General features: G+C 40.3%; 2 protein-coding genes and 1 long non-coding RNA gene across 4 annotated transcripts; 1 reads left to right on the forward strand and 2 right to left on the reverse strand.

Moving 5' to 3' along the window:
- Positions 1–4935: 4935 nt before the first annotated feature.
- LOC145549460 (uncharacterized) lies at positions 4936–6490 on the reverse strand. Its single transcript, XM_081601980.1, has one exon. It carries the CDS (start codon positions 6246–6248, stop codon positions 4947–4949), a length of 1302 nt encoding a protein of 433 aa, XP_081458106.1. The 5' UTR covers positions 6249–6490; the 3' UTR covers positions 4936–4946.
- Positions 6491–34389: 27899 nt separating this feature from the next.
- slc35b3 (solute carrier family 35 member B3) lies at positions 34390–43841 on the reverse strand. 2 transcript variants are annotated; one of them, XM_008438693.3, is made up of 10 exons: positions 43698–43841; positions 41906–42142; positions 41634–41755; positions 40688–40842; positions 39491–39598; positions 38980–39077; positions 37680–37772; positions 37329–37440; positions 36487–36556; positions 34390–35467 (listed from the first exon to the last, which is right to left on the reverse strand). In XM_008438693.3, the coding sequence occupies exons 1-10, from the start codon at positions 43836–43838 to the stop codon at positions 35317–35319; spliced, it is 1287 nt and encodes a 428-aa protein (XP_008436915.2). In that variant the 5' UTR covers positions 43839–43841; the 3' UTR covers positions 34390–35316. The 2 variants fall into 2 exon arrangements, with proteins under 2 accessions (XP_008436915.2, XP_008436916.1); XM_008438694.2 differs by lacking the exon at positions 43698–43841 and adding an exon at positions 43265–43475.
- On the forward strand, positions 43594–60466 carry LOC103482505 (uncharacterized). The gene is made up of 4 exons (XR_536484.2): positions 43594–43724; positions 50492–50654; positions 56902–57005; positions 58822–60466. It is a non-coding gene; the product is annotated as an uncharacterized LOC103482505 (long non-coding RNA).
- The last annotated feature ends 7364 nt before the right edge of the window (positions 60467–67830 follow it).

The raw sequence follows: 67830 nt of genomic DNA on the forward strand, positions 1-67830 counted from the left end.
TGACTCTCACACCGAACCTCTTTTTAAAGCTGCAGCATCCAACTTAAAACATAAATTTTACATTCGTATTAAAACTTTCGCTGTCCTAACATGAGACAGATAATCTCTGAAAAAAAGAATCGATCTCCTTTCCCTCCTCCCTTTTCTGCATAATTACTCCACTCAGACAGAAAGAGCCAATCAGAACTAGCAGTAATCAGCTAGCCGCCATGCTATCAGGAAGTTTTCATTCAGTAACTCATGATTGTTTATTGTAATGGATCCTGTATTTCCCTTTGAATGTTAAGTTTTATGCTAGCATTTGGCAATGTTGAGAGGTTTTATTTTGACTTTTTGCATCTTTTGGACTCTTTCATATGTTTTCAGTTTGTTAAAGATAGTATTACCGATAGCAGTGCAATTTGCACAATGCCCGTTTTGTTTTTTTCTTGGGAAAAGTTATTAAAAACAGGTTTTTGTCTAAATTAAGGTGAATTTATGGTTCCTTTTTTCACATGTTACCGGTTGTGCTTATGATTTTAAAAATAATAATTATGTGATTGGTGATTAGCCGTGATTGGCCCTCATGGGTGATCGGAATCGGCAGGAAAAAACCTGATCGGCACATCCTACCAGACTTCTGGGAGCTTGAGGGTTCTGCACACTATCTTGGCTGTGCCTAGAACTGCACATTTTTGGACTGAGATGTCTGATGTTGTTCCTGAGATCTGTTTTAGCCACTGCTCCAGTTTGGGGGTGACTGCCCCGAGAGCCCCGATGACCACAGGCACCACTGTGGTCTTCACCTTCCAGGCCTATTCCAGTTCCTCTCTGAGGCCCTGGTATTTCTCCAGTTTCTCGTGCTCCTTTTTCCTGATGTTGTAATCACTTGGTATTGCTACATCCACCACAACGGCTTTCCTCTGTTGTTTATCCACCACCACAATGTCCGGTTGGTTCGCCATTACCGTTTTGTCTGTCTGGATCTGGAAGTCCCACATGATCTTAGCTCGGTCATTCTCCACCACCTTTGGGGGTGTTCCCCACTTTGACCTCGGGGTTTCCAGTCCATATTCTGCACAGATGTTCCTGTACACTATGCCCGCCACTTGGTTATGTCGTTCCATGTATGCTTTCCCTGCCAGCATCTTGCACCCTGCTGTTATGTGCTGACTGTCTTGCACAACCTACACCTTGGGTCTTGTCTGGTGTGGTAGATCTGAGCCTCTATTGCTCTGGTGTTTAGGGCCTGTTCCTGTGCAGCCAAGATGAGTGCCTCTGTGCTGTCCTTGAGTCCAGTTTTCTCCAGCCATTGGTAGGATTTCCTGATATCAGCCACTTCAGTTATTTGTCGGTGGTACATCCCATGTAGGGGCTTGTCCTCCCATGATGATACTTCCAGCAACTCATCCTCTGTTCCCCATTGTCTGAGACATTTGCTGAGCACATCGTCTGTTGAGGCTTTGTCCTTGATGTATTTATGGATCTTGGATGTTTCATCCTGGACAGTGGTTCTCACACTCATTAGTCCTCTGCCTCCTTCCTTACGGCTCGTGTACAGTCTCAGGGTGCTGGATTTGGGGTGGAACCCTCCATGCATGGTTAATAGCTTCCGAGTCTTAACGTCCGTGGTCTTTATCTCCTCCATTGGCCAGCTAATTATTCCTGCAGGGTATCTGATTCCTGTAAGGCATAGCTGTTTATTGCACGGATCTTGTTCTTGCCATTGAGCTGGCTTCTCAGGACTTGCCTTATTCATTGGAGGTATTTGGCTGTGGCTCCTTTCCTTGTAACCTCATCGAGGTATTCCCAGGTACTTGTAACAGCTCTATGTCTGCTATTGTTCCTTCTGGGAGTGAGACCCCTTCTGTGTGGATGACCTTCCCTCTCTTTGTAACCATCCGACTACACTTCTCTAGTCCGAATAACATCCCAATGTCAGTGCTGTAGATCCTGGTGGTGTGGATCAGTGAGTCTATGTCTCGCTCGCTCTTGGCGTACAGCTTGATGGCATCCAGGTAGAGGAGGTGACTGATTGTGGCCCCATTCTTGAGTCGGTATCCGTAGCAAGTCTTGTTGATGATTTGGCTGAGGGGGTTCAGGCCTATGCAGAACAACAGTGGGGACAGAGCATCTCCTTGGTATATGCCACATTTGATGGACACTTGTGCAAGTGGTTTGCAGTTGGCTTCAAGGGTGGTTTTCCACAGCCCCATCGAGTTTGCAATGAAGGCTCTTAGAGTCCTATTGTATATCTCATTCAATGATCCAAGTATGTGGCATTGAGTCATAGGCTTTCTTGTAATCAATCCAAGCCGTGCACAGGTTGGTGTGTTGGGTTTTGCAATCTCGGGTGACTGTGTGGTCTACAAGGAGTTGGTGTTTGGCTCCTCTGTTATTTATGCCTATGCCCTTCTGTGCGGTGCTCATGTATTTATCCATGTGCCCACTTATCGTAGCCGCTATAATGCCTGACATGAGTAAACTTTAGCTGGTTGGGTGGAGAAGAGCCAGTTAATCCTCCTGACTTCATTCTCTCTTGTGTATCTCTTTAGGCGGCTGGCCAAGGCTTGGAGCCTTTGTTTGGCAGTTTCGAGTGCTTCAGGTATGGGTATGTCAGAGCTCCCCTTTGGAGCTCTGACACTGACCTGGTGGCGAGTTGGCTCCGGTGGTGGGGGAGGAAGCCGGTCAGACCTGGCAGGCCCAAACGTGTAGTGAGGGTCTGCTGGGAACGTCTGGCTGACTCCCCTGTGAGATGGAGCTTCAACTCTCATCTCCGGCAGAACTTCGAACACGTTCCGGGGGAACACGTTCGAACACGTTCCGGGGGACATTGAGTCTGAGTGGACCATGTTCCGTACCACAATTGCCGAGGCGGCCTATCGGAGCTGCGGCCGCAAGGTTGTTGGTGCCTGTCGCGGCGGCAACCCTCGAACCCGTTGGTGGACACTTTCGGTGAGGGATGCTGTCAAGCTGAAGAAGGAGTCCTATCGGGCCTTTTTGGCCTGTGGGACTCCAGAAGCGGCATGCGGCTCGGGTTGTCGCTGAGGCAAAAACTCAGGCGAGGGAGGAGTTTGGAGAGGCCATGGAGACAGACTTCCGTACGGCTTCGAGGCGATTCTGGTCCACCATCCGGCGTCTCAGGAGGGGGAAGCAGTGCAGCACCAACACTGTTTATAGTGTGGATGGTGTGCTGCTGACCTCAACTCGGGACGTTGTGGGCCGGTGGGCAGAATACTTCGAAGACCTCCTCAATCCTACCAACATGCCTTCTGTTGAGGAAGCTGAGCCTGGGGACTCTGGGTTGGGCTTCCCAATCTCTGGGGACGAGGTCGCCAAGGTGGTCAAAAAGCTCCTCGGTGGCAGGGCCCCAGGGGTAGATGAGATCCGCCCGGAGTTCCTTAAGCCTCTGGATGTTGCAGGGTTGTGTTGGCTCACACGACTCTGCAGTATCGCATGGACATCGGGGCCAGTTCCCCTGGATTGGCAGACTGGGGTGGTGATGCCCCTGTTTAAAAAGGGGGACCGGAGGGTGTGCTCCAATTACAGAGGGGTCACACTCTTAAGCCTCCCTGGTAAGGTCTAATCAGGGGTCCTGGAGAGGAGGGTCCGTCGGATAGTCGAACCTCGGATTCAGGAAGAGCAGTATGGTTTTCGTCCTGGTCGTGGAACACTGGACCAGCTCTACACCCCCAGCAGGGTCCTGGAGGGTGCATGGGAGTTCGCCCAACCAGTCTACATGTGTTTTGTGGACTTGGAGAAGGCGTTCGACCGTGTCCCTCGGGAGGCCCTGTGGGGGGTACTCCGGGAGTATGGGGTACAGGGCCCTTTGATACGGGCTGTCAGGTCCCTTTATGACCGGTGTCAGAGTCTGGTCCGCATTGCCGGCAGTAAGTCAGGCTCGTTTCCGGTGAGAGTTGGACTACGCCAAGGCTGCCCTTTGTCACCGATTCTGTTCATTACTTTTATGGACAGAATTTCTAGGCACAGCCGAGGTGTTGAGGGGATCCGTTTTGGTGGCCTTAGGATCGCATCTCTGCTTTTTGCGGATGATGTGTTTCTGTTGGCTTCATCGGAACGTGATCTGCAGCTCTCACTGGAGCTGTTCGCAGCCAAGTGTGAAGCGGCCGGGATGAGGCTCAGTGCCTCCAAATCCGAGGCCATGGTCTTGAGCCGGAAAAGGGTAGAGTGCCTTCTCCGGGTCAGGGGGGTCATCCTGCCTCAAGTGGAGGAGTTTAAGTATCTGGGGATCTTGTTCATGAATGAGGGAAGAAGGGAACGGGAGATTGACAGGCGGATTGGGGCAGCGTCTGCCGTGAAGCGGGCGCTGTACTGGTCCGTCGTGTTGAAGAGAGAGCTGAGCCAAAAAGCGAAGCTCTCGATTTACCGGTCGATCTACGTTCCCACCCTCATCTATGGTCATGAGCTTTGGGTCATGACCAAAAGAATGAGATCACGGATACAAGCGGCCGAAATGGGTTTCCTCCGCAGGGTGGCTGGGCTCTCCCTTAGAGATAGGGTGAGGAGCTCGGTCATCCGGGAGGGACTCAAGATAGAGCCGCTGTTCCTCCACGTCGAAAGGAGCCAGTTGAGGTGGCTCGGGCATCTGGTAAGGATGCCTCCTGGACGCCTCCCTGGTGAGGTGTTCCGGGCATGTCCCACCAGGAGGAGACCTCGGGGAAGACCCAGGACACGCTGGAGGGATTATGTCTCTCGGCTGGCCTGGGAACGCCTTGGGATTCCCCCGGAGGAGCTGGAAGAGGTGGCTGGGGAAAGGGAAGTCTGGGCCTCCCTTCTGAATCTGCTGCCCCCGCGACCCGACCCCGGATAAGCGGAAAAAAATGGATGGATGGATGGTCCATAATCCATCCACCCTTGTCCCTTAGTGGGGTCATGAGGTGCTGGTGCCTATCTCCAGCTAATGTTCCAGGCGAGAGGCGGGTCACCCTGGACAGGTTACCAGTCTGTCACAGGGAAACACAGAGACACATAGGACAAACAACCATGCACACACACACAGACAGACACCCACACCTATTGAGAATTTGGAGAAGCCAATTAACCTGACAGTCATGTTTTTGGACTGTGGGAGGAAGCCGGAGTACCCAAAGAGAACTCACGCATGCACAGGGAGAACATCCGGGCTCTTCTCTGTCTTGTAGCTCCGCTTTTATATTTTCCAGCTCGGCTCCAAGTTCGTTGATCATATTAAGGTTGCTCTTCATGTTCTGCGAGTGAGCTTCCTTCTCTTTATCTAGCGCCTGCTCAAATAGTTCTGCTTTCTGTCTCACAGCAGAAACGTCCCTCTCATATGTAGTCCTAAGTTCCTGGTACGAAACTCTAGCCTGCTCCAGTTCACTCTGTAGATGTTGTATCGCCTCAGCGGATTGCTGCTTCAGGAAAGTGAACTCTTGTGATGCTCTCTGATTCAGACTGTTCTTTACGGATCTGAGTGTGTTGATGAGATGGTGATCATGCTTTGCTCTCTCCAAATTAAGTTCTTTTGCACAATTCACCTCATACTCACAATATTCTGCTTTCTGTCTCAACGCAGAAACTTCTGCTTCATATCTCCTGTTTAGTTCCTTATATGAAATCTCAGATAGCTCCAGCTGACTCTGCAGACATCTCTCCGTTTCCTGCAGGCAGGCGATCTCTTTGGACAGTTTTCCATGGACCTCGTCCTTCTCGGCTCTCAGGTTTTCAGAGATATGTTGCTCGTGCCTGATTCTCTCTTCATAAAAGAGCTGCATGTCAACCTGCAGGTTCCCCTCAAATGCGGCTTCACATTTTGATTGAAGGTCCTCGTACCGACTCTTCATTTGGTCCAGCTGTTGTTGAAGGGCGTCATTCTTTTCTTTTTCTGCCCGGATTGCTTCCATGCTGGCGATATGAGCGGCCTTCAGTTGCTCAAAGTCCTGCTGCAGCGGCATTTTCTGCTTGTGCTTTATGCCATTCTGCACCTGGGAAGTGATAGCAGCATGGCTGAGAGACTCAGAGTTGGAAACCTCTTCTGCTGTCGGTTGTTGTCTCGTCATCTCCTTCAGTCTTTCCTGCCTTTTTAACTCTGCTCTGGTATTGTCCAGTTCTCTCTGGACATAGGCAACCTTTTGGTTCTCTTCAAACCACCTGGCTCTCTCCATTTCTAGAAGAGAGCCAAGTCTCTGGAGCTCTCTCTGGTAGTCAATGGGAAGTTGATGTCCAGCTCTCCCATCCCACGGCTGGGGTCTCATCCCACCGTTGTAGTATTGCGGCCTTTGATAGGACATGCTTGGGCAAAACAATATTTGTCAATCGTGGAAAAACAAACTCACTGTTCGACTCTCAAAGGGCTTTGCGTACGTCAGTAATGTAGCAAGCAATGACAAGAATGTAGAAGTTTGCTGCATACATACAGTGCTGATGACATCACAAGCATGACTCTAGTTGTGACATCACAGAGCTTTCCTTCATCTTTGGAATGATGATGCGAGTGTTTGAGATCTCTACCACCCTCACCAACCAGCCTCCTCCCCTCCCCCCATATTGAAATTGGGCAGAGTGGGGTCTTGGTGGTGGGGGGGGGAGGGTTATACAGTGTTAGGGTGGCTCTGATTTATTCTTTTGTTCATGGTTGTTTTTTGTTGAGGCATTTGCGTCTTAGGACAGTTGTCCCGTCTTTTTTTGCTCTTACATCTTTAGTTTTAGGTAGTAGGTATCCATGGCAAAGAGGTATTGTTTTTACTGCTGGGAGAAGCTAATAATCATCTCAAAAGCTCAAATAGTGAACTAACTACTGCCACCTGTTCTACAACCGCAAATCTCATTAGATTTAAAAGAAAGCTCTGTAACTATGGAGAAGATTTCTTCCATAATTTGTAATGGAGTCTGAAAAGGAGCATGATTATATAATCCTGAAAAGGAGCGTGATTATATAAGTTAAAGGAGCATTTAACTTATATAATCACACACCATTTCCATTTAGTAATTCATAACATAAATAGTCTTCCTATTTCCCATATCCCTTCTAAATAAAGATGAAAATAATACATACCCACAAACATACATATACGCACATACAAATCTACATGTATATATATACATGCTGCTGAATTCTACTGTCTTGAACATCAGAGATTGGATCTGGGAATGAAGGTAAACTAAAGTGTAGCAGAAGTCTCGAAAACTGTTTAATTTGATTGTTCATTCTGTAGCTTCATACAGGTCAATAATTTAGTTTTTATTTGCTCAAAAATTAAAGAAATGTGTTTAAAAAATATACTGGTTTTACAGCACTGTGTGTCACTAATTTAAGTTAGATGCAAATTATGAAGCGTGCTAATGAATGGTCTACATCTGCCAGTTTCACGGTCTTGGCAGCCATGTTGAATTTTGAACTCAGTTCTGCTCTGCAACCACCAACTTTCCTAGTCAAAATTCTAACTTCATAAAGTGTTCTTGTTGTACTTCTAGCTGAGAACTCTGCACAAGTGTTTTTTAAAAGTGCAAACAAAAACCTTTTCCATGGAGGCATTGGTTTTGTTTTTGAAGAATCAGATTAAGAGATTAAACACAAATTAACTTAATGGTTAAAACACCTTGAAGTCGTAACATGACACAATTTTAAAAGCTGTACGAATAACAACATACCGTGTCTACTTCTTTATTGTATAACACACAAATATGTGTCAAAGTGTCCGCTATGTTCTGGCATATTAAAGGAAGGCATATTACCGATATTGCAGAGAACACTGTAATATTATTATGTTTGGATAATCTGTATATTTGGGTGTTTTATTGTGATTATTGAGGTTTGAAAGCTACACACAAAGCAAACTCGTGAGTCTAACACCGCCCTCGAGCAAACAACTCAAAAAAGGCGCTTTTCGCTGTTTTCTTTCTTTCACAGAGTCAGGCTGGAATTTTTCTCTCGCTGTGGATAATGGAGAGACTTATTTGACATGGCACTCCATGTTCAATAAGATTTTTTTCCGCTCTGCACACCACTCTTACACCATTTGAATGGTTAATTGAATTAGACATTTAATACTATTATGATTTTGCAATTAGGGATTATTTAATCCCTTTTATCACAGGGCTCTTTAATTTAAGCAGCCTGCTGTCATTGTGATCCACAAACATAAAGAATGCCATTAATCCAACTGGCAACTCTTTAATCCTTAATGTTTTTGGTAACCAGTAATTGGACCAAAACATCGTATTTTGTTATTATTCTCTTTGCTTTTCCCCTTGAAAAAAGTAGACACCAACACTAGAGGCATAAAAGAAGATAAGGCATTTAAAAGATACAAGAAAAAACATCTTTATTTTTGATTCTAAGTAGCAAGAATTCAGTGAACAAAATGACATTATTTAAAACTGTTTCACGGTGTTGTGAGCATTGTTGAGCATTTAGCCATTCTATATATACAAAATGGTTAAAAGATGGTGCATCCTCTGTTGACTTTAGATTTTAATGTGCACCATATCACTCATCCCCATCATTCCAATCACTTTCATGCCCACAAGTTATAATGACAGCAACCTGGCAATGAAGAAGTAGACCACGTAAAAACTGAGTGAGGTCAGTGAATGTTCAACTGTTTGGAGAGATGTCCAACTTTCTTAAGTCAATACAGACTTTTAAGCTTCAAGTGCCAATCAGATTAGTTTAAGAACACAGCATAGAGAGTTTCACAGACTAAGTTTCTGCAACTTAACCTGACGATCCTTAAAGGCAATGCAAAGGCTGTAGTGGTGTAAACCAAGCCTGTAGTGCAACATATACGTCTTGTCTGGAGTGAAAAAATTGTCCTTTTTTTCTCTGGCAATTTAATGGACAAAACAGGGTGACTAGCTTGATTGCTTGTATTGAGTGTAAAATTTGGTTTAGAGAGATGAACATAACTAAGGGATTCTAAGTTAACAAAGGGTAAGAAAGACAATCTTGTCAGATCAAAATTAAAGACATGTTTACTTTTAATTTTAAAACGGTATCCCATCTTCTTTTGTCCTAAGAAGTGATCATAAAAATCACCAATCAAGACCTCACATGAAGGTAATTTCAAAATGACGAGAAATAAGCTTTGTTCTATTCATGCAACTGTTCTCTCCATCTCTCCTGTTTCTAACTCCTGGTCCTCTACCATTGTGGATAATGTGAATGGACTGAGTCTCCCGGGTGTCGCGGCCCTCTCTTTTGCCTTACAGGCAAATCTTTAGCAGCCACTCAGACGGGAGCTACTACCAAAGTCTACAGCAGTCTGTGGGGGCAAAAAACCGGACGATGTAAAATGATGATGATGGGTTTCATCTTGGACTTAGAAGATTGCATCGCCGAGCGCATGTGGAGCACGGCAGAGAAGGAAGAGCGCTACCCGGCCAAGACAGAGCATTCTTGACAGTCCCTTTATTTTGAATTCACCAGGACTTGACATATGCCTCAAATTGTTTGGTCTCAACACGCAGCAGATCCACGCTCCGCTGTGATCGGAGACAGGGGTCCGCTGTCTGCCGCTGAGGCTGTGCGTCTGTGTCATGAATGCATGCCAAAGACTCAATTTTGTGTGTGTTGGCGTTTTCAGTGCATATGTTGCTGTTTTGCATGCATGATGGCAAAGCATAAATGGCAACATATGACATTTGCCATTTCCTGCCCATGCAACTTGATCATGTGTCGTTCAGTTGCCCTTGATGGACAGTCTCTGTTTTGTAAAGTAAAACAGTGTACAGGTGCTTACTAGAAAAGAAATGCAAAATTTTATCTTTACAGTTAATTTACAGTCAAAACATGTGGCTGGATCTCGGCGAGAAAGACCTTACAGTGTCCCGCATTCGCAGTAGAGGGCGCAATAGCGTCAGCGTTCTCGGTGTTTTGCCAACCGCCATAGAAAGAAGAAGGGCTCAGTGTTTGCGGAAGTAAACATGGATGCTAACGGTGGAGCATAGCTTACACATTTGAAGTTGTTGTTCGACAGGAGCCAGCATATTACCAACTTAATTCTCATTATAGTCCGTCATGGTTGTTGTTTTTTTATTCCCGCTTGCACGTATTAGGACGCAGAATAGGGACATTTGTCGAGTATCAGTGACGTTCAGGTTGGATGAATGCGACCTGGACTTTAGGTCAGAAAGTATTTAGCATAGCAACAGAACACTGAGGAGGGCAGAGACATAGAGAACTGCAGAGATGGCGGAACAGTCAGTTCCAAAAGAGGAGGACAGAGCTTCCAGTTAGAACTACTGAGACAAAGATAAGTAGTATTTCAAAAGATCAGAAGAAATCTTATATTTTTTTAACATAATATGTATTGTTAATCTGTTGCTAGGAGATGAGCACGTGTTCTGGCAACTGAGTGCCACATAGTAAACGTGATTTTTTACTTTTGCTAAATTAAAAATCGGAAGGCAGTGCGTTAACATTAGCACAAATATTAGCTTATGTGGGCAGTTTATAACAAACTGCCCACATAAGCAGTAGCCTATTCCCTAAAATATGCTTTTTAGCTATTTTGTTTATTAGCCTTGTTCAGCACACTGAATGGAGGAAGTCAATGTACCCCACATGCCACTGACAGCTTTTAAGTTAACATTAGCATTTTGGTTAATTTTAGCTTATACCCTAATTTTAACATACTGAATAGAGTAAGTCCATGTTACTCAACGTGCTTGGGAGCTCCATATGCTATTGTGCACATTGTAGCTTACTTTAGCATTGATGCTAATTTTTAGCATCAGAACGCTGGGGTCCAACCGATAGGCACACTTTGGCAGGCCCGTTTAAACCTCTAAAGAAATGTTCTTTTATTTTCTTAAATGCTTTGCTGGTACTGTTAGCTTTTATTGACTAAGATATTTAGTGCAACAACACTAAATTTGAATTTCAAAGTAAAAACTGCCAGATGATCTTGAATAGAGAAAAATGTTTTATGGTACAGTTTGTAGTATTTTGAAGATGTAATGGGAGGTGTAGCTCAGTGTCAACAGTAGATGGGTGAATGCAAAAAGGAGTCGATAAGGTATTTAAATGTGCAAAGTTAAGACTGGCTTGCAGAGGACATGAGATTGTGGTTGGGTTTTAAAGCACTCAGAGGCCTACAACAAAAATTTTCAGAAGCTGCAATCCAGCAAAAACAGAGGCAGAAAAGAGAAAAGAAATACGTCAGAGAAAGCTAAAGTCGGATTACCGTCACCTAGATTATGGTTAAATTATCTGCTACATCACTCCTTTAATTTAGCAATTGTAATAACAATATTCATAGATCATGGATAAGGCTAAATGCTATAGAGTGAAGCTCTTGTCGTCGTGTAAAAAGGTGGCATGCCACATAGACAAATAAAGAATGACTTGTATTACCCTGGAGCAAAGTGCTAATCAAGACTGTCCCCCAACTCCAATCTAATTGTCCACGTCCAGCTGATCAGCCAACGGAGCCCCTTTTTCTCGGCACTTACTGAGATCATTGGTTTGAGAAATGATCCAGTGAACTGTACTAACTCGGATATGATTGGGTGGCCATTTAATAGCATTTGGGGGATGGTCTCGCTGATGTCTGTCGCAGCACTAATTGCAGCTAATTTACTGTGAAGCCTTTTCCCGAGCGGCAGTTGTTTTGGGGGTGGCACCCAGAACAGCGCTAAAGCTCACATTTTATCCACGCAAGTAGGAGAAAGGAATTCACTGAGAGAGGCTTCAAGATTTGCAGAGGTTGTTTATTTCCGGGAAATTGAAAATGCTGATGGTTTCTAGGCACATTCAACGATAAGTAAAAAAATCTCAGGTCAAGCATTACATTCAGAGACATGGTCAAAATGCTCCCCGGATTAGGAGTTTTGTCAAATTAAATGAGGTTCTTCTGGTTTATTTTGCCCCTGCTTACATAAAACAAGACGCCTTCTGTGGAACCACAAGCAGTGCTGTCACAGGTGACATTAACTTGCAGGTTTACTCAAGCATACAACATAACGCCTGCAAACATTACACAATCATCCTATGAATGGCCTTCTTGTTGGATACTTATTAATCTTCTCTGCACCCGTGCCATCAGCTTTAAGGGTGTGTAATGACTCGTAACGAAGGCAGCGCTCTGTTCTTAATGTGGGCCTACTGGGATCACCCCCATCCGCGAACACCAGGCTGTCCACTCATCAGTTCCAAAGGACAAACCTCTCCTTTCCCTTTGAAAATCCAGCAGTTACTGTACGCCACAATTACACTCTTCTGTTCCTATTTGACACATCTGGCTGTGGATGTGACAGAAATTGAAACCCCGCCTCGTTGCTTCTCGCACATTTGACTCTTTAACTAAAAATATTCGTCAGCCAGGACTTTGTCTCGAGCAGGACTATTTTCTTACTTCCATCAATCCAAAAGAAGTCCTATTATTGCCTCAGACGCTCTCCAGGCGAACTTGTCACCTCTGCGTTACCTCTGGGTTTGCCCCCCTCTCCGAGCCCCGGTTCTTCCGAGCCCCACATTATTCCATTTAAACTTCAATCCTATTTACGGCCTATCCTTTCCCTCGCCTGCCCGAGGCAATCAAACTATTCATCCAGCGGACTTCATGTCATCCGACCCCGTCATAAAAGCCTCTGTTGGGATATGTGTCCAGGAAAAGTGTATGTTTGCCAGTGTTGTGCATTTGGGTGACTTGTGTGGGTCTGCTTGGTAAAAAAAACAGGTTTGTATAAGTGTGACTTTATGACGGTTTAGGGCAACTGCAATATAGTAGTACCTTGTAAGAAATATTCACACCCATTGAACCGTTTCACATCTTGTCGAATGCAAACACAAATTTATTTCCTAGGGTTTTACGTGATAGATCAACTAATAGAGTTATTATAAAAATCTGGCATGCATTTCAATCCGTCGCACCGGAGCCAACAATTTGCAAAACTACAATTTTTTGCCACTGCAGATCAAAGTATTTTTAGGTACGTCTTCACCAGCCATTAGCTTAAACTCAGTCAGATTGGATGGGTAGCATCTGTGAACACCATTGTTCAAATCTTTCAGGAAATGATCAGTTGTTTGAGTTTTAATTGGGTCATTCTGCTGGCATGTAATCCATAAAAAAATAAATAAATTGGCTTATTCTGTCAATTTTTTGTTTTGATTTGTGGTATAAATAAATTAATGGTCCCATCTGTGCTCCGGATTCATCCTTTCCTTGCATGTCAGTGTATTTTTTTTTTATCAGAAATTGGAGACTTTTTGAAAGGAACAGAGAGGCTTAGTTTGAACATGAGCTGTCAGCTTGTGGCTTAACATTTTTTTTTCTTTTCCCTGTTGTCTTCTCCTCTCATCCCAATTTGTGCCCTGGTGGAACTTCCTGCATCAGCAGAAACAAGGTGCTGGGGAAGAGGTAGGATAAAAGGTCTGCCCATCACCGTCCTCCTCTTTTTTCCCCCCTGTTTTTGTTGTTCCGTGTTGTTCTTGTTTTCTCCTTGTCTTTTTTTTTTTGTTGTTTTGTTTTTTTGCATCACATCTCCCTCCAATTAACACCGGGGGATGCTCGTAATGAGCCGCTGCAGCGACGTTCGAGGCGAGGCCTTTGTGGTGCGCAGAAGTCGAGGGGTGCTGGTGATACGGCGAGACAAGGGAAGACGGAGGGGTTGTGGGGGGTGGAGGGGGCGAAGGGGGGATAATGCGAGGATGGATTGACAAGCACGGGGAGGCATTAGGCAAATGGCATCATTAAAAAGTGCAGTTACCTGAGCCAGGCTTCATGTGGCATCAGATGAGAGAGGAGAGAGGGAGACGGGGCAGAAGGGAGAAGCACGTTGGGGCTGAGCGCCTCCAGCTTTGCTGCTCTGGTAATTTTGATCTTCTTGCTCTTCTTCTCATGTTTAATACACTCCCACCTCTTTACTGGAGGCCTGCACATGAGACAGAGGCTAGAGATAAGGTGCAGGATTTGTGGTATGCCCCTTTTGATGCCACATGCCTGTACATGTGTATACAGGCATGTGATCAGCTAACATTTACAGATTTTTTTTTATTATCATTCCCCCCCCCCCTCAATAAAACATATCACTGAGCATCATTTAATTGAATGTTTGCAGTCGTGAACCTGTGGTATAATTGCCCCAAACCCTGTATGGGTATAATCAGAGGCTGCGTGTGCCAGTATGACGATGCATTTTGCAGGTGCTGAGTTAGGCAAGTGCAGCATGTGTGCGTGTGTGTGTGTGTGTGTTTCGGTACATGTGACCGTTCCACCGTTGGTCCTCTCTGTAAATGGCAGCCAAGGAGAAAAGGGAATGTGGAGTCATTTGACTGCAGAGATTCCTGCTGAGGTGCCTCTGGCAGCTGGTTAGAGCACTCCCCTAACACACACACACACACACGCACACACACACACAGGGGTACACGTGCCCCTGTTCCCCACTTTTTAAATTACATGTTTCCAAAGCCGACTAACCTGTTAGCTGCCATTTACATTATGTAAATGTAGCTGGTAGCATTTTTGGAAGGCTTTCAGAAAATTGTTAAATGTGGCCCTTTATGTTCCCCCAAACCAACTTTGCCTGAAGATGTTGATGTTTCTTTTTGATGATGTGTACAGGGGATATATTTTTTATTACTTCTATTTACGATCAGTTTAAAATTTTAGTTTTAAATTTGGTTTGTACCTGCTTCATGCCACAGCTTTAAATGCCAAATACGGTAAAAGTCATGTGGCTTGATATCATTTCCATTTTTGAAGACAGTAAATTGTGAATTCTCTCTTGAAATAGTCTATATGTGAAACTTTACTACGCAGAGTAATGCAGGGGTAGAAAAAAATTTGAATGTCATGTTGGTTGATAATTGGGCTGACAGTTGTGTCATTATCAGACACATATTTTTAAAAATAAAACAATATTTGCTGTACCCTGTTGCCAATTTTTTTTTGTTTGTTTGTTTATTTCTTAACGCATGGGCTTTTAGAAATGGGGGAATACAAATCTTCCTGTCATGTAGAGGATATTTCAGCTGACTTGCTAGTCATCATTTCAGTCATGAGAATTTAGTGAGTTTTAAGCAAAAAAAAACCCAAAACAAACTTTAATAGTCCTTGATCAATTGGTCACTGATAAGATCACATCAAAAGTCAGAAGTCAGGCTTCCATTAAAATACAGTTTTATATTTATTTTAGTTTTTGGGATTTATTGCTCACATAACTCCAAAGGTGAAAAAAAATTATCCATAAATATCTTTATTTGAATTGGAAAAATGTAACATTTCTGGATAAAATACTTGATAATCCTATTAATTAACTTCATGTATTGTTTCTGCATTCATGTCATTTTCATTTAAATGTTAATGTAAAACAGTGATTATCTCCGAATCCCCTCATTTTCTGTTGGATCCAAAACTCCTCCCGCTGTCACCGACCCTGCTGATTTTTTTTTTTTTGTTGATCTTTTCTTTTTTGGGCTTAAAGTTTGTTACATGTGCAGCATTTTCTAATTTAAAACAAAGTTTACATAAATGGTTTCATGTCTGTTATAATTTGCAGACCTTGAAGAGGAATTTATCCCTATTCAACCATCACCAGGCATTTTCTACTTCCTAATACCATTAGAACCAGTCATGGGTGACAGCTACTGTATGATCAGCTGTTTTTTTTGTTTTTTTTTAAGCCTATCTTGGTGCAAAACTGCACATTCCAATGCCCAAGAAACACACAGTTGGTGACACAAATTACAAGACCCGATGGCATGTGCACCGGCTTTTTATGTGCTGCGAGTGTATCAGTGTCACTCGCAGAGGGCTACAATTGCAGATGAAACTGTTTTCTCATTCCAAACACAAATTAGATTCGTGCACCGAGCGACCAGGAAGTGGGGAAATGTTGCCTTTATGATTGTCACAGATCAACAGCTAGCTTATTCCCCGGAACAATGAATGAATAATGAAATAAATAAAACGGATGTCTTCAAATCCATAAACCTACCTAATTGGCTCATAGGAGAAATGGAGAGCAGTTGAGGTCTCACTTTCTCAGCATTGCGCCATTATGTAAATTGAAGCCAATCAAACTGCTGCCATTGAGACGCTGTGTAATAGAGTTGATAAGCTAGGCGGTTTTGAATTAGCCATAAAAGGCGTCATATAAATGGATAAATTCAACCTTGCGTATTTTAACCCAGTGAACTTAATTTTAGTCTGAAGTCACACTGCTTCATACGTCTGATCACTGTGAACCTATCAATGGTTGATGGTTGTTTGTTCTTTTTTTTAAATTTTTATATTTGATAGCGGTGAAGGATTTTGGCCTAATCCTAGCGTTGCAGTTGTTGGGTTAACAAAGGTAATTGTGGAAAAAAAATAAATTCATGTCTTTTATGCCATTTTTTTGTAGAAAGGAAACATGTACTCCTCCTAGAACCTGACTTTGAAATAATGTGTAATTATTCAGAACATTTGTTGTTTGTTACTTTGATATTGACACAGTGACTTTAGCAAAACATTTGGCTGCCTTACAACTGTTTTTAAAAAGTACAGCTTTATTAGGAGTAATAAATGACGAGCCTTTAATTTTAAAAAATGACAGTCTGGGATTTCTGGCACCAAAAATGTTTCTGAATTGTTTTCTTTTTTTAAACAGATATAATAAAACCCTTTTTTTTTTTTAGCCCGCTTAGTATCAGTGAAAAACATTGCTGGCTTTCCTTTGATGGAAAACTTTTTTTTTTTTTTTTACCAAATAGCCTGTTAAACTGAACTTGTCTGTATTTCTAAATCTACAGGATTTCAGTAATTAACTCCGATTCTGTCTATGTGATTGGACTGGCAGCTGTCATGAATTGGTGCCACATAAATGTTGAATAGGTCTTCGTCTGTGCCTCGTTTGTTTTTAAGGTTTGATCTGATTGGCTGTCCTTGTTTGTCCTTCTGTCTGTCTGAGATTAGAAAGAGGTGAGTGAGCATTTCCTGTAGCTGTGTCCCCTCTGACTTGCTGTTGTCCTATTTAGTGTTGTTAGCTAACAATAGAGCTCCGGCGTTTCCCCTTGGCCACGGTAAACTGCTGTTGGTGCTGACCTTGTAGAGCACAAAGCCCGGCTACAGTTTATAGTTTGTTCTACTGTGGACTTGTTCCTCTGTGTGTTGTTTGTTTGTGTGTGGGAGACACTGACGGAGATCCGTGTTTGTGCAGGAGTTTATGTTGATATGGTGTGGTGAAAATCATAATACCCAATATTTAAGGAAGAGACTCTTTTTATCTTTTATTTATTTTATTTTTTTTACTTATTTTAAGTGTTCATTTGATTCTTGTGAAAGACTCATAATTAAACTTTTTCCAGTCTCATATTGGAACTGTAGCAGTGCTAATAATTATCTAGTGGGCGGAGCCACTGGCACGTTCTAAACGTATTAGTCAGGCCAAGACAGAGAGTCATATCGTCATATGTAGAGTGGTCGCATTTGTTTGGAAAAATATTTACCCTTCCTTCCAGTTTGATTTGTTTGTGAGACAAAAGCAACATCCATGCACAGCATTATTTCAATTTTTGCAGTCATCTTGCAAAGGGATATTGCGTTGTAAAACAACTGTTGCAGTACCTGCAGTGACAATTAAAGGAGAATAAATCTATTCAATTGGTGGATTGAATATAAAGTCCTATTCAAAACTTTCAACAATCTAATTTATTAAAAATGGCCAATGACTTGAACTATTTCATACTCGCTTCTGCTTTTAAATAGATTTTTTAACAGTTTATGGTATAAAGGTCAACATGGAAGCTCGTATCAGCTCATGTTGTCTTACCAACATGAGCAAGACTGCCTTTGTATTGGTTTCGCTTGCAGGTTTTGTAGCCGTATCGAAGCTTCTGCATTGGCACGCAGTAAATCTGAGTCAATAACACCAACAAGGAGTCTCATTTCCAAGTCTAATTTAAAATTTTAATTTCTCAACAGTTGCACAAAGTCGCTAGTTTCCCGACCTACTTTTAGTGATTACGTCTACCGTCCAAATTCCCACTAGACTCAAAATAATCTACTTTGTCAAAGCATTAATTTGTTCAAACACACTCCCTATCAGAGCTGCAAATATGCTCCATTAATACAGCCGCGTGCCTCCTCGTTTTTTCCGACATTTCTTTGACGGATGATGTATTTCATTATGCAACAGGTTGTAGAATGCATCTTTTTTTTTTTTTTACATTTAAACTCACTCTTGTTGCAGATGAATGCCTGTAATCTTCAGTGTACTCCACAATTCAGTGTCTGATGCGGACAAATAGGCTGGCGGAGGCAGTGAACGTTTGCTTCAGCGAGTCCCCGTCTCTCTCCCCTCACCCTGCATCTGGAGAGCTTTGACTCATTGTCTATATAAAGTCACTTTGTATGGTTTGTGCATATCTGCAGGCAGCACACCTTGCTCTACACATATCATTTGGTTTAGTGGCAACAGACCCAGAGGACAGAAATCACAGTCTCTGAAATGCACACGCACACACACTCACTCACTCACAGATACATATTTGCCTCCTAAGGTCCCCTCTCCCCTCTTTCATCTTTTATTCAAAAGCGCTGAGGAGGAGTGAAAGAATTGGACGATCCGGTGTGAGTGACGAGCGGGAGAGCAAGTGTGTGTGTGTGTGTGTGTGTGTTTGTGTCTGTGGGTGGCGAAGACGCATTTGCGTACTCATCTTTTCATTTTCCCTCCTGTCTGTCTGCCACCAGCAGGGGGGCTCTCTAATCATGTTTTTAGTAGTATTTACTAATGTTTCATTCATTAAGCTTCAGCATCCACAGGAGAGACATCATCCATCCTCTAAAGTGGAGGTTATTATCACCTTAAATCATCTTGCCGGGTACCTGTTTGCTTGGCTGTCATGGGCCGACGAAGGCCGGCCCCAGTTAGCCCCCGAGGGAAAGAGCTGTCACTCTGCCCCCCCCCTCTGTTTTCCTGCCTCTGCCACTCTTATTCCCTCATATTACTCCTCACCATTTGCAGCCAGTCCTTTTCTTTCTTTCTTTTTTTTTTCCTGTTTGTATATATTTATTTATTTCACTACTTTCAGTCTTTTTAACTTCATTTTCTGTTTTGAATTACAGTTCTTGTAGCTCACCCAACTGGCTTTTTTAGATGCATGGCTAGACAAGGCATTATGTAATATTATGCATTTAGAAATGCGCTGATAGAGCTGAGATTTTTGGTGAATTTGCAAATTATCGTTTGCAAATCTTTGATCTGAGTATGCGGATGTTAATCAACTGAGATCTCTCAGAACTAACAAAAGATTATATAAGAAAAGTATTAAAAACTTTTATATATATATATATATATATATATATATATATATATATATATATATGTTCTTATCAACAGCTTTCATGGGTTTTTCATAGAAGAAGAAAGTTTGGTTGAAAGTATGAAAAATCGTGTTTCACAATTATTTTAAAGCAAACAAAATGATTAGATTTCACATTTCATGCAGTCTTTAGCGTCTTTTATTAGCACCATTAGCATGGACTATTGCTGTTAGCATAGATAGCATTACTCTCTCCTTTTCTCAGTCCACCCTGTTCAATGACAAACACAGGCTGAAGCTTGAAAAGAATAATCAAAGCCACTCTGTTGAACTTCGACTTGCCTCAGTGTTAACTGATGGAGGCCTTGCTCTCTTGTAGCTTAAATTAACACATCTTGACATGTTGCGGATTATACTTTTGTCATTTAGACTAATATTTGACATCTCTTTGCTTCCCTTCAGTATACTTTTAAACACCTTACTAAAACTGAAAATAGTAAAAGCTTTCCGGCAGAAGGCTGTTTATTACACAGCTCTATGGGGTGTTCGATGATGCAAAAAAAGATCAGATATTTTAAACGTTAAACTGATAATCGATTCTGTTCAACACCGGATTTCTCTCGTCTATTAAAACCGCTGGTTTTAAAACTCTTTAGTACTCTTTAGTAAAATACTATGTCGCCATATTTGACGGCTTCAGATCCAACAGTTGTCCTTGCTGCATAAATATTCTTTCTCTCCCTGTAAAACGCCCACATGTGCCTCGTGCCTCTGCTGACTCTCCTCCCTGCAGCTCCATTCAGTTTTCTTGTCCTCTCTTTCTGTCTTTCCGATCGTCATCTCACTCTTCCTCTCCCCTGCAATCCTTCTCTTTTTTTTTTGCTGCTCACCGCAGCAATTATCGCCCCACCTCACTTTGCGGTGACCTCTGAGATGATTAAGTGAGATTACCTGTACAGTAGCCGTGTGAGAAGCACGCTGTGAGACAGTGTGTGGGTGTGTGCGGGATACAGTAACTAGAGTTGCCTTTGGCCCCGGGGCAGGTGAGCCCTACAGTGTCTGTATAGCTGGCTGCTTGCTTAAAGTTTTCAACATGATTGGTGGTATAGATGCAGCCCTTATTATCCTGGGTATAAATGAATAGAGTAAAGAGAAAAACACGAGGCAGGTTAGAAAACGAACGCTCTGCTTATGCGTTGCTCATAACTCTACCGCGAAGTGCAAAGATTACGCTCAACCGCAGTTCAGATGCGATACAATGTTAACAGAAAGGAAGGTCGTTTCGTAACTTTCGCATGAACACTGCCAAGGCAAAGATCCAAGCAGTCTACACTGAATTAGAAGTCCTTCCACTCATATCAATTTGAAGGTCCAGGCCCCGTACAAAAGGCGATTGTTGGTTCCCTACTTTCGTTGCAATATGCTTCTCATTAGGTGTCCGTTGCTCATCACCACCTCAGGGTGGAACTTACACTAATGAGGACACTACATCTAACGAACATCCTCCTCCCCCTGTCCTTAATTACAGCGGCCTGCTTCTCCCCAGGCCACCACGGCACCCAGAGATTTTTTTTTTTTTTGCGACACCCCTTCTTCCCCCCAAACTCTGCAACCGAAACACAAGCTCTACAAACTGTTTCGTCCCCGAAAGCCGAAACGAAAAGACGCGCGCTCATGTTGTCCGCTGTGCTAGCGCGCCATGTTTGGAGGGCGTCGCGCTGAGGCTATATCCTCGTCTTTGTGTAGGGGAGTGGGGTGTTTGTTCATTGCACGGTGAGTTGTACCATTATTTGATATTAGCTGAAACAAGCTGCAAGCTCGCGGGTAGATTGGTGATTAAGCATGCAGTTACAAGACTTTGTGTGAAGTACTGCAAACTGTCTTCTTAACAAGGAATATTGTGACTGATGCATTTAATATTTACATGCTCATTCTGCAACTCGGGAATGACCTACTACTGTTTTGTTTAAAAAAAACATTTTTCTTCTCAAAAGCCTTCTTACTAGGATGAAAAGTTTTGCTGGGGTTTATTAAATTACTACAGCTACAGTCACAGGGTAAAAGTGAAAAGGACAGACAAGCCAGGTGCTTCAAATTAAACGTGGCTTTGGGCGCCTAAGTAAATTCAGCCACAGGTCAGACATTGTGATGCTCAGATAAACTATAAAAGACTCAAGAGTTGCATCTCAGACTCTACAGGTGTCACAGGTACAGGTGTGTCCTTCATAGGTTAAATGTTAAAGCTGGCGACGGTATTAACAGAAGATTTCTTGTATGGAGGTGTTCGTGGGAAAGACGCTATTCAGTTTAAGAAGAAAATGGCAGCAACATTTAGGCTCGCAAAGTTGCATCTGACTGAATCTCAGTTTCAGATTGTTTGTGTTTATTTTACAGATACAAACCTTGAGCACCTTAAAGTTATTGACCTGACAAAATGAACTCTGTCAACTGACTGATAAAAAAAAAGCTCTCTAGAGGAAAGTGACCACCTTTAGTCTTTTTTTTTTTCAGAGTTTGAAAAGAAATGAATCCAGCTACTGCAAGAGCCCAGTCAAAGTCCAGAACTCAATCCCATTAAAATTCAGTGGTGGGACATAAATGAATGTCAACAACACCTCAATGAATACAAGTCATAGAGGAATGGACTAAAATTGTTCTAATGATGTGAGACACTGATAAAGTCGAACAGAAAGTGACTGCAATTTTGTCACGTATACCTGACATTTCTTTATCATTCAAAGCCGAGGTCTGTATGTCTCCCGACCTATATGCATAGCACCACGCAACATTTACAGTAGCACTTTGTCTAACAAAATCTAGATATTTCTTACAAAACTGGCCCAGTATATTTCTATCCACGCAATGCTGTTTAATGATTTATCACATAGTTTGCAGCAACAAAGCCCTTGGAAGGATGAAATGGACCTAATCCTCAGTAATAGGCATAAATTATGACCAGAGGATGCCTGACAGCGGCGTTAACTGTGGCCAAAATAAGGCGCTCTAATTGCTCATTTTGAGCATCAGAAGACCATAAGTATCGTTCCACTCGGACGTGCTCCAGGGCCCGACGTTTCCCCACGAGCACCTGAGGTTGTTATGTGCAAATTTGTAACAATTTCTAAGAGACTGACCCATGGTCATCGCTCGTGGCTTCTCCTCCATCTCAGACTCAACAAGATGTGAGGAAGCTAATTAGGGCAAAGTGGAAATCCAAGTATGTGCCTCAAACTTTTAGAATCATCTTCATTTTCCACCATTTCTTATCTAAATTAAGTTCATCTGCCAACATGCAGTCTATATAAACTGTGTTTTTGAATTTATTAAGACAAAGAAGCCAATGCAGTGATACAAATTTCTTGAAAATCTCTATCTTTTCTTTCGTTGCCTTTATTTACTCTCCCCGACCTTTTTTTTTTTTTTTTCTTCTTTGTGTAACCACGGCATATTATGAATGGAAGTGGATTTTAAATTAGAAATTAATTTGGATAATTTGTCTCCAACCTCTCCCTCCTGCTGCCGCGACTGCCAGAAATATGTTAATATAGCGTATTAAGTAATATTTGGCCCCAGATACACATGCTTGTAGAGAGAATGAACTCGACTAACAAGAGGAGGGGGGAAAAAAAATAGATGGAGCACTCGCGTTGGGTTGAATCTCTGAGCATGCTCAGTGGAGACTTCTTGTTTCCTCCTGTTAGCTTTGCACTGTTGCAATCCAGTGCAAAGCTCATTTTAAGCTCATTACAAAGAGCTTAAAATGATCAGTACTTCCTGTTTTTTATGCGTTTATGTCACAATGTGACACCTACTTTCTCTGAAAAAAAAAGACTAAAGGTGGTCACCTTTACTTTTTTTTGGTATGATCTTAAGTATTCTCCTTAATGTAATCCAGTGAGCTGCACTGTATTTTCCAAACAATTTTCTTCTGTAGGTGAGTTTGATGATTAATAATCTTATTTTCTACTTATTTTTAAGAGTTTTTTTCTTTGTTTGGTTTAACTAATTTTCAAACATTTTTCTGATCTATGTAGAGGCCTGGTAGAAATCTTTTTTTTTTTAAATTTAGGAATCTATCATTATTTTAAGAATCCTGACTCGGTTTGTGCACAGGTGTACAAACTTAGAAGAACATGGGACTCCTCTACCCTTCGCCCCCTCCTTAAAATCTATAACCAAATCAAATTAAGCTGGTGCCTGTGTGTTTTAGCCAAAAGCATATCATTGTATTTCTTTGCTCTAGTGAACTGAATCATTCCCGCCACTACGCAAGATAAGAAATAAAAAAAGAAGATAATGCTTTTTTTTTTTTTCTTTTTGCTTTTAAGAATCGTTTGGAATTGAAGGGAGAGGAAAAAATATTATGCCACTAATGGGAAATGAGTGCGCTGACGGTGGAACTGGTGAGTATTAGTGTGGCTACTTAAGCGACCACAACCTGAGATCAACTTCACGTTAAGGACTGCCCTGTGGGTGGTTTAAAACTGAGAGTACGTGCAGGGCTAACAAAAAATAAATAAAATCTGCATCTCTGTGTTTGAGAAGGTGGGAGTACAAAAGGTGATAGATACAAATGTCGTGCTGTGCGTTTTGACCAAACACTGTTGGTGGTTCTCGTCCATCTCTCTGCAAGCATGAAGCTCTTTTATGTGACTCCTCACCGGTGTAGCCTATTACAAAGCCTCGTGAATAAACAGCTTGGCGTGATTCAAAGCTGATGTCGGCGCCACCGGGGCTGTGCAGCGAGTCGCTGTCATGTCACATGTTTGAGGAATCAGATTAGTTTCCGATCGTCGATGTGGCTCACCGCATCTCTGCAGATAAGGAAATGTTTTTTTTAAGGGGCACCCAGAGGATGACTTGCTGAGGAGTTTTTGCTTTGATTTTACTTAACTGTAACACATTTTTTATATAAAAAAAAAATGATGTAAGTAGAATTTTTTTTTTTTACAAGAGATTGTAAGAAGATAATTAATGAAGAAATGCATAAACAAATAAAAACAAATACCACAAACATGACAAATGACGCATTTTTCAAACGTTCCATTGGATCGTACTAATTAACGTCTTTCTCCTTCCTTCCTTCTCTCTTCTATCTTCTCTCCTTTCTTTTTCTCCCCTCCTCATTCCCCCCAGTTAATTGAAACCCAGGAGACTCCTCTTGCATAAAATCAGATTTATCTATCCATAAAAGGATTTCGTTAAAAATAGTCCAAATCCAGTGGCTCACAACTAAAAGCCTGGAGCTACTTAGGCGAGCCTGGCTCCAGCCCCTTTCGCCCTTGCTCAGTCGCCGCGGTAAAGCAAGTGCTGCCTATTGCTAACTAGCTGGGGACCCATTAATTAATTGCAGAAAAACACAGACATTATGTCTGTGGGGCACGATTTTCTTCCTTACCCCAGAAGAAAGAGTGCGAGTGCTTGTGTGCACGTGTGTGTGTGTGTGTGTGTGTGTGTGCGTGTGTGTGTGTGTGCGTGTGTGTGTGTGGCTGTGTTGCTTCCATGCACAGCCTTTGTGAACTGTTTCAAATGTCCCCCATGCAGTTTGTAATAAGTGGGAGCTAATGATGGTCCGCAGTGATCGCAAAGAGCCAATCGATCGTCCGAAACACGTTGATTGTGGTAGACGGCAGAAATGATTGAACAAATGTAAGCAGAGCAGAAAAGGTGGCGAGAGGCGATGAGGTTTGGTATTGGTGTATCGAACTATCGTGAATAACTTTTAGGGGTGTGAACTTTAACTTTTTGAAGTGATAAGAGCTGAGAGGATAATGCTGGAGATTATGAAAATTGAGACTGAAACATTTCAAGTCTGTATTAGTTTGAACTAGTTGGCAAGATTTTGAATCTGTTGGTGTGAGAGGGGCGTAAAGACAGGAGCATGGCAATATGTGAAGGGAACACAAAACCTCAGCTGTTGAAAATCAGAGTTAGGTTTTTTATTTTTATTTGCTGAAACTGAGCAAGTTGGTAAATAATTAAAATATCCTGTTACAAACACACGTACATTTTTTTTTTAAATTTTGAATGGTATGCACAGTTTTTGGTTAGAAGAACCGTCTGATGAAAAAGCAAAACAGCATTAAACTACAGTACTAAAGGATCTTTCAATAGAACTATTATATTTCTAATAAATAATAATTACAAAAAAATCCCAGAAGGTAATACAAGTATTTTTATATGTGTTGAACTGAATATTTTTTTAAATATTAGAAATGTATTACCTGTAATAATAATAATGAGTTGTAGATAAAGATGCAATGCAGCCAAAGTGAGAATATCATTTATAGTTTAAGAAACTTGACTGTCAAAGACTTTAATTGGACTTGGAAAAAAAAAAGTGACTTGTGAATCTCTCAATATTACTATGTGAAAAACCATCATTCAAAAATCCTGAACGGCTGTAACAAATAATTTTCCACATTTAGGTTTCTTCAGTGCTGTCCACTGCTTCCTTATCACCACTACAGCGTTTTCTTTTGGGGTTATGGGTGGCTCACTTCCAAATAGCTCTGGATTTATAGCACTCCAGTCTCCCTTATTCCTCCCTTGGTGTACACAAGGTGTTGTTATTTGGACCGCAGCCAAACATAGATATTGGTACCGCCGCAACCTCCTTAGTTATTTGGGAATTGAGTACGGATCAGATGCTTGGTACATAATTAAGCCGGACAGGGACTTTTCAACAAATTCAAGAAAAAAAAGCCTTGGGGGCGACCATTACTGATGAAACACCCTAAGGACAAGGTTCACATGTGGGAAGCTCCAACTTGAGGTTTTTTTTTATTAAATCTCCATCATTGGACATAAAGTGACTCCCCTATTCCACCCCCCCACAATACACCAGGTGACAGAAATGGCAAAATTATGACATTCAGTTGTTTCCTTATGTAAAAATATGCGCATGTATGAGCCCACATTTATTAGTTTGTTTGCATTCACATTTAGCTTAAAAGTGATACATGATGCAGCTGTGTTGTACCTCCAGTCGGTGCTTCCAGGCTCCAGCTCTCTCTTCTTGTACAGGAAATTAATAGGCAGCTGCCACTGGTGCGTTAAATTGCTTTGCGTTGGGTACTGCAGATAACTGGATTATTTATTTGTTATATGACCCGTATTAGAACGATTGGCTTCTGCTTTGCTATTGTCTTTAAATGAGATCTTGTTTCCTTGCATAGTTTTTGAAGACACTCCTTGTAATTGTTTCACACCATGACATGTGTTGCAAGGTTTGGTGTTTAATTCTATTATCCTTAATGGGATTCTTTTTTTTTTTTTTTTTACAACCTTCCTTCATTGTAATAAGATCAAAATTAAAAACACAGATTCTCTAACTTTTAAAATTAATAACATATTTGTGTTCAGTGCACAAATTAGCATGTGGCTCGTTGTTGATTAAGTGTAACTTTGCCATGACCACATTTAGATTTTGGTATTAAAAGTAAATCCTTTACCTTTTCCAAACCAACCAGTTAAATACGTCACAGAGTAATGCTTTGTAATCGTTCATTGATCAGTGTCCATTAACCTTTGCTCTACTGGAGCAAAGAGAAACTTTGGCAGGTATCAGAATTAAAGGTTTTCTCCCAAATCTGTTTTCCCAACAACACAAATATACTGAACAAGAATATTATATCGAGTATTGAGGAGTATGGCGAAAGACATGCATATCCATGCTGTGACCTAATAGTAGTTGCAAAGAGCATCCATTGATTAGCAGCCTAAGCAATGAGCAAGTGTCTGGCGTTGCCTTGAGCATTTTCAGGTAGTCTCACCGAGATCGGACTGTTTTCGTATTGGAAAGCACAAAACAGTGAAAAGGCGAAATTAAAACATTTTCAAGCCTGTCTTGTTCATAAACATGGTGTCAAAACTTATCATTTTGATGACACTGACACTGATGGCTCATGGATGAAGAGCACTAGCGCCATGGAGGAATTGTGAATATATCTCATACAGCTGTCACCCGTCGCTGACATAATTTTTAGTCATATGAAGATTATTCGCTTGTAATTTTTTATTTCATTTACTATTTAATTGTGTATTTTTAGCAGAATACAGACAAAACATGTGCACACATTTGTAATGGAAACGTGGCTACTGATGGTAGGACGAAGCATACGGTGTTGGCAGCAAGTTTAAACACAGCGTGGAAGGGAGGAAGACTCAGAGAGGCATTTTGAAATATCTGAATGTACACCGGAATGAACAGCAGATAGATAGGCAGAATTGGAAAATGTACATTTTTGCTACCTTTCACAATTATGGGGTACTTGGTGAGAATCTTGCACACAAGCTCAGACCAAAGTACAAAAATATTACTATTGTAACATCTCAGAATGCAAAGAAGTTCACACAGATTAATTCCTTTGCAAATGTCTGTGTATTTTTTATTTTTTTATGAAACCATTATTAACCATTATTCATTGTTTTATCATCTCATCCTCTTACTCTTACACCCACCTAGCTTTTCTTCTGTCTGTGTCTTGCCATTGTGCAGTGAGGACAGCTTGCTGTTTTCCTCTGCAGCGGGGGGGATTCCACACACACGCACACAAAGGACCACTGTCAGTGGGAATCTCCCTCAAACCCCTGCTGCTGCCTGGCCTGGCATCGTCTCGCGCTGCCTCCGCACATATGCATGTCATGTGGTGTCAGTGCCAAGGTGGTCGTTGATGTTATGGGGCCTGATGGCAGCATATTCCCTGCTGATAGCGATGATTGCTACACTCAGGTGCACCTCTGCAGTTTGAGCTTGTGTTCGTGTGCGTGTGTGTGTGTGTGTGTGCCCTTTAAGCCCGCCCTTCACGTTATTGGTCAGAGCCTGGGCTGACTGGTTAACCCTCTGTAAGAATTGAACTTGGCAGCTTCGGGTTTACGAGGCCGCTCTATGCTCTGTTTCACCGGGTTCAACGTCTTCTTGGCCCCGTTTTCCCCCCGTCGTACACTGACCCTCCTGTTTTTCCATGTGGCTGAGCTTCTCGCAGGAGGGCCTGACTCACACACTCTGGCGGCTGTGCAGAGGATCATCGCTCCACTGATTTGTTTTGCGTCCTCCAGCTCCATTTAAATGGATCTCTTGTGTAAATATATGCAAAATCGTCAAAGATACTCCTGAGTGGATCTTGTGCAAATGTTATGCCACGACATTCATCTGTGTTTCAATGCCGGTATATATATATATATATATATATATATATATATAAAAAAAATTCCCTTCTCACCCTCCGCGGGTGGTCTGTTTCATCCTCTGAGCTCGGGTCCTCTACCAGAGGCCTGGGAGCTTGAGGGTTCTGCGCAGTATCTTGGCTGTGCCTAGAACTGCACATTTCTGGACTGAGATGTCTGATGTTGTTCCTGGGATCTGTTTGAGCCACTGCTCCAGTTTGGGGGTGACTGCCCCGAGGGCCCCGATGACCACAGGCACCACTGTGATCTTCACCTTCCAGGTCTTTTCCAGTTCCTCCCTGAGGCCCTGGTATTTCTCCAGTTTCTCATGCTCCTTTTTCCTGATGTTGTAGTCACTTGGTATTGCTACATCCACCACAACGGCTTTCCTCTGTTCTTTATCCACCACCACAATGTCCGGTTGGTTCGCCATTACCATCTTGTATATATATATATATATATATATATATATATATATATTCTTGATCTTATGAAATAATATAAAAATGACATTGTTTAATAAGACATGAGGTAAAATGTAAAGATCATTAGGCCTGACATGAAAACCTTTCCAAATGTATTCATAAAAGATCTCAAAGAAGTTAGAAAAAAAAAGGGAGGGGGGGCAATAAGTAATGTTCAAGTTTGCTGCGATTTACTGTGACATTTAGTAGATTTTGGATTAGCTCACACACCAAGCAGGACCCGTGGGAATCTCCTCTGCCGGTCTACGGTTAACATTCCACGTTTGTCCGGCACTCCAGTAATTTATTGGATCTCATCTGTCCGAGCTCTGATTTATATATTGATTTGAAAAATAAATAAAAGTGATAGGAACCTGCATTGGAGTGTAATGATGGACTGTGTCGACATGCAGGAGTAGGGATATGAAACATTGGGAGGAAATTAGATATTATGCCCCCAAGACAACTGCAGCCAGCAGCACATTCATTATTGGCTGGATATTTATTATTAAGAATTTCTCCTCATGAGTGACTGCTGCAGAATATTTCTTCTCAGCTCCAGCGAGTTAAATGGTGTGCGGTGCGCGCGTTGGGGCGTGGGTGTCTATACGGCGGAGTGTTTGTTTGCATGTGTTTGCAGAAATGTTTGCGGCCATATTGTCAGCAGGTGATGACAAGGGAGCTGGGCTTGGCACATTCCGGACTTTACAAGGATGCACGCGCAAAGAAACGACAAAAAGATCCTTGGGCTTAGTTGAGAAATATATGGATTTATCCATAAAGAGACGCGATCTTGGTCACACAATCCATATTTCTAGCTGAGAGGACTCCATTTATGGAACCAGCAGGGCAGAAAACACTTGACAGATGCTGAAAACCAAAACTCCTCGCCACAACTTCTGCACAAATTCTAATTACAGCCCAGCGAATTTCAAACAGCAGCACAGAAAAAGGGCTGGTGTCCAAGCCTCTCAGATTTTATTATTTCATTTTCTCTCTCGCTCTCCTCCCACTTCTCCATCCTAATCCACTTCAATTATGTTTCCTCCCATTCCTCCTGATCACTTTACAGCTCAGCAGCACCTGTGCTAATTGTAGCTGTGATGATTGCTGATATGTTTTGCATCCTTAAAGGAGTTTTACAGGAGGGGGACGACAAATAAACATCCAGCCCCAGGGCTTTTTGGGTAGCACAGCTCAGCCGAGCAGATGGCCATCACATTATATGAGCGAAGCTTCTCGCGGAGGCTGAGGTGTGGGTGGGTGGGGGGTAATGAGTGCGCGGTGGGGGGAGGAGTGAGGAGTAAAGAGGGGAGACGAAGTGAAGGAAGGAGGTAGGAGGTGACGTAGGAGAAGGACAGAAGACTAAGGAGTGCAGCGCTAGAAAAGATTTCTGTTGACATAGCACAGTTAGCTTAGCATAGATGCTAAAAATTGATGGAATGGCCTGGGTTAGGGGCTGCACAGTGGCGCAGTTGGTACAGCTGTTGCCTTGCAGCAAGAAGGTTCTGGGTTCGATTCCCGGCCTGGGGTCTTTCTGCATGGAGTTTGCATGTTCTCCCTGTGCGTGCGTGGGTTTTCTCCGGGTACTCCGGTTTCCTCCCACAGTCCAAAAACATGACTGTCAGGTTAACTGGCCTCTCCAAATTGCCCCTAGGTGTGAGTGTGTATGTGCATGGTTGTGTGTCCTGTGTGTCTCTGTGTTGCCCTGCGACAGACTGGCGACCTGTCCAGGGTGTACCCTGCCTCTCGCCCGAAACGTTGGCTGGAGATGGGCACCAGCACCCCTCCCGACCCCACTGAGGGAAAAAGGGTGCAAGAAAATGGATGGATGGATGGATGGGCCTGGGTTTGCTTACAGCTAATTTGAACAGGAAATGTTTAAAAGCTTATCAAAGCTCTTCATGCATGTGATAGACACGTGATATTTAAAAAAAAAAAGAAAAGTGACATTAACAAACAGCCTTAAGTGTACTCAATAAAAGTATTTGATAAACCACTCTGATGACTAAAAATTACTTCATAGAAAGTTAGTTACCATCTAGTCACCCACAGTTCCATTAAATTAAGAATTGTATTGTTGAAATTAATTTAATTCTCGAGAGTTTTCTTTAACATAACGCAAGAAATAATTGAGGAATTACTCTAGATGGCACCGATATCGGCAGAATATGAAGCTATGGGCTGTTGATTTTACGTCAAGGAGATATTTTATTGTGGCAATAAAACATCATCCTTAGATTTAATCAATAATAGAACTGCTTATTAGTTATCAGTAGGCCAGGTTGATGAATATATTTTTACTAGAGTATTTTGAGTTAGCCAGACTTTTACTTTTATTACTAACCTTTGGTAGTGTTTTTGTTGGTATAACTTCTATATTATTAAAAAAAACAAGATTATTTCTTTTTTTAGTGATAAGAATCTCTTGTTTAATTTTTCTAGCAGCAGATTAAACATGCACAAATTCACTGGATGGAATCACATGGTGCAATATATATATATATATATATATATATATATATATATATTTTATATATCTTTCTCTGACATTTAATATTTGCTTTGTGATTTGAAACGCACAAGAAAAGTTTTAAATTCCAACTTAAGGTAACCAACGCAGTTGTATTTTCTTTAAAAGAGCCAGATGTGGACACGGTGGCTTTCTATCTCTCACCTATCCACCTTGCTGCCCCCACCATGGCGCCTGCCGCCGTAATAAATGTGCTGCCAGTTCTCCCCGCTGTGGCTGTCTGAGGTCTGACCACATATTATATGGCAACCTATCTGAAGTGGACTGCATATTATATTGCAGCCTATTTGCTGGAATGATGAGATCCGGACACCTACGCCATTATTTATTAGATAGGACCAGAGCGGCGTGAGGCTGGGTGGCCTCGGTTGGCAGGTGTGTGCGTGAAGAAAGGGTTAAAGAAGGAAGAAAGGAGGAAGGAAACTGAAAAATCTAAAAGTAAACTAGGGATAAAAAAAACAACAACAAAAAACAGGAAAGTCATTTATTTAATTCTAATAGGCTGCTGTATGGAACAGAGCCTCCTTTGAGCATACAATGAAGCATTTGTCATCTCTCAGCCTTTCTGACGACAGAGTGCTAGGAAACAGCAAATATATATATATATATATATCAATGTTAGTCTAAATAAAAAATAGCTGACTACAGTTTATGGCAAATTGCTTTGCTGCTTTGAAAAATGGCCAAAATCCTCCACTGTTCTAACAGGGGTCAGCCTTCTTTGTTAGGTGTGTTCTCCTGGTGCAAAAGACAAATGATGTACTTTGCCTTGGGTCAACTGGGCTTTCCCATCCCATAATGACCTTTCAGGGAGCTGGAAGAGAATAGGTGTTCCCATAGCGATGAAGTACGCCGCACATCAAATGTGTGCAATGGCAAACTAATGTTTTTAGTGCAGCAGTATGACCTCCCAACCTCTAATGGACTGTTTTGCTGTTCATAAATCACACAAATACATCAGTTGAGCCGAGTAAAAGGAAAAAAAAAGGAGTTTTGTGCTAGTTTCTGCTCGGTTCTTGTTTGAAATCCTACTCTGTGACAAACGAAGAAGGATCTAGAGTTGGTTTCAGTTAAGATGTGTCCTCACATTCCAGAGAACTTGCCACTTTGCTGCTAAGGGGGGAAAAAACTAACAGTCCTCTGTGTGTGTGTGTGTGTGTCAAGGTTCCCTGAAGGAGAGAAGATCTCTGTCAGTTTGTCACCACACACAAGCTGCCAAATTTTATGAAATACCAAATTACTAATTGGCCCAGTGTTAGGTTTCCTGCCTGGAAGTGAGACTGTAATATCTAGGCCTCTATTAGGATCACAGAGAGAAGCACTCTCATCCGGTCCCCCACTGTGCTGGCAAGCCTCTGCTACTTCGCAGCGTGGCGGTGGAAATGAAGGACAAAAGACCTCTGAAACACAACCAAATGCTCCTACTGTAACGCTCTCTTCAAAGTTTGACGCCTGAACTTTCGTCAGAAAAATCAACAAGCTATGTAAAATATGTAGTTTCTTATATTAATGCCTTCATTTAGATTTTAAAGGGAAGTACGACACCATGAAGGATTCCAAGCGTTCTCTCTTCAACTGGTCCACAAATGTGCTTGTGCTTTTTTTAATATGGGAAAAGGCTGCTTTGTTTTATCGTGTATGTAACAAGGTACTGTTGTTTTCCAGGGATAAACTGTGGAATTCTGGCCACATTTAGTGGCAGCTCTGCTAAAAATGTGTACCAAAAAAAAAAAGTGCATATATTCAGTGATGTAATCAATTTGATTCTCTCAAAAGGTGATTAGTAATAATAATACCACACTTAGAGTTGAAGCAGGTTAATCAGAGAACAGAAGGAGAAGAGAAGTTATCCTCCACCATCCTTGGTGTGATGCTTTTCATCCTTTCCTTCAGTCATAATCCCCGTAAGTGTTCTTCCACCTTAATCCTAATCTCATCTGGCCAAAGCGTTCAGTTTCAGTTAAAGCCCCAGGAGTGATTAGCAGACGTCACAGTCAGTGGCATCCTCCTCAAGCATTCTGTCTGTTGATAAGAGTTTAATAGTTATGTTCTTTAACAGTTAGCTGGAGATTTTCTCACGTTTTAAGATTACCGGTATGTCTTATTTTCTAAGCATTCTGCTTAAGTTCATAGCGGCAAGATAAATATGGATCAGTAGAAATGTAAAACTGTGATCATATCCATACCCGAGTGAAACAGGAAGTCATCGATTAGAAAATGAATTCTGCAGAAGTTTAGATTGAGAATTCTAAAATTACTAAAAGCATAAACTTAAAAAAGGTGGTAACTGCTATCAGTTGTATTCTTTGAAAATGATCTAACGCGATTTTTTTTTCTCTTCCCACAAAATAAAAAGAATGCATCTAAATCAAAAGCTGGGTTTTCCAGAGTGCGCTTATGCTATTGCAATGAAAGATGAATTCATTTCAAGGCTTTTCTTACACGTCTCCACCAGGGGTGCCAATAAATGTGGCCAGCACTATAAATAGGACTCTCTAAGGTAATGAATATTCAAAACCAAAAGAGAGGATTTGGTTGAAGGGGAGTGTTCACACAAAAGACAGCAGGACTGCAAATCAGCATGTAATCAAATGCCGTAACCAAATTAATGCTAATGTATCACATAAAACATTTTAATCACCAGTTTAAATTGAGGAAGAAAAAAAAAAAAAACTCTGGCCCAAAACACAAAAAGATATTAATTTACAAGTAGGACCTTAAATACGTTATCAATTTACAGACTAAAACTTAGCAGCTGTGTGACTGACACCACTTAAAATAAGATGTCTGCAAATTAATATAAAAACTTACAGAAAGAAAAGACTGCCGTTTATTTTCTGTTTAGCAGCACCATCCCTTTTTTTTTTTTTTTCCAGGACTCCTAATCAAACACGCCTTGGGCCACTAGATGGATAAACACACACGGATAGATTCTGGCAACATTTCAACTCCTCTCTGAAGCAGTGCAATGGGAGAGAGAAAGGGCTGGCAGACAAAACCACACAAACACAAATCACTGTAATTACTAAATACATAGTTTATTGTAAAAAGAGATGTACCCTTTCATCCAGAAATGATTAACGAACTATGGCAGTTGACAAGTGTCGCTATACGGCGATACAAATAACCACGTAGAACTTAAAATGCTCATCACGTGACCAGGCGTACCACTTCTTTTTAAGTTACCCATGAAGTATGAAAAACCACTTTTAGAAAGACGTTTATTATGCAAAACACCATTTTTTTTGTCCGTTTTTCTGGCACATGCGAGGGGGTTTATAGAGGGGAGGGGGGGCAAATAGGATTCTTATCAAAAATGTTTCGATTCGGGCGACAATCATTTTAGACATGACGCACATCAACACGTCTCTGGATTTATTTTATTTATTATTTTTCCCTTCCAACAGTTCGTTTCTCTTCCAACCACTCAAGGGGTTGAGTTGATTCCAGTGCAAAACTCTGCAATTTGGTTAGCTAAGGAGCTGGCTTCCCTTTAGAGAGTCTCGATAGTCCTCACGGCTTCAACCCGACGCTGGGAATGTTTCTGTGGGGCTCTAAAGCTCGCTTTGCAAGACCCCACCAGGCACTGAACCCCTTTTATAAGCATTTCTCTTTTTTTATTTTTTTACACTTCTTCTTACAGTGCTTCCAGCTAACCGGCAGAGTTCTGGTATTAGATATAAACATCATCCAGCAACTCCCTGAACCACAGTTTAATCATGTCAGCTGCTTGTAAGGCTGATTGGAGGTCAAACCCTGTATGCCCATCCGTGGCTTCGGTATTGATGGTGATGTAGCGCCGTTGCTCAGGCACATGCTTCGGCTCATCTCCTGGAAATTGTGGACCGAGGCGTGGAGACGTCGGAAGCAGTCTTGTCTGTGCGGGGTTCCGCCGAACCAGTGGCGGTAGGGGGGTGTCGGGGGGCCGGGCGGGGGAAGCCCACCTACACGTTTTGCGACAGAAATCTGACTTTCTTTTTCATCAGCAGCCAGCTCCTGACGTCCTTTAACGTAGGGAGTTTCATTTTGTCTTTGTTTTTACTGTAAACATTCAAGAAGATGCCGAAGACCACCAGGAGGCCGCCCCAGATGTACCTGTCAAAAGGCAAGACGAGTTGAAATTGTAAAGGCGGCACGGAGAGAACGCTTACAGGACGCTGATGAATTGTTATTTGAGCGCCTTCTTAAAAATACTATTTTTGTTTTTCTTCTTCTTCCCATGCAGAACCAACAAGAAGTGCTGATCAGAAGTTCACATGCAGTAGACCCCTGCCTATTCACGGTTCTGTATTTGTGGATTTTTCTGTGGGACGAAACTCCAAATTACACGCAGAAAATTGATCTACTTTCAGATTTTATATACAGCGCATATGCAGACTATTTGAAACGAAATTCTATTTGACAGGTTATTGGATGATGTTTGCATTATTAAAGGCGAAGCCACAAGTATTGGAGTCATTTGCAGTCAACTGTGGACCTTAACTTGCTCTTAATTTTGGTTGTTTTACATGGTGGAATGAAGATACAACAAATACTTTCAAGTGGTATCAAAAACGAGTTTGAATTTATAACTGATTTTCTTTAATCCATACAGGGTTAACATTACAGGTCATTTTTTCTGACCTGGACAGACAATGTTAAAAGCAGAGTCTGCTTCCAAAACCGATCAGTAATGGGCATATGCAAACTTCTGACTGGCACAGTGTCTGTTCTGCAGCACTAAATGCAACACTTTTGAAGTGGGGGAAGCAGAAATAAAATAGGCAAAATATAAAAAGTTATAAGAGAAAGAACTGGAAGAATGAAGCTGGCCAGGTTGTACAAGTTTTATTTTTATTTATTTTTTATTAAGATATCCTGACATGCATGTCAAAATTCACAACAAAAAAGCAGCGCCAGAGGTATGAAGAAAATCAGTCCCCTCTGACACAACCGCAGAGTTAAGACGATAAGTCAGAGAGTAAAGGGTGAAGGACAACAATAACAGTAGGGGATAAAAGTCAAGGAGGCCAAATCAAGTTTTCTCCAACAAAGAAGAGATCAGTGGTATCACAATACTCTGGAGCTTAAGCAAAGATTGAAGTGCCAAAAGTGAAAAAGGTGATGGTACTTACTGGAAAGTGAACGGTTTGGTGAAGAACATGAAGGAAAGTATGATGGTCATGGCCTTTCTTCCAGTGGTCACTGGAAAAGAACCAACCAAAAGCAAGGTAGCGTTTACATTTCTACAATAAATCTCAAAAAGATGAAAAAAGTTCAACATAAGTTACTTTCAAACTTGACTTTCAACTGCTGATATAAGCTTTTATTTTATACACATTGGTCCTAAAGAGATAACAGATATGTTTGGGCGGACAAAAAAAAAAAAATATATATTATATATATATATATATATATAATATATAAATGAGTATTATCAATTATTTACAAACTTTTTCCATCTTTTTCCTGCGTAACATATTTCTTGTACACTTCAACTGAAAAGTAACAATACTGTATGAAGAGACCGTTAACCTTTTGCTACAGGTTGCAATAAGCAAATGTCTGGGAAAAAAAAAAAAAATGAAATTATACAATAGCAATTTTGTTTCATGTTCACCAGTCACAATAACTGATAGCTGGTGTGAACACAAGATGACTAAAATTCAAAAATGAATAAAATTGTACTTAAGATCGACAAAAGATCCAGACAACACAATTCAACAAAAAGCTGCCATGTCTTTTTGGACAGTTTCCCAATGAATGATTTTTTTTCTCTGTTAAGCCGTATAACATAATCATTTTCTTTTTCTTTTTTTTTTTTAAACCACAAAAATTGGCATTAAAAACAGTATGTGTTTAACTGTCGTGTTTTATTAAGTAGTAATAAATGTCAATATTTTGTGTTCGGTATGCAACTACAGACAAGAAAAAAAAAAAAATCTCATAAGAGAAAATATTTTCCTGTGTCTCTGACCTGTTACTGCAACCAGGGCGCCAAACAGCTTGATTAAGGCTAGCACAAAGGAGATCCCAAAATAACCCGTTAGAGAGAAGAAGAAGGCATAACCGTACGTCTTAACAGGATGCTGCAAGAGAGAACATAAGTCTTTTCTGAGCCTTCGGGCAGTCTTGTTGGTCTATTAAAAATCAGAAGCTTTTTTCCATTTCCAAAAAGGACGAATCAAAGAGCACAGAGAGACGAACTCAGAATCAGAATGCACGAAAACGTGATTTTATTCGATTAAAAAAAACACACACACACACACAGTAAACAGTCAACCCCATTAACAGTCAAGGATATGTAATAGTCTTACAGGATATTTACCTCTGAGCAGAAAGCCACAGCTGGTCCCAGCCCACCCACACAGAGCAAGCCTCCCAGTATGTAGATGAAACCGATAGAGTACGAGTACAGCACCTGTGAACACACGACTAAACGATGAATCAGTGATGTCACACGTCGGGGCTTAGTATCATCCTTTAGTTGAAACGTTAAGCACAAATGTCGGCCGGGATAAACTTCCCGTGTTTATCTCCAACATGTCAGCAGATCTGCGGGTCAATATGTTCTTGTTTTGATCTCACTGAGAGTCATAGAGACACTCGTTTGGTGATGAGTCTGGCAAAAAATAAATTTTAAGTAAAGGAGACTTTGGGTTAAAACTTGGAAAAAATTGAAATGTTTCTTTTGAATGAAAAAAAAAACACTTTATGAAATGACAAAAAGCACAATTGTTGGTACCGCTGTATTCAAGACTTTGTAAAAATCTACATACAATCACAGCATTTCACAAGGTTGGAGAATAATAAAGAGACAGATCTTTGACTATTCCTCTTTGATTACCCAGAGTCCTCTGTCCTCACTTATGTTTGCCTTTAGCAAGCCCCACAGGGATTAGCTCTGGGAACTGAGACCATCACACTAAAAGGTTGATTTTGATCATGTTTACCCATTTCTGTAGTTACTTGGTCAAAAATGATCACCCGTCCTTAATTTAAAGGTATAGTCCACCAAATTTATACTCAAAATATCCTGGCATTTCAAACATTTCAGGATGCCGTGCTTCCCCAACAAGAACTCAGCTACTTTGACAAACAAAGGCTCACAACATCCTCAGTTGTTGTTTTTTAACTTAGCACGTTGACGTTGGTAGGATGGAAAAGGTTTTATCCAGACATCCCTCCTTAACAGCCGACTGCTTTTGCCTTTTATTGAGTGGCAAGATAAACCTGGCTCTTTATCCAGCTTAGTGCCCGATGGGTAAAAGAATGGGCCTCCGTCATGTCATATTTACACCCCACAAACACAGAAAGCCCTGAATTACTGATTAAAAGTGTCTCAAAACTACGATGAACATCAAACGGTGAAGGACGCATTTAAAACAAAAAACACCTGTTACATGTATTTTAAAGGGAGCATAGCCAATAAGTTTGTTAAGCTTCCCCACCAGACCAATAAAATGTTCAGCATGACATTGTGCTGCGGTAATTAAACAACACAATTACTCTAAGGCTTTTTACTCCTTTGCGCCGACAAATTTGTCACATCTGCATACGTTCTTTACAAGTAATAAGTGAATATATATATATATATATATATATATATATATAAAAAAAACATTTACCATTTCAGAGTTGGAGCCATTGTGGAGCTTCATGGCCTTTTCCTGCACATTTCCAATCACAGCATCTGCACACAGAGCCAGGGAGATGAGCAAAACACCTGCAAAACAAAAACACATATTTACTACAGACGTGTTACATCTAGGTGCTTTTTAAAAAGATATTGGACATAAATGCGATATGCATATTCTGTGAGACACTGATTAGTACTAAATGCTAGTGCTGGCACTGTAGTAAATCATGCAGGTCTCGGAAATAAAGACAAGAAGCTAAAGCAATGCTTAAATAGCATTTTTTTTCTCTCTCTCTAACTTGGTTATACAAATAAGTCAAAGTAAGAGGTATGCTTGAAACCAGTTTATTTGCAGTGAGTGTTGTCCTGAAATGATCAACACCCTATCAAAAAGGCATTGTTGAGACAGCACAGTTCAACTCTATATGGGCTAAAGTGACGGCGTTTGAGGTCGTCTCTGAGAACTGCCCAGGTTTGTGGGTGGTGATGGGATTGATTACCTGTCACATTGAAGTTCGGAGCTACTTTGCTGTCAGCCAGGGTAAACCAGATGAGTCCCAAACTCATGCAGAGAGCAGCAGACACATCAGTGAAGTTATACCGTTTACCTTGAACACACACATAAAAAAAAATAAAATCTCATTGGCACCATGCATGAATGTGTTGTAAAAGTCTAATGAGACACTTTTAAAATATTTATAGTTTGAGAGACCAGGTTCAAACATAACTCAAAAAGTTTTTCTTTTAGTATTTCACATAATTCCAAGTTTTAGGGGATATGCAAAAAAACAATGAAAAAAAAAAACAACAGGAAAGGATAGGAGAAAAACAACAAGATGAAAACAGACTGACGGACGGGTGCCTTAAGGTTGACAAGAGGACGCAGCATCAGGTTAGCTCTGGTCGGCTTTGATTCCCCCCACTTGCCTTTGAAGGGCCTCACATCAGATGCAACCCCGAGAGCCCCTCCCACATCCTTCTCTTCCACTTTCTCTTCTCCTTGCATTCCAAGGGAACAAATGTTTTTTTTTTCTTTTTCGCTCTACCCCTTGAGGGACCCTGGTCCTCACATCTGCTCGTCGAAAGATGAAGGAAGCGGGGCGGGGGCAAAAAGAGGAGCACTAAACTCATCTGATGTTTAGGACATTGGAACCTTGGGAAGGCCAGTGCGGCTGCTGCTGCTGCTGCCGACTGAGCTCTGACGACCGAAGACAACAAAAGGCGGATGAAAAGGATGGAGTGAAATTTGAAAGGTGATAGCTGCTTCAAAAGTTGCCAGCGATCACAGGAACGAGGTGGAAAGTGTCCCTGATAGAAAGTCCACCTGTCTTAGCCGATTACATTTGAACTGTTTTATGTCAAATAAAGACTTGGGAAATGTGGCTATTTACGATTATGCCCATTTATGTTCTGGTTCTTAGGATTTAAAAAAAAATGTTTTAAAAATATTTTTATGAAATTGGAACAGATAAAAAATAAACAAAACAAAAAAATCAAACGAGCACAAAAAAAAATGCAATTATTGAACTATTGCTTATTCAGATTTTCCACATATTTAAATACTGCTAATGTTAAATTCAATGGCACAAAAAATAACTTTATAAACACAAACTGATTTATAACGAAGTGCTTCAATGACACAGACAAAACTTCAAAGTATATCTAAATGATGAAAACCGTTTCTAAGAGTAGCTAACCTTGTATAAAAACTCCTCCGATCATGACTGGGATGAGTTTGCAGCACTTGAAGATGACCTGGGTGGGGTAGTTCAAGTAGCCTAAAGAGGTATTGGATAGTCCCATAGTTCCTACTGTTAGAAATGCAATCATCATGTAGGTCTTCCCTGGTATCCTAGACAAGGAGACCGAGAAAGACGGTGAAAAAAAGAGATAACATGGAAATGAAAACAGATTAAGACCCTATCTAGAAAACATTTTCTATGCACATGTTTTTTCCCCCCCTCTTTAAAAATAAAATAGTCTTATCCTCCGAAGTCCAAGAGAAAACTCTGTAATGAGATGCACTAATATTAGGCGGCAACACAAAATTCAAAAGAATAAAATCCAGCGAATTCATAAATGATTTCAATAAAGTACAGACACTCCTCAAACAATTGTATGTTGTGTTTTCTTCGACACCGTTTGGCTCATCAGGTGGTAAGTTTTTCAGTTTACATTTGAAATTAAATAACATATTCTATAAAAATAGCTCCACAGTTGCTATGGTTTCATGTATAAAGTCCGTAATCACTGCAAAAACAGTTCATTTTATATAGACAACAGTTGAAAAAACAGTTTTAATGACAAAAGCGTATAATTATTTGCATATATTGCTAATGGAAAAATTATTCACAAATATCTGCTCAGGGTAGAATTAATCAGTTCTAAACTGATCATGCAATCAGCTATATTACATTTTTAATTTGAGATCGTCAAATTAGATTCTGAATCCATAAAACAACCCAAAACAACAACAACAAAAACAAACAGTAAAATAGCCATGTAATTTAATATCAGTAGGAAGCTGTGGTTGTTACAGTCTTGATTGCAAGGCTTACGACTCATACATATTTTGTTTTTTCACTCTGTCAACAAATTATTTCATGGAAAATTCTTAAATTAAATGACAAAATCTAGAGGTACCTTCTGCGTTTGTCTTGCGTGAACTGAAGCTCAACGAGTCCAAACATGGAATAAAAGCCAAACTGCACCAAAGTGAGGTACCAACCAAAAGGTTTGAATCCTTCCACAGAAAATATTAATTCCTACGGGGTAAGGACACATACAGAAATGAATGCAGAGTACTACCAGAGTAAATCAGAACACACTCAAACACGAAAACCTAAGAGTAAACGGCGGCATGGATAGTTTTCATCGAACGTTTCTTTCTTCTTCCCCCCCCCCACTTGTATTACCTGCAAATATCCATAGATAAGGTAAAAGAGGAAGACTCCAGCCACACAGATGAGGAACTGTGTTGGGGCACTTAAGCTGCTGAGGTTGATTCCCAGAACCCTCAGCTCCTCCACAGACTTGATGTGAGGCGACATCACTTCTGTTGACGACGGAATGGAGATGGAGATGTGCTTCCGCGAACTGTTGTAACCCACCACGCCATACTTGGTGCTCATTGTGTCCGTGGCAACTGGAATCTGTGAGAACAACAAAAAAACACACAGGAAGGGTGTGAACAGTCAGCCACAAAATCAATGTTTAAACAGCAAGAGGTAGATGTCAATTCTCTCTCTGATAAATATATCATATTCTCATATAAGGGCGTCACAATCAGGATTCTTGTTGCCGATATTGATCTGTATCATTTAAGAATAGATATTTAATTAAACTAAGAGGCAACCTGATCAATGTCATGCATATGCAGTAGTTTAAACACACTGCAACCCATCCATAGTGGCCTACATCAGTATTATGATTCTGTAGCTTTTGACAAAAGATGTAGAACGTGTTTTTCTTGCCAGTGACAGACATTTCTTTCCCCGTCACACCAGTTTTTGCAGGTCAGTCAAATACACTAGGGTTAACCAGATGGTTCAAAACAACATATAAAGCTACATTTTTTAATAACACACTCCTGTGCTACTAGAAAAGTAGCATGTTGATACCAGCTATTGATAATTTGACTCATATTTCAGTGTTGTCCTAGTTAAAACGTTCGATAAACATTGCTTCCTCACTGAAAAACCTTATTGCTTTCTTCTTTCAAATGCACTACTACTCTCCCAGTGCCTGGTGTAGTAAAGGTTTAGTTTCAGCCACAATTCTGGAAACAAAAAGGAAGTAAACATGTGTTTTTCGTGCAGCTCCACTGCAAAATTTTAACAGATCACACAATTCTTTCTGATAAAAATGTAATTTTATTATCTAGATACATTTCAAATGCAGTGGTTTTTAAGACAAAGCAGAGAATGTACCTAGTTGTAGTCACAAACCCTTCATCAAAAAAATTGCTGATCTGAAACCACAACGGTCCCCGATCTGAACTGCCATTTAAAACTGGCCAAGTTGTATGAATATTTAACTTGACTGACGCATAAAGTAGCTACGTGTTCTGAATAAGACATTTTGGATGGGCTACAGCATCCCAGACAGACCAAAATAAAGCATGTCAACTGTCTGCGTTCAATAAACTAGGAATTAAATGACCAACAATAGCTGCAGCTTTCTGTGTTATCCTATCAAAGTTATTACAAACAAGAATTACTTCAACAATAGCTCTTCGTTGCCGGTTAAGTTAGCTTTAAAAGCGAACTGCTTACCTTCAGTAACACTTCCGGGAGTCTTTAAGCGTGTATTTCCTCCCTTTCAGAGGCAATGTTTATGGGAATCATTGCCCTGTCCGTACAATCTTCATCGTTTATGTAGTCTAGAGCGTTTCATTATTCCGATTTCAAGTGACAAACAGTACAAATGCGAAGGTAAACGTGTTAGCCAGCTAAAACCTGCTAGCCTGCACTGACTTCAGTGGCAGGAGCAGCCAACAACTTCCGCCGAACTCTGAACTCGAACGCTATTGGTCAACAGAGACGCGCTGATGCAGGTGCAGAAAAATTAAACTACGCGACACATTAATTTAGTCAGAAAACGAAAAAGAGATAGTGTTTTGAGAGGAATTAAACAATACGTTGTTTAATAAAACAATGTATTTTAGATGCAGCGGAAACAGTCAGGCTGCATAGCAGGTGGACTCACCTGTTTGGAAGAATCCATGTGAACTTGGTATGTTGCCGTTTCCTGTTTCACCACTAACGTGGTACTATATATATATAAAAAAAGAAAACAAATACCAGGGTATCCGGTTAATCCGGTTACCTGACAATTTCCTGCAGCCATAATATGCTACGTAAATATACGTAGCATATTGAAAATTTTATTATAACAATTCAACTCAATTAATCTGAAACGTAAATTAAGTTGAAAAAGTTAAACTCGTGTATTATTGATTCATCACTGGTCGAGTGACACATTTCGAGTGTTTATTTGCATCACTGTGGCTTACTGCAATTGGAAACGACAAGAAAATGAGCATGTTTTTGTTCTTTCTCCGGTTCAACACACCTGAATCAAATAATGGTTAATTAGCAGGCCTCTGGAGAACTGTGACTGTTGGAGCAGAGACACCTAAAATGGCAGGACAGGAGCTGGACATCCATGGCTTTTTACATTTGTGCAGACAACAAATGACTTAAAATTTTCCACCAGAAACATCTCCACATGGAGGGAAAGTCTCAAGTTCACATAATAAACTCATAATATTAAAAAAAATGGAAGCGAATCTATATGTAATCAATGCCAACTTTTTTGATTTATATCAACATGTTATGTTTTATTTTTCTTAGCTGGACCTAAATGAATCTGAATGAGTACACACTACCGAGTCTGAAAACGATTACTAGTAGGAGGGAGACTAACTACTACAGCAGTAGTCATAAGTGCTGTGTTAACTGCTTTGTGAGTTTGCTTAATGTTTGGAGGACTTTCTTGATTTGATTGGCTGACTTTGTTTAAAGTTTACTTTCTATGTACGTGATGACAGCTTTCTTGAATGCACACAGGTTGTGTTCAAGGAGTCTGAAAGTTTAATCTTAAGGATTATGCCTTTCTAATGATTATTATACATTTTGTCAGGTTTCAAATTAAAAAGAAAATTAGATGTTGCACGACTTGTCACAATTTAAGTCTTTCCAAACAGTCATTATAGGTGGAGGTGGCTCCAATAGCAGCCTGTGCTGCAGCAGGTTAGAAGAAGCCTCTGACAGAACACAACCCATTATCATATTGCTATTATATCTTGATCAGTCAGGGGGAAGACTTAAAAAGATGTTTGAATATTTTGTAATATTTGTTGCAATTAAGTGATAGCAAATTATTAAAAATACAACATATACATCTCGCAAAGAAAAATATATTTTGTGTTATATTAACCCTCAATAACACATTCTTTCAAGTAGGTTTTTAGATGATCAATTGCATTAGATAGTTCAGCTGTAATGCATAACAGTATGCTCCATTTAAATCATATTTTGAAACAAACATGATTTTTTTTAATAGTCAGATAGACAAAGTAGCAAGTTATCACATTTTTTGACTGCACATTTCTGTATTGAAATGCTTTCAAGCCACTGAAAACATTTGAGACAAAATGTGTATGTGAGTTGTGTATCACACCCACAACTTTGTATTGTTTCTGTCTTGCTGTAGTTCTAGCTGCTGTTTTCCTTCCATTCCCACAATCTTTCGAGGCTCCTTTCTTGTTTCACCTTAAGTCGTCATTTTGTTTCTTGCCAGCTCTCCTCTGTCTTCGCCCGGCTTCCACGTGCTCATGAACTTTCCTTCCCATTGCGCTTTTACTCTCCCCTCCCCTTATTACATTAATTCTTTCTCAGCGTTCTCCATTGCTTCCCCTGTCTCTTGGCCATCTCATATCCCCGCCGCTCCCTCTTTGGCTTCCCCACTATAAGGCATGAAACTCTGTCTGGCCCATTCGTTGCCCTCCTCCCTCCGCTGTCCCCCCACCCCACCCCCCTCTCTACAGCGTCCAGTCTCAAATCGCTCACTCTGCCTGCCTTAGTTTTTCACTCACTCTCACGCTCCCCCTGTCCTCTCTCCCCAGCCAGAGGTTAATACACTCCAGGATGGCATTATTTCCTCCCCGGCCCTCCGACAATATAAAAATTCAGAATGGACAGCTCAATCCCTCTTCCATCTCAGATTTGATTGTAATGGTATTGCCTCCTGTCCCTGGGAGGCCCCTGCTGCCTCGCCAACCCAGCCTTTATGACACTAAATGGCCCGGCTACAATTTTTCCATCTATTCAAAAAATTCTGTTAATAACTCATTTGGAATGAGCCGTCCAGACTCCGTGGACCGACTGCAGCCAGGGCTCTCACCTCTCGGCTCACAGGGGCTGCAATATACAAAAAAGGATGCAGGGCTGAATGGCAAATGCATTGGTTAATTAATCTCTCTGAATTTACAGCCCTCTTTTCCCCAAATGCCCCGTGCACTCCAACTGACAGTCCCAAAGAGACAACATTTTCATATTTACAACCTTTCATGGAGAAAGTGCTCAGCGGTGCACAGTGGCGGCTGGAGCTGGTCGGACCACTTTTCCTTCCGCCTTGTCCAACTTTACAAGTGCAGCCATTCATCATGCATGATGGATTTATGTAATAAAACCCATTTTCCTTTTCCATACCACCCTATTAAATAATAAAATAATTATTTATTGATTATTCAAAAAGGTACATATGTGTGGGTAATGACTTTTGAGCATGCTACCGGACCTTCAATAAATAAAGCAGACGGGGGTGGGGGGTTTAGGGGAAGGAGAAATAAAGTAGAAAAACGGGGATAGAGGAAATAAGAGATGAAGGGATATGACTTTTGAACCAGTAAAATCTGGATCCAATTCTGGACTCTTGGAAAACAGATCAGGAAAGACGTTATTGGATTTTCAACAGCCTTGTATAAGAATGCAACTTATAATGTGTTTTTACACAGCAAGAAGACAACTAGGTTAGAGGCCTGAACAAAATCAAGATTTAAATTCCAACTTTTCTTTTGACAAAAAAAAATATTAACACTTGTCATGGCATGATCTCTTTATTTCCCCCAAGACTAGCAATTGTTTTATTTTTATTTATTTTTTTATTTTTCATATATATTCACAGAACAGTTTGCTGGTCACCTAAACTGACTGACTGAAATCTTATTATTATTATTATTATTATTATTATTATTATTATTAGCCTGTTACCTGTAAGTAGTCGGATCTTTTTTCATTAAGCACTGCTTATTTAAGTAATACTGGGCCCAGGTAACAAACACACTCTTCAGTTTTGAAGTTGTTACTTCAGGACACAGTCAAGGTTAGGTATTTTTAGTATGAGTGAGGCGTCTTTAAAATCATGTCAGTGGAAGTAGAAAAGGTGTATCTGTTTTATAAGAAGCTATTTTTTTAATCTAGACTTTGAAAAGGGTGTCTTGTAGCTTCTTAACTTTTCTGTACTTTTTCAGTTGTGGTTCTTGTTGTTTCAGGGGGAAAAACAACAAACATCAGGAATGAAAAGCATCCATCTGCCATAGGATATCAGTCAGTACCCTCCGTTAGGTCATTTTAATGATGGGCAAATGTAGCTGGAGCAAATTTCAGCAGGTAACGGGAAAGGTGAACATATTGCAGAAAAGTTGCTCTGTTGTATTTTTTTGAGCCTTCAACCTCTGTCTGTTATGAAAACTGTTGGATCACCAGGGAATAGTTAGTGATTCAAACCAAGCTTCCTGTTCTAATCACTAACACGAACTATAAGTTTGTCTTTATATTTCAGATGGTCCGTCTACACAATGACACATCTACACATCCTCTCCTATAATGAAAATGGAGTTAGCGAGGCAGAATGGCTAGAAAAATATTTAAATTGCTTTTGATTATCGTTCTTACAAATTAAATCTTAAATACAAAAAAATTGCATTGAAGACCAGAAAACAAGAAAGGACGTATTTTCTTCAGACAGACTCCTGAAGTGTTTAATTCTGAACTTTTTGTTGCCAAAAAAAAAAATTCTTCTGTGGGTTTTATGAGCTCTCCAGCAGGGTGACGATGATGACATTTGTTTATTCTTGCTTTAATCTCCTTTCCAAGAAAATACACTTCTACTCCTGTAATCATGCTGCCCTTAACTTCATCCATCCTAATAGTGGTTAATCACTGTCTGTATCGTAGAAAGCTCCAGCCGTGGATCATTTCAAAAGAGACACTTTAATGTCAGCCAGATATTGCGTTGAGGGTTTCTTAATAACCCATTTGTGTTTGGTCTTATCCTCGGCTAAAGTGCACTCACTCTCCGTTGTCTTTTTCCCGTCTTGTCTCAAGCCTCCTGCATGCTACAGAAAACAGATGCTATCTTGGCTATATTACTTCTCAAAGCAGTCATATCCTCTCCCATGTTATTTTCTTTGATCTGCTAGGCTTGCTGCCCTTACATTTTTCTTCCTCCCCTCTCCTCCTCTCACACCCTCAGACCCCCACACAGACACACAAACCCCCTCCCGCTTCTTCGTTCTCCTCTTCTTCATTTTCGCTTCCATACTCTACCCTCTTTTCCTGAGAGCAGGCGGAGGAGCCACAGTGGTTTCTGGTGGCTGTGGATGTCTGAAATTCAGGCCATCGATTCTGCTCTGAATTTTATATTTTTAAACCATCAGAATTAGGTTGGGCACATGTTAACCTATGTGACATTAATTCTAAAAGTAGTTAATTTTCTTGCTTAAAATATGTACTGTTGATACTCTTAATTAAATTACTCTCTCTATCCTGGTTATATGGATTTTTATATTTGGCACAAACAGGTCACATCCTGCAAATAGCTAGTTTACGTTCTTGTAATACTGCTATAATGTATGTTAAACTTTTAAAAAACATGGGCAGTCCTATCTGAAAAGAGTGATTTTTCTTTTTTTCTTCTTCAGAGTCACTGTAGAATTAGAGTAGGAAAATACTTTGTGAAAGCCTCCGAAACAAAACAAAATAATGTGCGTTGCGAGTCTACGATCAAAATATACCATAAAACATGTTAAAAAACACAAATAGCATGGTGTAATTTAAAGTAAATGTAAAAATAAAAGCACAATCTCAAAGATCTGTAATAACAGAGCACATCTTAAAACTCGTTAAAGATACTTCTGAGCTAGCTTCCTAAATATCAGTGGGTAGTGTGTTCTGTTATATTACAAAACCTTCTCAAAGCTGTTTTGGGGAACTTTTAGCTATTTGGGTGTAGATGACCACATTGTTGTACGGGGTATAATCAGAAACAGAATTTGTGACGCAATTTGGTACCGGATCATTACGAGCTTCTTCGAATGAAAGAACGAGGATTTTAAAATCACTGAAAGTAACAGAAAGCTAATCCACAACACCACAATGTTCTCTCCTTTTGGCTCCGGAAGCTACAGAGTTTTGAAATAGTTTGTTTGGCAAGTCCTGACAAAGAATTAAGTAAAATAAAATGAGCATAACCAACATAAACCTCACTGTGGATGAAGGTTCACCCATGCAGGTGTAATATGATGCCTCAGTTGAAAAGACAGGCACGCTGAATACTGTGGTTAAGTTTATTCAGAGAAGTCAGAAGAAGTGAAAGCAGACACTGGAGACCAGGGAATCTTTGACTTTCTTATGAGCAGCCAGGAGGGGGAAGCATCCCTCTTTGCAAGTATGCCTCGAATAAAAGGAAAGTAATTAAGCAAACAATTTCTCAGGAATTGTGCGTCTGCTTATCCCATCTACCATGCTCGTGCTCCAATACATCCAGACAGAAAACTGTGGGGTGGCTGGTGGTGCTGGGAGCGGAGTGGGGGGGGATTGTTTTTGTCTCCTCAGAATGACTGTAAATGACACACATGTTTCATTGCCCATTCATTTAACCTGTGCTGTGCTTATGGAGAGAAAGGGATTTCGAAACAAATTACGTAGTGTCATTTAATTAAGAGTTTGGCTGTGAGCAGTAATCCTGTTTTTCCTCATAACCTTTAACTACTTAATGGATTTGAGAAGCTATTACCTTTCAAGATTTCTGTTTTTAATTATTTGGCGTATTGTCACCGATATGAAATGTCAATCACACACCAGGATTAATGCTACAGTTTATGACTCAATATTATTTACTTATGATGCCGGATGATTCGGTTCGCAGGTACGCCAAAAAAAAAGGGGGGAAAAAAAAGAAACCCACTTGGTGGCCTAGTTGAATTTTCGTGTTCTTTAATCTCCATCCATCCTTTTACTAATATAGCCTAATTCTAATTCCATGAGAGGCCATTATTTACATAGATATTATAACAGGAAGCCATGGTAAATCTCACAGTAATATTAGAAGTGTGCCTTTGTGAATCTCAGATTGGATTATAATAATGACTCAGTTTTAATATGTACAAACTCGATTTATAGTTTTCCTCTTTTGCTGTTTATACTGTAGGTGTGCATATGTAAAAATATAATTTATGTCGTGCATATGTGTGTGTGTGTTTGGATAAAGTCAGCTGCAGAGGAACTCAGCTCTCAGCCTCATCATTTTTTGGCTTCGCTGTGAAAGTAGCAGGCAGAGTTTGTTTAGTTCCCCCCGGAGGACATTGCAGTTCCCCTGCCAACAGACAGACTGTGACTCCAGTCCTGACTGCGTACATGAATATCACCTTAAATACACGAGCCTTGCAAGGAAGGCATGATTTATTTTGCCAGGCGCTCACGGACTGCGAGGGCATGTGTCCAGATCTAAATCACAGCTGCTCCTGTGACAGCGCTCGGCATGCCCGTAAAATACGGATGTATTTTGAATTCCTAAGTAGATCAAAAATATATCTATTAGGAGACCCTGATATAGCTACTCTGAAAGTCGATAGTTTCACTTTTGTTAATGTCTAGGAACACACCTCGAGCACTTTAAATATTCACCGATTTATTCAAATTGCTGTTTTCACCCAGGTTTGACACGGCTCTTATGCTGCCGCGCTGGCTCCTCAGACCCCCACCCCCAGCCCCCCTGCACACCAGCCCCCCATGGCACGGGGCATGTAATCATCCTGAAAGTCTCTCTGGGTGTCTGCACTCTCATAAAGCAGGAAAATGGATCGTGTGGCCCAGGAAGGTAAAATGAAAGAAAAGGAGAATGAAATTACAGACCTGGCTGACTGCACAAATCATGCATATCATGTTTTATGGCTTGCCAGAAGAATTCAACACCTGTGGATCACCGTAGCTGTAATTGTACGTGAACGCACACAGGGATGGAGGTGGGAGGAGAGCTGTGGTTTGGGAATGTGTGTGCGTTTGTGTGATCCGCAGGTATGTTTTTGTTGGCAATGGCTGGATTTTGCAGAGACAGAGGTCGGGTGATAAAAAGAAAGTTACGGGAACGCCTGTTGTTCACTTCTTCAGCACATCCTGGGTGAGCCACCCGCAGCCCACACGGCTCGCTCACAGAGGCTTCATTTACCATTGTAATTACCCTGTTTATTTACCCTACATGCTTTTGGTGGTAAAACGGGGGCCAATCCATCAGATCAGGACAATTTGGCTCGGCTTAGGCTTTGCCATTTACTTTAATTAAATGAGGCAATCAGTGTATCATAAATCACAGTTGGTGTGACCACTGGCTCTGTTTGAACCTGGTCTTCTTTAAAGCTGACACAGCTTGTGCTGAAGCTTAAGGTTGACACTCAGACTTAACCTGAGGACAATCTTATGTCCCAATCCCACTTAAGGCTCCGGCTGGTTCCTGGTAACAACATATACCAAGGTTTCAAAAAGGAAAATCTTCCACCACAGTTACTATAATCTAAGTCCATTTAATGAGACGGCTGAGAAAGTTTTAGTGAGTGTAGTTTCCCCTGGGGCCTGACAATATGCCTGATAAACATATCATGATTTAAGCATTTAAATTCAATTGATATCAGTAATGTATATATATATATTTTGCTCCAAGTAGCTAAAACGCTGCCAAACTGGTGATGCAACCTTTTCTGTGTTGTCCACAATTTCCTCTTCAGTTGTACTTGTTTGCTTCCTTCGCTCCACGGCGGCGTTGTTTCTTTTAAGGAGCTATGAGGCCCGATGGCAAAACCTGAAACCGCTTCTGCACAAGTTACTCAACAGGTTGTTGCTAGGTAACTAAAAAGTGAGTGAGTTGATGCCAACAACCTTTTTTTAGCTGGCTATGAGAGGCTGAGGAGCTAAAGCCTCTCCTGTACCTACATCTCCCAGAATGCTACACGGTTCTGGATCAGAGTTCAGTGAAATTATTGGACATTGCATTGGACATACTATCTATTAATATTGATCACATGTCTATTGCGACATATATTAATAATTTATTGTCTAGCACTAGTTATATGGAACATGAGTGTATTATATTGCCCCTCCCTAACTTGTTGCTGCGCCCTACAAATTAGCTGTCTGAAAGAAGGTTCTACAGTTTCCTCTCGTTTACAAAAAGGACAACACTTAAAAATATTTCTGGTCCTGAAAAGCAAAAACTATGAGGATGTGAAAACTAAAGGAGCGCCACCTATTGTCTGTGAGAGCAAAGAGCAATTGTCTCGCAGTCAAAGTTGTAGCTTCTATTTCAGCTTCTTCTGTCACATGTTCGCTTGCCCTTTGGCAAGACGCTTGGGTACAGTTCACCTGCTGAACTCTGGTTTAGGCATGTGTTCCTGCTGTGAGTGTGGCTGGGTGAATATTTGTCCAGTGTAAAAATATGAAAAAGAATTTGCAACTTTGTTTTTCAGTGTATGTATTCATTTAAAAAACAGTTATACATAACATTAACGCAAGTAAATAAGAAATTGTTCCAGAATTAGTTGGAATGGTTGTGGCTGTTAGGTTTTACTTTAAAGGAATTAGGTTATTGCTTTTTGTTTTACATTTTTGAATTTATCCCATCAAATCATGGTATTTTTTCTCAAGTTTATCACACTGCGCGACCTGATTATATCTATTTAACTTTATCAAACACATTTGCAGTAAGAGGGGAAAAAAATAAAACCTCCTCCAAATATCTTCTCAAACTTCTCCCAAAGTTTGCCTCCAAGAGTTCAAAAGGCACCAACAGATCAATAGATGAAATATAAATAAATCTGAAATTTCAAATAAGACGAATGCGCTACAGATTGAAGTGTCTCCACTGCTCTCCTCTCTCCTCTATGCTGTGGATGCTTGAGTCAAATTGATTACACCACTCCATCTGCATCATGACTGGCCTCCTCCTGTGTTTGCCGCCTCTGCCTACAGCACAGAGTTAGTGTACAATTACATATAGTTTAATATATCTGCCTGAGCACCTTTAAATAAGCATCACAAGTCCACAAGGTGATTTGTCTTGCAGCCCCATTACTCCATTGTACATCTTGATAGCCAGGGATCGCTCCTAGCTATGTTTAAGCATTAAATAGTGTATTATTATTTCACATAAATCAAGCTGAGATGTGAGGGGGGTATTCATAAATTTTGCATTTCTCACAGACAGTGTTTTAAAGTCGCTCTCTCCCTCCCTCTTCCTCTCCCACCTCCCTGAATTTGGGGACTAAAGCAATTGTGCTCCCTGCGCATGATAGTACATTAAAGAAGGGCATACCATGGAGGTATATTCAAAACAACATGTAATGCAGACAGATTAAGTTTGAGTTGCTTTAACACATTCATCATTGCACTGTTTTCATAATAAGTAGCCTTGTTTTGTGCAGGCTTTTTTTTTTATCCCCCAAGTCAGCGAGATGCACACATGAACACTGTATTGTTATTGTCATGAATAATGGGAGAAAATACTAATAAAGCCCATTTATCATAATATATTTCTAGTTAGCCGTGGCTACTGAATCTTTTATCTGTGCTCAACAAGAGGAGGAAATTAAATTTAAAGGTGAATGTTTGCCGTCAGCCGCTTTGTTTCCCTGAATCCCCCGAACCCACCAAACCACTGGTTATTAGTCGTGTGTTTGTGCGAAACGTCTACTCAGGAAATGACTTCACTCAGGAAACTTGATGTCAGCTTCGCACACCAGCATAAGAAGTGCCAGGAATACAGCGAGGCCGACAACGCGTTCCTCTCCCAGCTCACCCACCGCTTCAGTGTAAAGGTATACAGAAAGTGACAAAGGAGGAAATTGGAGCTGGAGCTGTTTTGGTTTCTGCAAGGACACCTTGCACATTCGCTTCAGTTTCATGTTTTTGTTCTGGAGTTCTGATTGGTTCTGACACTCGTCGAGGAACTGCAGGGCTCGAGGTGAAACCTGCGGATTTATTTGGGACTTTTGACGGTGTTAAATTGTATGAAAATACCATGAAATTATGGCAAGAATTTTGATCAAATATATATATATATATATATATATATATATATATATATACATATATAAAAATTAATTGATTTTGATCAATTAATTCAAAATTGATCAAAATCAATTTTGAATATATATATATATATATATATATATATATATAATTATTTATTTTTTTTCTTGGTTGTTTTTACCACATTTATTATACTCAAAAATATTTTCAGCAATTTTAACTGTTTTTTTTAAACTAACAAAAAAGAAAGGCTTCCTCCCACTTTAGAGGTTTAAAGAAAAAAAAAAGAAACCTTAAAACCTTTAAAATCAAAAGTGCTTAGACTTGAAGTAAGATACATTCCTACTTAGCATAGTGTCAATCACTGAGTTGGATCCAACATGTTAAAATTTCATGTCATTTTCTGCAACATATATTCAGTTATCTTTGCAGGTAATGTTATGTTTTAAGAACTTGCTCTATAATTTCAGAAGACAAAAAAAGTTATAAAATATGCTAAAATCTTAATTTTTACTTTTATATTATATTTAAGAAGCTACACTTGTCTAAAATAATTTGTAATCCCAATTATACCTGGATTAATATGAGATTTTTATAGTATGATGACCTACAGGGGATCTTCCCTGCCCACAGCCATCACCATCTAAAATAATGCTTTAATAAAATAAGTTAAAGCAACAATTAATTTCTCTTCGGGATCAATATAGTATTTTTTAATTTAAATTTCAATTGAAATACCACAAAAAGTGTAAAATAAAAATTTCTACTTTTGTTTGCAGTAGAAAAGCAATAAGCTTCTGTTAAAATTATTGAAATCAAGCAACTTATGAACAACCACAAACATCCTCTTCTGTCACAAACACAGTGTCTTCAGTCAGAGGCTTCTGCAAATTTGCTGTACTGCAGACTGCTAAAGGAGATCCTTCCTCCTCACAGCCATCATCTTTCACAACAAATCTTTGAAGAATCTTGAATCAGTATGAGTTGCATTTAATTTCCCTTTGTGGTCTATTAAATATTTTTTTAATTGAATTACACGGCCTTTAGGCTGCAGGAATGGAATACCTCAACATTTGAGCAGCTTTGATGCTATAATTACCAGTATACCTTTATACTGGCAATTGTTGCATGGCTAATAGAAATAATAAATACATTGTTAAAGGCTGCTGACACAACACAATTCCCTGATAGCCAAGCTAAATGTATAATAAAAATAGCTTAAACTGTTTAAATAATCCAAAAGCGGCATCAGTTTTGGTTTTTGTGATTTCATGCTCACATAGCACCAATACACCATAATTAAAGCTAATTTGCACTTTTAAAACATGCTTGTCATATTCAGCACATGATAATTATATGACCTCCTGGCTTGGGGGCTTCACTGCTGTGAGAAAGTGAAAAAAGGAGAAAAAAAAAATACCTTGTTAAAGTCACTGAAAATTGGAAATTGACTCAATGCCAGGACAGTAAGTTGAGGATTTGCAGGGAGCGAAGGAGAAAAAAAAAAGTCTTTGAACTAGTTTTTGCTTGCAGAAAATATCGCTCCTGGGTTGATATTCTTTCTGAAATGTTTCATGGTGATGAGAATTAAGAAATGAAGCTGCATTGCCAAACTGTTCAGTGAAAGGACGGTCCATACCCACAGGTATCCCGTTTCTGTGACATCATCATTTGTTAAATTTTACAACTTCATATTTATTTGAACCTTTTACGTTCATGGCATTTTCATTGATTAGTGTCTTTGTTCCATTAGAAATGATTTACTATTATGTTAGTCAGATCTACATGAAGCTACGTGTAAATCTCTTTCTTTGCCTTCATTTCTGGGAAGAACACGTCTTTTGAAGTCAACATGTGCAGGCTGGCTGCATGTTTCCTTCTCATTGCACTCCCAGAAACCTCTCTTGTCGTCATTTTTTTTTTCCTTTTTGTCACGATTGCTCAACTTTCTTCGGTTCTCGCACACACACGCACGCACACACACGCACGCACACACACAGCAAACACTAGAAACAACACCTAGGAGGATAAATGCTCAGTTAAACAGAATAAACATAATCCAGACATGCTCCAGTCCTTCTGTGTCTGTTCTGGCCAACTCACACAGGGATCCATGATTCCACCAAGAGAGATTAGACGTCCTTTGTCAGATAAAACTTGATCCGCAGCTCCTGAGATAAACGGGAGCTTAATCAAACATCAGATAATCAGGACTGGTTTCACTGCCTCTTTGTTGTCAAATGACAGAAGGCCTGTCACAGGTTAAATATTGGCGTTTTGCAAATGTAAGCTTTCGTGTATCATCACTCTCTCATAATTAGTTTAATCACTAACCACACTTTTTAAAAAAAATGTATTTATTTATTTTTTTAAAGACGGCAGATGCCACTCCCACCTCCTCCACTATGCCTGCGTTTCCTTTAAATTCTCTGCCTTCTCATGCCATAACAACCCCCACCTCTCTGCCTGTCTATCATCCAACCAAAGGTGCTCTGGGTGGGGCAGGATTTCCATCTTTTGAAGTGAACTTGTCATGTGAGATCTCCATCACCAGACGCTCAGTGCAATCACCAGCACAAGATTAATTGTTTGCGGTGAACCACTTCAAACATTTTTTTTTTCTTAGACAGCGCGTTATAGGATGAGCTATTGCAAGGCCCGTCATCATCATCATCATCATCTGTACACACACCTGTGCATTCTGAGTGATAAATGTATATTTGGTCACATTTTTGTGTGACATAGAAAAATACATCCTGTCATATGCACGGTAATACACACATCATATGACTTGCAAATCACAAAAAAGAAGTAAATTCTATTTAAAGAAGAAACTGCGCGCGTTCTGAAACGTACGTAATAAATTTGCACCGACATGATGTGACCCACCTCTCTCCTCGCACATGTACGACTCCAAACAGACTGCAGCAACACAACATTAAGCGCATTTTCCCTTCTTTGTTATCTCCTGCTTCCGTTTTGCCCTTTGGTTAAACATTCTTTTGGCATGCATGATCCCATTTAACTTTGATTTCCTCCTTTTCCAGGACGGCATCCTCGATGGTTCCAATTTCCAGCCCATTCCCCAATTTTCAACCCCAATGACAGACAACACACACTGGAACGGCTGTTCAGCCGGGGAAGGGACTCGGTAAGTGATGATTTTTTTTTTCTTTTTTCTTTTTTTAATCCTGTCTGAGATAAAAAGGCGAGTTTGCAGCAGATAAGGACTTGCCCGAGTGGAGAGCAGGAAGCTTAGAGATAGTTTGAATGTGGCAGGTTTGGGAAAACACTGCAGCAGAGGGGGAAATGAATGAATGAATGTAAATGTTTATCCAATAATGCAGACTTTTTTTTTTATTCATTCATTTTAAACAAAAATCATTTGAGGGTTTTTTTTAATTAGAAAACATAATTTATTCAGTTTATAAAACCATAACTACTTCTGTGAAGTTCTGTAAAGGCTAAAAAAACAAATCTATTTTTTTGCATTTGAAACAATTTTGCATAAAATGTTATTTCATGTAAAATTTAATGACTATAACTTTAACTTAATTAACAAATATTCACAAAAAATGTTAATTGCTTATTTTTAGAGATATTTTGAGCCGCTGAAAATCAAAATTATATTTCAGTTGTTGCTGTGACTGTGTCTCACATGAAAGGGGCAGCTCATTGTAGGACTTCAAGTGGTTTCTACGTAATTCCCTATAACCTACGTTATGAAGCCATATGGATCCTAAAAACCTCTTTTCAGCACAATTTAACTAGGAGCGAACCTGCAAATTCATTCTTTCTGTGTCTCTCTGCAACTCCGTCATAAAGCAGAGCACCTCATTTCCATATCAATCGGATTAGTTCCAAGACCAGGGAAGTAGGAGTAATGTAAGTAAGCGTACAAATTTAAATATAGGACATCAAAAACATTGTTAGGGATTCATTTATTTTTGAAGCAGCCCTGGCTCCCGGTGCCTCTCTGTGAAGATGAGATGAAAATGCATCTCCTTAATTTTATTTCCATTTTATTTTGAAAAGCGCAGTAGTGCTTTAACACTACACAGGCATCACAGGATCCCGATGCTGTTATGTGCTTAACCTCCTTTGTAAAATGAGTATGTCACATTAAGCACTGGTGGAAAATGCAACAGAGAACAGGGCAACTGCATCTTCCACTGCTCGTGCTTTAATGTGGTTCTGATTTGATATATCTTCCAGGTTTTGATATCGTGTGACCGTAACGTGTATTTTATTACCAAGATTACTGATCTGCTTTATTGACATGAATCAATTGAAATTCAAAGAGGAAATAAGTTTTGGAAAAAAGAAATATTTAAAACTTTTCCAAACTATTGGAAAAGTGGATTTATTTGTAAAATGTATTATAACTAAATTCAAATGTCAAAAATCAAGACGGTAAAGATTGAGTAAAACAATAAAAATTAATAAAAAAATTTAAAAAAAATTCTAACTTGAATGCACCGTTATTTTGTATTTATTTATTTTTTACACAAATGAACAATTGTTTGGAAGCCATGCAAGACCTGTTTAGATGAGAAGAGATTGTGAGGTCAGAGTGTGCGAATGAGTCACAAAGAGATTATTCAGCAGTCTGGCCGTTGACAGATCAGCGCAGTCAGAACCTCCCTGTCTGGATGCAGAAATAGATGGATGCCTGCCTGTTGCCTCTTCAACCCTTTATGACTTAGTCTGTGTCTCTGTAATTGAAAAACTAGCTCGACTGTGTTGTCTTGGGATTTGTCCTTTTATAATACGGCTTCAAAACAGGAAAACCAATAGTGGGAATAGACCCCCAAATGTAATTAATTTTGCGGGGGCGGGGAAGGGTAGGAACGGGGGCTGGGGGGGGGGGGGTATTATTGCAGGAGGAAGAATTCTAATCAGTTGCAGATTCCTTCCTGTTTGGTTAGCGTGACCGTGGCCAATTACCAGTGAACTCTGTGTTACAGTTTCACTTCCTGCGCTACCCAAAAGGAGGGACACAGACCGGCGATGCAGAGCCTGCTCGGACAGGGGGGGAAAGGAGAGACGGGAGATAGAAGAAGAAAGACGAAACAAGATGCAACCTGATGGGGCTCCAGAAAAGCAAACAAAATAGATGACAAGAAACAAGAAGAAAAAACAAAACAAAATAGTGGTTGAAATCTCCAGCTTGATCTAAGGTGCAGAGACGTGAAGGCACACAGGTCCTTTATCCAGCTAATATAAGACGCAACATGTGGTTTCACAAAGGAAATGAAAGGATTTCTGACCTGACTTTCTTGTGCCGGCTGAGTTGTTCTCAGGTAAACTGCGGCACAACAGACTGAACTCAAGTCACAAATGCAATAACACATAACTCAATCACTGCAGCGATGTTATCAAAAGACACAATTTGGCAATGCTGGTTTCCCCTAAATCAAATCAAACTGCAGGACTGAACAACTGAATTAACAATTGCCAAGATACACCTGAATTCACACGGAGTGTTCTTTGTTTTCTTTTTTTTTTTATCGGTGTGCTGTAACTGTGCTGCCCTGGAAATTGTCCACATTTTTTTTTTGTGTGTTAAACATCCAGAGTCAGGGATTTATATACTGTTGTGACAAGAGGTTTAAAACTAACGATGTGCCAAGAAACCATCTAGTGACCTGGTTCAATTTGAGAAGCCATGTCAGGTGTGCAGCTGGTTGGAAACTTTCAGTGAACACAACACACCGAAGTACCAACAGGAGGCACAAACAACAATAATCTTTACTGTGGGCGTTGCCACTGAAAGAAGACTAAAAGTTCAGTATTTGTAGAAAAACAAAAGGTGCAAGAGGCTATTTAAAAGGAAAAGGAAGACGTGTCAGCTGGTAATTTCGGTGGCATATAATGAAGCTTTCACAGATAACAGGAAGGTTTAACAGAGAAAAAGTACGTTTCTATATCTTTTTGAGCTTTTAACTTGTCTAACAATCCTAAGCGTATGGTAAGGAACTACATTCTTTTGGGAATACACTCAGAAATAGTGGTGTTGATGCTAACATTTTAGCATACTAACATATTAGCATGTTAGCATGCTAACAAAGAAAACATAGGATTTTAATGACTGATTGAAATGACAACTCTGTCTAATGATGCACAGTCTTAACATGTCTTAGACTGCTTTTCAGATGTAGTCTTTGTGAATGTTTACTGATTTCCGCATCTATAAATCTTATTAAAAAATGTAGATTTGTTGACTATGTAGACATTGTCAGTTCCTCAGAAGTTTCAAGTCGAGCTCTGTTACAACCCGTCTTGCCGAAAGGCTTCGCTTTAGCTTGATCCCACTCCTCTGTTCTTTACTATATCCGTTTCCATATTTTCCCAAAGGTAGTTTTTTTTTACATGTTACTCTCTCTTTACTATTAATGCTTAGCTTTAGATTTACAGTAGGGTGCTGGTATTCTACAAAAAGTCTTCCCAGTGGGATATTCATTTATTTATTTTTCAGTGTTTAGTTGAGTGTTTGGTTGTGCGTTTAGATGCAATACTTTCGATAGCTGACAATTACATTACGTGCCCAACAACAGAAGGATTTGTTTGCTTTTTCTAGACAGGTCCCTCAATATATGTTACCACAGCTTCCAGGAGTGTCTTGGATTTCATTGTTGATAATGGAAATGCATGCATGGAGTCGTACAGACGTATAAATGTCATGACTGATAAGATCAAATTCCCTTTTCTAGTAAAATCCAAGAAATCTGTTCTGTGTTAGCCAACAGATGACATGACATTTATTACCATTTTCCAGCACAGTTGCAAGCGTCTCACGAGGCCGGCTACTGAAGCGGTTACACACACAGTAAACTGCTTAGAAGATGTTCAAGGGAATGATGCGCAGAACTGGCAATATGAATGTGAATTCCCTTGGAAGGCAACTTTGCACGCACACACATGCTTAGAGGAGAACATGAGAAATGGGCAAAGAGCCACACTATTCAATGTGAACTGGAGGGTCCAAGTCGCTAAACTAATCCTCGTACCACAAGATCCCACTTTCAGCCAAGTCTTTTGCTGCAGCTGCCTGGGATCATTTCACAAACACAAGGTATTCCTGGAAGAATTGATTCTGTTAGATAGTACATTGATCACACACATCGCCTGCGGACAGAAGATGGCTTTACAAGCAATAAGATGGGAGACAATTATATTATTTTAGTGAAATAAGACGGAGTACAAGCAGTGAGTGCCAATAGCCCAGGCAGGGGAGGGGAGGTACGGGCGGGCCCCCTCTGTGGCTGCCTCGGTGTGTTTGTGCTCCATCCTCAAGTGGCACGATAATCCACTAAACTTTCCTGCTCCCGCTCCTCTCAATGCAATCAGGATGCGAAGGCTCACCAGTGATTGCGTTCATTTGTAAAAGCATCCAAGCCAAAATTGAACCCCAAGGCTGATAAACTATAAAGATGCTGATCAGATCGCGGCTAAGGAGTCCACACTTGAGGGCACAAGTGTCAGGGCTGGAGCCAAAAGAGCAATGACTCTGTATACCTCACTCAGAGCCGGGCGACTGCCTCGGAATACAAACAAGAGAGGAGAAAACTCAGAAAAACGACAGCGGAAGGCTGTGGGATTTTTCATCAGGCTGCATCTTTCAGAGGCTGGAAGTGTGATCTGTTCGGCGGATTTTCAGTTTTTAAATGCTGTTTTATGCACTCTTTGGGAAAATGGGGAGCATTTGGAAAAGAATACAAACGCCATAAACTTTTCAATGTGTTTTGTGACAAATCAATTCAAAGTAGCATGCAGTTGTGAAGAAGAAAAAAACAATCATGTTTATCAAATCAACAAAGAATCCAAAAAGTGTTGCATATGTATTTATCCCCCTTTAATTTGATACCCAAAATAAAGCAGCCTTCAACTCATCTAATTAGGAAATGGTTTCTACCTGTGTGTAAATGTAGATCGCGGCTAATTTCACTGTAAAAACAATGGCTTTGTGTAAGCCTTGTTGGAGAATGTTGAACAGCAACATAAATGCCAATGAATACAGAATAAAGTTGGAAAGTTAGTAGAAATTAAATATTAGTTAAAAATAAAACTTAGTCTTTTTTACAGGTTTGCCGCAATCTATGCAGAGGACACAACAAACATGTGGAAGAAGGTGTTCACCTCAGATGAGACAAAAACTGATATATATATATATTTTTTTTCCTAGCACAGCACGCAAAGGTACATCTAGTGGAAAAATGGAACTGAATGAACACAACATGGCCACAGTGAAACATGGTGGTGGCAGCATTGTGCAGTAGGAAAACGAGCTAAATACAGGATAATGCTAAGAAAAAATAAAACTGTTAGAGGTTGTGAACAACCTAAGACTGGAGCACAGGTTCAACTTTCAGTAAGAGAACAATGCTCAACATATTATAGTCGGAGCCAAAATACAAATCATTTACATAAAATAAGCCTATTCAACTGAGAATCTGTGGTAAGACTAGAAGATTGATGCTTACGTCTGCTCCTGCTCCGATTTAACTAACTGAAGAATGTGTAACAAATTCAATCGCTACTGGAAAACTGGTAAAAACTCATCCCAAAGGCTAGCAGCTGTAACTGCAGCCAAAGGTGGTTCTAAAGAGTTAAATAAGGAGGGCTGGACTGTTTTAATGGCAGATTTTAAGATTTCTTCAGATCCAGTACATCCCAGGATGTTTCAGCACTTAACTTATTGTCACCACACCAAAAGAACTGGTGCAACCTTTTTTTTTTCTTTTCTTTTTCGCTGCTCTACAGTTATCTCTCACAGCTATTGCAGCTTCTCACACTAAATGAACAGTGTCATTACTTTAAACACACATATCTGCCTCTGCCGAAACACAAAGAGCGAAGACAGACTGAAGAAGAGAAAAGAAAGAAAGGGAAGATCTGAGGATGTCCCCCCCCCTCCGCCCCATCCTTATGGCCCCAGCGCGTTAAATGTCAAAGAGCAGTCAGCGGGAGAGACTGATTCCAGGAGGCGATGTGAATGGGACGATTGAAGACCCACTTTGATTGACAGCTCTTCCTCTCCCGTTCTGCCCTGAGGCTGATTGACAATGTGGTTCATCTCACATTTTGTGACTGAGCTAATCCAGTAAATTCCTACCAGACGCTGCTCAACTCAGCGGAGACGTGCCGCTCCTTTCCCAGGTGGAGGTTTCGTTTTGTTCCTTCTTCCCCAAAATAAATATGTTTTTCCATCTGCGGCACCCAAAACAAACCGGGGAAGGGGTTGGTGGGGGCGGCGGGGGGGTGAGGCGGTTGAGGGTTCGAGGGGGGGCTATAATTAACTTTAAGTGCATAATTAAGGGAGTTTAGAAAAGTGGTAGTTTTTTCTATGAATTAAAATGTAGACTAATTACGTATGGGAATTGTCCTGCTGTTGTGCTAGCGATTAACATTGTCACAGGTTACTGTCTCAATATGCTGCTTGTTGGAAATGGGATCACCTTACTGGAACGATTGATCTCTTGCCAAGTTCAGTAATTAATTGACTCAACAATCACTGACACGCAACTGTCTCGCGCGTCGTCCCTCATGCCCACAAGGTGTGCCGCTCGTCCTCTCGACCTTGCACCTGTATTTTGATGTGTGCCGTTTCCCACAATTGGCTTCAGCCGCACCGCAGCTGGCTTTTCAAAGAAGGGGGAGAAAAAAAAAAAACAAGAGAAAGAATTTATTTTAAAAAAAAAAAACAAAAACCTGTTTTAGAGTTCCTCTTTGACACCAGTGACACACATTACTGTGGTTGCCCAATAAGGATAGGCGTGTGCAATACATTTGACGCCTTCATTAATCATCATTCCTAAATGATCACTCTGTAAGGAGATTCATTTAAGCATGATTAATTGCAGACCGAGTCTAATCAGGCGATGAATTACCTGCCTAACCTTTTGCATGAGGTTGTTGTTAACCTCAAGTCAAACCATTGGAACCCAGAGTAGTTAACTGTGTCAAGGAAAATTAAAATATCGCAATAATGAGAATTTTCAAAGGCGTATGTAACTCCAAACTTTAAATGTCCAAACCTTACTTTAAGGTCTTTTTTTTTTTTAACTGCTGGTTAGATCATTTCACAAAGAAAGTTCTATAAAAAATACTTGAAACATTTGTATTTATATTTTACCGTTTGACTTAAGAGTTAAGCTATTTTATGATTCCTAAGCCACCATTTTCTGTTTTCCCAGCGTATAAACTGGAAATATATTTTTGACGCTTCTCAAAAGCTCAGGCTGTAAAAAAAAATAAAAAAATTCATCTTGGAATCAAGAGTCCATAACAACTACTAGACTCCATCTACATAGAAGCTGGAGGCCTGCCAGAAAAATCCTATATCAGTCCTCCCATCGTAAATGTAAAGGTTAAGAATTTGCTAAACTCTGCTAGGGCTTTTACTGGAACTATCTGCTTTGTTTGGCTATTGCAGGTGGATTTTGCATCCAACAAAAGATGGGAAAGCACACTGTTGTGTACAGTGAAGGCTCTGTGATGCTATGGGGTGTTTCTATTCCACCGATTCTGGGAAACTTATGAAATTCTAGGAAGTGGTTTTAATAAAAGTAAATAATATACAGCTGCAGCCAAGTGTGGCATCTTGGGCTTACAATGTCTCCAACAACTATTACATTAAATATTTCATAAAATATATTGCTTTCTACTTTACACTTACTGTTCCTTTTGACGCTCACAGAGACAAAAATGCGTAGTTTATTCTTTTTTTTTTCTTGCATTGTGAATTTAGATAAATCAATTGGAGGGGTGTGGGGGGTGTTCCTGTCTTTTCCAGTATTGGCACTGATGCATGATTAAGTCCATCAATGTCATCAATAGATGTTACACTCTTGGCTGTTGTCGAGCCCACAAGACAATGCCTGGATGTGTGCACAGTTCTGTGTTTACTTTGTAGGTATGATGAAAGCCTTACCAGCCAGTTACAACAATATTGGAGTGAGCTAATCTCTCACAGAGATGAACTGAGAGCGACTCGCACACGCATCAAGCTTTGCATTGAGCACTCGCTGCACAGTGTGCGTTTAAAGTTAGACTGTCGGGTCTGCAGCAGCATGTTGCATTTGTAGGTGACTATATATTCTCAGAATAATGCACAGTCTCAGGTTCAATTTGCATAAAATATTTAGTACCAGGGAAAATTTGTGATTGCAGCTTTGTTGAATATTGCAGTGACAGTGTGGCTTCCAACTAACCCATATTTTCTTAACTCTTGTCTACAATCACAATATCTCTCCCGCTTTCTGCGCTTCGACGTCTTATTCACGAAAATCTATATCAGGTTTGAACATTGAGGGCACAGAAAGTCCATTCAGTTTGCCAAACATGTTATAAACATGCTGTATGGGAATGCGAGGCACTTTCTAAACAAAAGCCTTTAAAATATACTGTATCCTCTCATTGATATTGACATAATGTGTGAAATTCAAAATATCTTTCAGCTCTACTCTGTGCTCTTGAAAACAAGAAAAATGTGACTCGATACTTGAAAAGAGAATAAATAGTGGATTAAACCAATACCCTCTGATATAACTCCTGTTTCAGAGCCAGTGCTCATTAGAGACAAGGAAAAGAAAAAAAGAAAAATTGTTCACATGCAGAAATGAGCCATCATAATTGCATGATTTTATGCACAATTCAAATTCAGACCATTCCTTCTTGACACAACCAATACATCTGTCACACAGCGCCCCGTTTTTCTTTTTTTGTTGAATAATTAAAAAAAGAAATAGAGAAACATACTAATGAGAGAACCTTACTTGAGGGCTTTGCCGCTCCACTGACTATCATATTAATGTATTCCTGTGTGAATTAAACGCATCATCAAACACCTAAGTTCCCTCTGTGTTTTCCTCTGAAGATGAGGCCTGGACACCAGTGTCTACCTTGCCCTCCAAAAAAATTAAGGGCATTCTTCATTATTGCACCTCTTGTGATTACTTGTTAATAGCCATGCACTAAAGTTTCTCTGTTTCTCTTTTAAATTAAGAAAACATTGTGAATTTATCTTTTTATGAGAACGGCACTGTTTCAGTCGACCATTAAGTCATTAGTAAATATTAAAAGGACAATCTGATTTATTATAATTGGCTCTTTTATTTCTTACATATTTGCATATGTACAAATCTGTCTTATCTGTAGAAATCTCTGCAATATTGAAATTTCAATTTCAGACCTTTGTTTAATCCATAGTCTTAAAATAATGGTACATCTGAAAAATCTATAAGATATAATGGGTCATATAGTCATAGAAGCTGGTCATAGTGGAATAGAAAAAATGAACCAAGAGATTTACCATACAACAGGAAAGTAACCTAGTAGAAACACTGAACTACACCTGGAACACCACAGTTAAACATGCTGGTGACAGCATCATACTTTGGGGATGCTGCATGTGAAACATTTTTAATTATTTGTTCCAAGCATTCTCTACCCAGGCATATTGAGCTTAAGCTATTTTGTAAATACAAGTTTGTAAAATGTTCTGTTTGTAGAGTTGCAAAGATGGTGGAGGCATACGACCAAAAGACTTGCAGTTATAACTGGTGCATGCACAAAACATTGACTCATTGTGGATGAAGACAAATGGATTTGACTTAGAGTTGTTGTTTTTTTTTTATTGTGGAACAAATGGAATAAAATGGTACAACTTCTCTTCAGATTATGCACAACTTTGTGTTGGTCTGCAACACAAAAAATAATAAAATGCATTAACATTTATAGTTGAAACGTTGCAGAAAGTTGCAAAAAACATCAACAGATACTGATACTTTTGCAGGGCACCTAAATATGCAACATGTGACAGGCAGGAATGCAAAAGGTTAAAACGTAGATTCTACCATTTCTTTTTCATCCTTTCTTTCTTGTTCAGCCTGAAGGTCTGTTACCCACCAGTGTAATCTATGCCTAACCTTTTTAACACTTTCCTGAACTTCTCTCTGTTCCTCCTTCCTTTCATTCATCCGCTTATCCCCTGCCTTCCTTTCTCCTTGACGCAGACTGACAAGTTTTCAGTGCTCCTTTCCCAGAGTGTCTGTGACAGCTTGCACCGGCTCATTAAGGCAAATTGAAAATGGGGGGGGGGTATAAAGTACGCATGGAGGTATTTTAAAGACTGCTTTGTAGCTGAGCAAACATGTCGACTCATGCTCTAAAATGGCATGTCCAGGGCGGAGGGAGTGTGCAAGATTTAATAATCATAATAGACCACATAGCGCTGAAACTGCTACATCGGTCTGGCTTTCACCGAAGAGTTCAGAGAGATGTGAAATTGAGCGTTGATATGGAAATGTGCAAAATCACTCTCCTTAAAGGTATTGCCCAGGCGCCAATAAGGCAAAGTAAAGTATAAAGCAACAAAGCATGCAGTTAAGGTGGGACTAAAATGTTAGTTTGAATATTTAGAATAGATTTGCCCATAGCTCTTGGAGAGCAAAGCAGGCTGTGTTTGATTGATCATGTCCCACAGGGGCGACAGCCAGCATGCCATTTATACACAACAAACGGGCTTGGCTGCACTAAACTAAGCTCACACAACCTATGCAGATAGCGCAGTCTTTCATTTTAACATGTGCATGCTAAACCTGGCTGATAAACGATTTGCCTAGCAGCACTTCCGTCCATATTTTATCACAGCAGACAATGCTTGGTGGCGTTGCCAGACTTGGTGTATATCCAGTATTAGGCGAAAAAAAAAAAAAAAAAAGAAGTGTCTCCTCAACCTTTCAACAGCTTGGCTCCTATAATTAACTTCCACAGGACTGATGGGAGCTTTAGTCTAGGGCTGAATGGGAAGAGTAAAATAATAATGTAAAAAAAAAACAATAGAAAAGAGAAAAATGGTTGAAGATAAAGATTAAAACAGCTTACACTCGCAATACAGACATACACTGAATTTGACAGAGGCAGGAAGATCTCGGGTCAGTCATGCTCGAAGCTCATAACCTCACTCATCCACC

Source organism: Poecilia reticulata, chromosome 20 (genome assembly GCF_904066995.2).
Source record: "Poecilia reticulata chromosome 20, P_reticulata-male-v2, whole genome shotgun sequence".
Classification (NCBI taxonomy): domain Eukaryota; kingdom Metazoa; phylum Chordata; class Actinopteri; order Cyprinodontiformes; family Poeciliidae; genus Poecilia; species Poecilia reticulata.

Bases quoted from the DNA above. Each gene is read 5' to 3' on its own strand.
- slc35b3 (XM_008438693.3), bottom strand. From the start codon at position 43,838: ATGGCTGCAGGAAATTGTCAGGTAACCGGATTAACCGGATACCCTGGT. The intron at 41,756-41,905 runs GTAATACAAGTG...CTTACCCCGTAG, and splicing joins TTATCTATGGATATTTGCAG to GAATTAATATTTTCTGTGGA. The intron at 37,441-37,679 runs GTAAATATCCTG...TCTCTCTTGCAG, and splicing joins CTGTGGCTTTCTGCTCAGAG to CATCCTGTTAAGACGTACGG.
- LOC145549460 (XM_081601980.1), bottom strand. From the start codon at position 6,248: ATGTCCTATCAAAGGCCGCAATACTACAACGGTGGGATGAGACCCCAG.